At 42.3% G+C, this 60901-nt stretch overlaps 6 protein-coding genes across 8 annotated transcripts; 3 read left to right on the forward strand and 3 right to left on the reverse strand.

The window, feature by feature from the left end:
* Nucleotides 1–819: 819 nt before the first annotated feature.
* On the forward strand, nucleotides 820–8226 carry LOC311034420 (C-X-C motif chemokine 10-like). The gene is made up of 4 exons (XM_084042301.1): nucleotides 820–1063; nucleotides 3896–4028; nucleotides 6867–6962; nucleotides 7094–8226. Exons 1-4 carry the CDS (start codon nucleotides 979–981, stop codon nucleotides 7131–7133), a joined length of 354 nt encoding a protein of 117 aa, XP_083898427.1. The 5' UTR covers nucleotides 820–978; the 3' UTR covers nucleotides 7134–8226.
* Nucleotides 8227–11184: 2958 nt separating this feature from the next.
* Nucleotides 11185–25459, reverse strand: LOC311063200 (thioredoxin-like). The gene is made up of 5 exons (XM_084082481.1): nucleotides 25383–25459; nucleotides 16486–16590; nucleotides 16035–16094; nucleotides 15820–15885; nucleotides 11185–11689 (listed from the first exon to the last, which is right to left on the reverse strand). Exons 1-5 carry the CDS (start codon nucleotides 25404–25406, stop codon nucleotides 11627–11629), a joined length of 318 nt encoding a protein of 105 aa, XP_083938607.1. The 5' UTR covers nucleotides 25407–25459; the 3' UTR covers nucleotides 11185–11626.
* Nucleotides 14467–35913, forward strand: fbxo10 (F-box protein 10). 3 transcript variants are annotated; one of them, XM_084082444.1, is made up of 13 exons: nucleotides 14467–14692; nucleotides 23865–23987; nucleotides 27335–27535; nucleotides 28274–28910; nucleotides 29320–30114; nucleotides 30259–30408; nucleotides 31088–31224; nucleotides 31555–31625; nucleotides 31752–31904; nucleotides 32099–32455; nucleotides 33067–33377; nucleotides 33866–34053; nucleotides 34307–35913. In XM_084082444.1, exons 4-13 carry the CDS (start codon nucleotides 28326–28328, stop codon nucleotides 34488–34490), a joined length of 2931 nt encoding a protein of 976 aa, XP_083938570.1. In that variant the 5' UTR covers nucleotides 14467–14692; nucleotides 23865–23987; nucleotides 27335–27535; nucleotides 28274–28325; the 3' UTR covers nucleotides 34491–35913. The 3 variants fall into 3 exon arrangements, with proteins under 3 accessions (XP_083938570.1, XP_083938572.1, XP_083938571.1); XM_084082446.1 differs by lacking the exon at nucleotides 27335–27535; XM_084082445.1 differs by lacking the exon at nucleotides 14467–14692 and having other exon boundaries at nucleotides 23839–23987.
* Nucleotides 35914–38519: 2606 nt separating this feature from the next.
* Nucleotides 38520–46012, reverse strand: polr1e (RNA polymerase I subunit E). Its single transcript, XM_084082470.1, has 12 exons — nucleotides 45922–46012; nucleotides 44698–44801; nucleotides 44335–44411; nucleotides 44115–44200; nucleotides 43880–43935; nucleotides 42875–43019; nucleotides 41600–41716; nucleotides 41394–41487; nucleotides 40631–40761; nucleotides 40462–40543; nucleotides 40113–40244; nucleotides 38520–39728 (listed from the first exon to the last, which is right to left on the reverse strand). Exons 1-12 carry the CDS (start codon nucleotides 45983–45985, stop codon nucleotides 39563–39565), a joined length of 1254 nt encoding a protein of 417 aa, XP_083938596.1. The 5' UTR covers nucleotides 45986–46012; the 3' UTR covers nucleotides 38520–39562.
* Nucleotides 46013–48478: 2466 nt separating this feature from the next.
* zbtb5 (zinc finger and BTB domain containing 5) lies at nucleotides 48479–55261 on the forward strand. Its single transcript, XM_084076438.1, has 4 exons — nucleotides 48479–48776; nucleotides 49619–49832; nucleotides 50377–51204; nucleotides 51379–55261. The coding sequence occupies exons 2-4, from the start codon at nucleotides 49623–49625 to the stop codon at nucleotides 52579–52581; spliced, it is 2241 nt and encodes a 746-aa protein (XP_083932564.1). The 5' UTR covers nucleotides 48479–48776; nucleotides 49619–49622; the 3' UTR covers nucleotides 52582–55261.
* Nucleotides 55262–55529: 268 nt separating this feature from the next.
* grhprb (glyoxylate reductase/hydroxypyruvate reductase b) lies at nucleotides 55530–59894 on the reverse strand (the record flags this gene model as incomplete). The annotated part of the gene is made up of 9 exons (XM_084078891.1): nucleotides 55530–55651; nucleotides 56291–56421; nucleotides 56998–57133; nucleotides 57716–57820; nucleotides 57951–58039; nucleotides 58239–58355; nucleotides 58758–58830; nucleotides 58962–59095; nucleotides 59722–59894. The coding sequence occupies 9 exons, from the start codon at nucleotides 59892–59894 to the stop codon at nucleotides 55530–55532; spliced, it is 1080 nt and encodes a 359-aa protein (XP_083935017.1).
* Between the last annotated feature and the right edge of the window lie 1007 nt (nucleotides 59895–60901).

Consider the following 60901-nt stretch of genomic DNA (forward strand, 5'->3'; position numbering starts at 1 on the left):
TATACTTTCCTGACTGGAAATTGGTTTCTGGGTATTTACATAATAGAAGCATTTACTTATTCTTACCTGTTAACCTGGGAATCAAGATACTTACGTTCTAATTACCTGGACGAAAGAAAATAGTGTTGATTATCTACAGTAGAAAGGGGGCTGTGAATTTATTTAATTCAAACTACCAGCGTACACCTGAAACACAAGAAATAAATCAAACTTAACTTAATCGTATTTTAAAAATAACAAAAATAACTCAGGGGCAGGGCCCTGCCTTTATCCATAATTAGAGGGGCAGGAGCGCTATGCATGTATGCATATGTTTTCAATAGTTGCCTTTTGTAAGCAATGAAGAATGCTGGTAGCCTAAAAATACACAACTAAATACTCAGTGCTAATTTAACTGTTAGAGTGTAAAATGTACCCTTTGGAATGTGTGCAAGGGGGTGAAAAACTGGAATATGTATATGTACCAACTTGCCCAGATGTGAAAGAATTGAAAACTTCTCATAGCCATGCCAGTTGGTCCCAAAACCAACTAAAACATATCTGCAGAGCTAATCGACTGGCTACAAATGAGTGTAGCCAGTAATTGATTGTTTTGTTTGTTCAACATGCAAATGTCTTAAAATGCCAACAAGAGATTTTCTCATGTCACAAAGATATAATTAAAATCATGCAAGCACCAATTGTCTTTATGGTAGGGATGTCATTTCATTGGCTGTGTGGTTTTCACAAATGTAGTAGAAACATTCTTTTAGCCTAGATGTCGCAACAGGCACTTTCTAAAGCACCTCCTCCTGCAGTGGATCAGACATAAGACTGTGGGACAGAGGGAGAGATTGGACAAGAAAATGTGAACAGGCAGAGGAATCACTTACTTTAAATACAACGCTAGTGAATGACGATCTGACTTTATATAATTGCAATACAGGCCGCTGGTATGCAATAGATTTTTAACGAGATTTTTAACAGACTTGATCAGTGATGTGTTCACCAAAGAAAGAAGAGATAAAGATGTCTAATATCATTGTTGTCGTGGCACTTCTGTCTTTTCTTACCATCACCGACGGTGAGTCTCATCTTTCATATCACATTTTGTAAAGTTTGGTGCATTTGTATTGTGATTACAATTTATTTATTTATTTTCGGATTACATTTTACTCTTTTACTATGCATATTCTTACGATGGAGATGCTCGTTTTCTCCTGAGTGAGTGCACTCCTACATGCGGTCGTGCTCACTGTGGCTCAACCTAACCTACCGGTAACTCTAACCTCAGTCTATGGCTAGAGCCACGCCCACCCACCCTCCAGGGATTTGTCTGTTAGTCTACTACTTCATTCCTTGTGCGACTGTGAAGAAAAGAGAAGTTGAGACATGCTTGTCTCTCATAAAGAGTGCAACTGGGAGACCAGGTCACCTTTAGTAACCCGGTAGCAGAAATCACTAGAAATGTGTGCTCCTTGGAGCACAGATCTCTGCCAGGCTTTGTTGGCATACTTTGAAAGTCAATCAAAGCCAATCAGAGTGGGATATGGAAAATGTGACTGACACATCATGATCACATTGATTACTCCATAGATAATGTGTAACGATGTGTGTGATGTTTGGTCTAAATATGTAAGAGTAGTAGGAAAAAGTGTGTTTTGAAGAAAACGCAAAATGGATACACATTCTATCCAGTTTGTACCACAGTCAGGCACCATATGATGCTTGATTAACAGACCACGCCACCTCTTAATACCATGGTTTGCACCTTCTTATTGACGCAAGGAAATTAGGAATACATAATGAGGGAAATCTAATAGGAATGCAATTGATAAGTAGCCAAACCATTTTATAAATTAATATTTTTTTTAAACACAAAGGATGTAAATTGCTAAAATAAATAAATAAAATAAATAATTCTTATAAACCTAAACAAGTGGTGAATTGTCCAAATGTAAAGGCCATCTTCACTAAATAAAGTATGCAGATGGATGTCTGAGGTATGAACAGACCCTGATGACTTAAATAGCTTCCCAAAGCCTATATGCATAGATTGGACGTAGCCCGCATGTTCTAGCCGGCTATATTATGGTGGGCCGGCAGGCTGCTGGTAGAAATAATAGGTGGGCAACTTGGGTGGTGGGTAGCCCAAAGGTTGCCAGTTCCCATCCGGGGCCAGATGCCACAAAAATCTGGCAAAATGTCAGCTGGCAAACAGACAGTAGTCAGCACGGCGATCAGATGCAAGCTCCTACCTTTGTGCCCTCAGGCACAAGTAGTATCCTATGTCATTCTATTCCAATTCATAAAGTAGTATTCAATTCTGTTTTATTCTAATTTATAAAGAACCAGAAAAGTGCGCTGCTCTGAGTTTGCTACCCAGGGCCAGCAAACTTTGGAAGTCAATCATAGCCAATCAGAATGGCATATGAAGAATCTGACTGAGAATGTAAATGTGACAGAGAACCCAGAATTGGCTAATGAGTAGAATGTAGCAATGAGAGGCCATCAAAACACGCAAAAAAATATATTAAAAAAGAGTATAGGAATTAATTAAGTACTAAACAGTATGCATGAAGCTAGATAAACAATCATAAACATGTAGATTTCTGGATGAAGTCCTAACCTGAGTCCAACACCCCCTTGAAGGAGGGGCACTAATATGAAATGCTCTATATATCCATGGTTTAATCATTAATCCAGATTATATGGTTGCATACTAGCATTGCATCACTTGCTAACGTCTATGTGAGGTAGGCTCGAGGTAGTCGAGGACTACAAATATCTCGGGGCATGCTGGACTGCTTCAACGGAATGTAATCTGAAGGTCCGGAGGGCACTTGCCTGGAATGCCCTACCTAGGATGAGAAGCGTGTGGAAATCTGACGTGGGAGAGTCAGAGTTGGTGTTGGCTAGTTCGCACTCTCGCATCGCATCGACTCTGTTTGACCAGAATGGAACACAACCTTAATAAGTATAAGTGTGTGAAGGAAGTCACCGAATTTCTTGTCAGTATGGCTGCTGTGCATAGGGCCTGTTCCACGTCCTGTGATTGGCCCATGACGAACACGACCGCGACCTCTGCCAAGTCGCCTCACACTGAAACGTTGACTTGATGGTGGCACTAGATGAAAGGTCATGGGGTCACTCAAATGGTTAGGGCTCACCCCCCAGGGATTTTGAATGCACTGAGTAAGTTTCATGGTAATCCACCCATTAGATTGTGAGATCCCAAAGTGGGCATTTGGCCTTAAGGCCCTTATGGCCTTAAGTGCCATGGGGTCACCAAAATCAGTAGTTTTCATCCTTCAGTGAGTATGAAGGTGCACGACTAATTCAATGGTAATCCAGCCAACAGTTTTTGAGATCATTTCTTATTTGGAATTCAAATGTTGGACAGACCAATACTGCCATCCTTAAAGCTATGGGGTTAAAATGAAATAAATATGAGATTTGTGAGCAAAGTGACAAATATAAATACATTTAAATAAATTATTCATTTATTAGGTATTTGTCTATAAATATATTTAATTTCATTCTCTATTGTTACAACCCTCTGGGTCTAGGGTTAAGGGACGCGTATCCGTAACATCTACATGTATATTTGTTTGTGTCCAAATTATTTATTTTGAATTTGGATGTATATTTATACTGTTTAAATATCTACATTTGATAGTTTTCCTATTTGAGAATTTGGCACACACAGGGCCCTCCATATACTGGGGGATCTAGTGAGAACACTTTGAAAGGTTCAACTGATGACACTTAATTTTGTTTGGAAATGGTCCATGTAATTTTCCATACCTACTTGCCAACATTTGTTTCTGCAAGAGCTAGGTCTATACTAGCTGCTGTACATTCTGCAATTTGGTGATCATAATTAGTGACCCATGACTTCACTTCTTCCCAAAAGGGATGAGCCCAGGGGAGCAGGGGGTGAATCTTCGCTGTCAGTGCATCAGCATGGAGAGAAGGCCCATCGGTCGTCACATAGAAAAGATGGAGATAATTCCTGCGAACTCACATTGTGAGGAAACTCAAATCATGTAAGTCATATGGCCCTACAAACACCTTTGGCACACTGCTTAGTTTGTCCTCCTGGCTTTAAGCCGGTAGGACATCTCAATCACAACAATCAAAATCATTGTTTCATAAATGATACCTTTGTAGTAACAACAACATAAGACCATTTGCAATGATTTGCTGTTGAAATTTACCTTAGATGAAACAATACCATTAAATAATTGATAAGCACTAGCATACCTAACAAAAGTTATCATTGAACTAGACCATACCCGGTGGACGCATCCGTGGGGGGATATGCGCACATGATCTGGCAACCCGGGAGGCAGTTCGTCCCATAGCTGGGCAGCCCCGTAACCATGGCGACAGTGTTTGACACAAAAACGCTAATAAGAAGCTGAGATTTGATGAAATTGAAAAACGGGCTTCACAGTTAAGTTCAGATGGTAATGGTCAATGGCTGTGTGCAAAATCAGAGCAATTGGTCCAGCCACTGAGGAGAACCGGGTAGCTTCACGTACTCACGTACTCACCTACTCACCACTACAGACAGAGGTTACTAGAATTATAGTAGGATACTGTGACTCCAGACGTTGCTGTGTTCAGTAGAAAAGAATAACTCAGTAATGCACATATTAGATACAGTGCAACTGCTGTTACTCCTCAGAGGAGAAAGGTAGAAAACAAACAGCTCCAGATCAGAACATGACCCAACTACTTAAAGAATAAAAGAAATGCACCTTGTGGTGAAAACCCGACCTGCACCAACATCGGTTGTTCTGTTACTCTTGATTGTGACCTTGACCTTTGCCCTTTTCATCATCTCTTCATGTCAGGCCACTGACCTCTGATGAGGTTTCATAAAAATCCACCCATCTGTTCTCAAGTTATTTTGTTAGATAGATAGACCCTCAGACACAGGCAGGAAAGATTACGATACCCTGTAACGAATGCATGGTGGGCAGGGTAGTGAAATTGCGCCCTCATGAGGCTCTACATGAGTTCTGGTCACTCACAATAAACAGTTGCTTTGCTACTTGTCTCTTGTAGCCATAAAATCTTAGATCTGCACCTACTGATATGTTTGGTGACATCTAAATTCAGTATAAGGGCTAAAACTGTAGAAACGATTCAGTATTTCATGAAGTTACTGCCTTGCAGAGCAAATTTTCATATCAACTGCATAATTGTAGTCCCTGGTTTCCAGAAGGCGTTATACCGGTATATTATAACGTTTATACTGGTTTTCTGTTCCGGTTCAGTGTCTCATAAATTTGTTTGATTGGCTTACCAGCCAACTTTAATGGGAAACACAAATGACACCTGTATGTGTGTTTCCTGTTCAAATCTACTGCCAAGCCAATCAAATGAAGCTATAGAAAAATTAACCGGAACAGGGAATGTGTATGCCACCTTCTGGAAACCTGAGACTACAATTATGCACAGGGCCTATATGAAGACCCACCCTACGGCACGGTGATATGATTTGTTTTCAAAGCAGTGGGTTTAGGTTTGTCAGTGGCCATTCTCTGCACTGTTCTAGCCCATAAATTGAATTTAGATGTCCCCAGATGTATCAGTAGGTGGAGATCAATGATCGTCTGGCTGGCTACAAGAGACTACTTTGCTACTGGGGATCACAAAGGGCAATTAACATCACTAGACCATACCCGGTCGACGCATCCGTGGGGGGATATGCGCACATGATCTGGCAACCCGGGAGGCAGTTCGTCCCATAGCTGGGCAGCCCCGTAACCATGGCGACAGTGTTTGACACAAAAACGCTAATAAGAAGCTGAGATTTGATGAAATTGAAAAACGGGCTTCACAGTTAAGTTCAGATGGTAATGGTCAATGGCTGTGTGCAAAATCAGAGCAATTGGTCCAGCCAGTGAGGAGAACCGGGTAGCTTCACCTCCACTACAAACGCACAGAGGTTACTAGAATTATAGTAGGACTAGACCATACCCGGTCGACGCATCCGTGGGGGGATATGCGCACATGATCTGGCAACCCGGGAGGCAGTTCGTCCCATAGCTGGGCAGCCCCGTAACCATGGCGACATTGTTTGACACATAAACGCTAATAAGAAGCTGAGATTTGATGAAATTGAAAAACGGGCTTCACAGTTAAGTTCAGATGGTAATGGTCAATGGCTGTGTGCAAAATCAGAGCAATTGGTCCAGCCAGTGGGGAGAACCGGGTAGCTTCACCTCCACTACAAACGCACAGAGGTTAATAGAATTATAGTAGGATAGTAGGATAGTAGGATACACTTCTCTGTGTGTTCATATTATACAACAGACATCTTTGTAAATCTTTTATAAATTCCACAAATCTCTGTCTGTGTTTCTGTCTGTAGTTTTTGCTGAAATGTGGTGATGACTGACTAGTACTTATGTCATAAATGACTAGAGTCATAGACTGGCCTCCAAGTACTCTGATAACGTGTAGGCTACTGCAATAGTACTTTAGGATACATGATGACACAATGTCTATACATGTTTCAAAGATGTCACCCCAACACACAAACACATCCCATACACCCCCATTACACAATGTCAAAGAAGTCTATAATGCCTAATTTCTGTCCTTCGTACCTCAGTGTCACGCACCAACATTGCACATTGTGAGCATTGTGAGATCTGTTGTCCTTGGCGCGTGACACTGTAGAAAGACAAATTATGAAACAGGCTTCAGTTGTCTAACTGCAGATGATGAACTGATTAAATGGATCCTATCATATTGTCTTGAATTGCTTTTCTGACCCAGGTGCAGTACTAATTGATAGAATTTCAATTTCGGCAAGTGACACCATGTTACTGTGCGATATAAACTAAACTTTTCCCTATGTCCTGCAGTGTCACTCTCAAAAAGACTGGGACGAAGGTATGTCTGAACCCTGAGGCCAAATGGGTGAAGAGAATCCTTCAGAAGATCAAAAGACAGCAGAATGCGTATGTTTTTTCATTTTTTTTCCTAGCATGACCATCACCATCTATCCATCTTCATAGCCTAAATTAAATATTATGATAGAATAAATCAAAAATGTTTGTAAATATAATAAAAATGTTGTGTTTCTCTACAGAAGGAAACATCACACCACCACAGATTCTGCTCATAAGTGAGATGCAGTACTTCATCCAGGGTTTTTCAAAGTGTTTGGGTGACAGAGACTTACTTGTGTTGGCAGCAGCCCTATAACTAAGAGTTCATTTAGACACTTCAGCTCAGGATTAACCATTTATTAACCATTCACCATTTATTGCAATGACATTGCATTCAGTTTGGCGGTGTGACTCTGCTCATTTGATATTACAGATACATGACAACAGATCTGAAATCACAAACCCCCCAGAGCAGAGTAACATTGAACCTTCAATGCATAATTAAACTACCACTTATCATAAAGAGAACAACAGTACAATCCACAGAATCATCCTATTAACAATATGAACTAAATGCCACAGGGAGGAGGCCGGGGAGGTGGAGGGAATTTGTAAACTGACAGCTGTACGACCAGCTGAGACAGCAAAGCACGTAGAATGAACAGTGAACAGAGAGACTGCTTAAATGCACCGCCTGAGATGCACTGTGGTTATGAGGGCGTGTGTGAGTTAACTTGCAGTGAATGAGAATGTAGAGCGGTTGAACCGATATATCATAACTCTATGGGTTGAACGTGGAGAGACAGACTGATTTGTAGGTGTATGTATTAATTAACTTGTTAACGAATTAATGGGGGGGGGAGGGAGAGAGTGAGCTAGCATGAAAACATCCTGCCTTCCGTGGCGACATGAACTATCGCTACACTGAATTCCTTAACACAATGTGAAAGCTTGGTTTAGATAGATAGACCAAACTTAGATAACAATGTAGTGTACCAAAGAAGGCTTGTTTGTTTACTTGTTTGTTTTTTATGAAAGACAGTTAACATTGTTTGTTTGTATAAGAAAATGCATATATTACAGCTTCTAAATCCTTGCACTGTTATTAAGGGGTAAATTCAAGAAAATGTAAAGTTTTGATATTTCTATTTTTTTATTCTTTTTTTAATATTCCTTTGTAGTTTGACATGTTGCCTATTGCTTTAATCATTGTTGTTGTTGTTTTTACATTCATCGTTGATGAAGCCATCTGTATATTACACTGTTTGCAAATTTGATAAGACTGTATCAAATCACTACACAAGGCCATTAAACTTCATATATTAGATCTAAATATCTTTCTGTCCATATCTTTATATGTTTCACATATAGGGCTGTCATGATTGTGACATTTTAGCTGACGATTAATTGTCATACAAATAATTGTGATCGATGATTTTATTGTGTTTTTGGCACTGAGCAATGCAACATATTGTAAACAAAAAAACTGCACAAGGCAGATATGACAAACTTGCATATACAAAGAAGATATGACTTTGACTGGTATCGATGATCAATATAAATAATGCACTATGGTGGAAAGAGGCCATATCCTTAATGTTTTTATACTTTTTTCATAATTATCTTTCCGAAAATACACGCATCACATGAAATCTTGACATGAAAACCTTTTTTGAATGTTGCCCTAAAAAACTAATAGGGAAGCCAAGTTGAAAGAGGTTAAAATAGTGTAATGATGGAAATATGACATTTCTGTTCATTTAATCCAGATCTTTTATAAGATTACTTTATTACTCCTGCCAGAAAGTGATTGCAGCTCCCACCTGGTCACTGGAAGGTCTTTTCTGCATCAGAATGGCTTGGTTTAAGTTGAGTTTTATTTCAAACATTATAGCCCACTCAGACCAATACACCAGTGGTTATACCTGTAAAAGGATATGTATGCCATAAAAAGCTGTTTTCCTCATGCCAGAAAGTGATTACAAATCCTACCTGGTCAGGGGGGGTTAGATTTCAAACATTATAGCCCAATCAGACCAATATATCTGTGGAAACGATTGTAACGTTATGCAAAAATAATTGCAATTAGCTCAGATAATTGATCAGGAGATCATGTAATAATTGTGATAGGCCTACTCACATATGGTGCAATCTGATGTCAAATGTCAATTAATAATAACAATTTGATCCCCACTCCTTTGCGGTATTTGTCACTCTATATTTGCATATACAGCTAAATTAGGTAGTCTATCTGCATTTGACCCATCCTAAGAGGAGCAGAGGGCGCTCTGGGCTGGGGATGTGCCCCGGGGAGCAGTTGAAGGAATATTTTACCCCCAAATGTTTTTTTTCCTATCAATTACTCACCCCATGAAGCCTTGAATTCATGGAGATGTTTTTGTTGCATTCCTGAGCCAACAAGTTTAATAGGAGAAGACCAATCTTAACAAGAGCAAAACCATATTTAAAACATTCTCTTTGTGGGTTCGAATCCACCGTGGTGCATCCGGCTTTGTCGGACGTCTATGCGAACACAATTGGCCCGTGTTAAGGAGAGGGAAGCCGGGCAGGGAGGGTGATATTTGTCACTCATTCATACAGGCTGGGGCGGCACCTGTCAGCAGGGAGTGTTGGGCGGGAGGAGTAGGACGAAGCTATGTCCTCCCCGGGTGGGGGCTCCTCACTGGCAGGTGAGTCAGTAGGATACCACATCAGGGACAACACAGAAATGTGTGTGGGGAGGAATTAATTGGCATAACAACTAAATTGGGGAGAAATAGGGGGTAAAAAATAATTGGCTACTCTAAATAAAAAAATAAAAACATTCTTTTTGAACCTGAATCAGTAGTAGGCTCATTGGTGAGTTCATATTCATCTTTTATATACAGTAGTTTTGCATTGGTCTCCTACAGCAAATATTGTATCATTGGCTCAGGAATGCAACAAAAAGAAATCTCCATGAATTCAAGGCTTCATGGGGTGAGTAATTGATACTTGAAGTATAACTTGAAGTGTCTTGCTCAGGGACACCTCAACACATCAAACCTGGGACCTGCTGCTTCCCAGGCGGGCTCTTTACGCCAGTGGTTCCCAAACTTTTTAGCTCAAGACCTAGACCAAACAAAAAAGAATACCTGATCTACAAGCTCACAAGATGTTATTTTTACTACATCTTAAATGTTTTTATTTTTGATATCAGTGGAAACTGTTCCTCATTGTTCTGACTATAGCACTTGAACCAGACAACAGCACACAAGTTCAAGCACACATAAGAATGCAATTACAGAAAAAGGGTCGGAATGTTCTCATCATGTTTGTTGTTAACCTGATATAGATAATCCCTAATCACCTGATATTATCTATATCAGGTTGTTAACCTGATATAGATAATTCACCCACATGAACACGTTCATGTGGGTGTATAGTAGTGAGATGCAGAATCTGGTGTTTAGACCATCAGCGCCAGATCCACCAGTACTCAGTTATGCATCACACGCAATCAGGACAACCGTGTCACAATATATGCACCTTGGTAAACACACAATATTTCAACAATGAACAATGGAAGCCAAGCGTGGGAAAAATCTGTCAAATCAAATAAAAATAAAAAATAACAATAAAATCCTAATTATATCTTTTTTTTTAAATTACATTTTTCACTATTATCAGTCTTTTTGCAGCCAGGGACTGAATGAAATAAAGATATTTCGAAGGTGTCATCATAAGTCTGGAAGGAAGCATGTTACAGCACTGGAGTACATAACGCAAATAAATGAATAATAAATACTGTATGGCAAATAAATTACACCAAGCCAAACAAAATTACTTTTCACTTTTAATGCCTGTATATGCCACAGAACTGGCTTTTTGTTTTTACATGTCATTTGATTAGTAATGCAACTGTAGAGGAAAGTTGTGTTCCAATGTGTGATTTTTGCAATCAACTGAGCGCCAACATCAGCTGCTTTTAGTTTATGACATACTGTTATTCTGTACCACAAGAATATAGCAGAATAAGAATTGTATTAATTAAGCAGTATCTGGCTCATCATTATTTGGTGTAATTAGTATTGTAAATGATGTAAACACGTTATCATCATCTACTGTATAGTGCAATGTTTGGAAGGAGGCGTAAACAGCAGCTATATGACTTGCTACAATATTACTCAACTCTAGTGTTAAAAGTCGACGATTCTGCATAAAAAAAATAACTGGTGTTTTAAGAACCCAGAATGCCTTACATACCAATACCAGATACGAGTGTAAAAAGATTAAATGATGAAGACTCATAAACAGGTTATGTTATTTTTAATTGAACATTGTTGATTGAGCCAAGTGCAAGGAGGTCAGTGAAGTAAGAAAAGGATGGCGAGCACAGAGATGGCAAGAAGTTTAGAGGAGAACTGCAGCAAGAGAGCATGGTAGCCATACTGGTATGCATTATACTATGTTGGAATCATTAGTGTACTGACTCAGGGTGTAGGGCAAGTGGTCAAGGATGGAAGCAGCATTGGTGCCCATCATACAACAGTGATTAATTCCTTATAAGGAGAAGAGGAGAAGAAGGGAAGGCAAGTAGAAAACAATGGAAGACATACTGTTGCCCAAAGGCATTCATGCACTTGATGACGTGATAACAACCCACACAAATGCTAGAGGGGGAAAGTGTTGGCGATGGGTAAAAAACAAAAAGTGTTGGAAGGCCGCACAGGTGACCATTCAAGGGTGGCTCTTCACTTGAAGCCATTAAACATCTCTTGAAGCTTCGTAGGATTAGCCCCGGAGAATTGCCCCAGCTGAAAAGGAGAGCAGAGAGTAAAGATGATTATTCCTCTAGGTTTTGACCGAAAAAGTGGATTCCAGTCAACTGGAATATAACATTTACATTCAATATTCAAGATTTCTTATTTGTTACATGTCATAGACTGTTACCGATATAAAAAAGAAAGATATAAAGACATATAAAACATATCTATCTATCAGTATATTATGTCAAGTGTCTCTGTATTTGTAAAGCACATTTAAAAACAACAACCATTGACCAAAGTGCTGTACCGACCAGGAGGTAGCTAAATCATAAATGCAGAATCAAATGCAGTGTGTGTGTGTGTGTGTGTGTGTGTGTGTGTGTGTGTGTGTGTGTGTGTGTGTGTGTGTGTGTGTGTGTGTGTGTGTGTGTGTGTGTGTGTGTGTGTGTGTGTGTGTGTGTGTGTCTGTCTCTTGCACCGTCTCCCTTTCTTTTTAATCTCCATTTCTTGGTCTAGTTTCCACCCTCACATTTTATGGCCCACATTCTGTATGTTTTTAAAATCTCCTTAACTGGTCTTCCCCTTTTACCTCATCACTCTTCACCTATTTTTTAAATTATTTTCAACTATCCTAGCTACTACCTGTCAGACTTCATAATGGATGTAGTATTCTACTCTCCTAACTGCCACCTTGCCTGCAAAAATGTGGCACATTGCCACTACAATGTAAGTCCTAAGCAGTCCTTAACATGTCATTGGGTGATTTAATATAGTCGTTTAGTATCATAACCAAGTATGTGTGCATGTGCGTGCATGTTTGTGTGTAAAGTAGGGCTGGGACTTTATCGCGTTAATTTCGATCAATTAATTACAGAAAAAATATTGCGGTAAAAAAATGAACGCATTTTAATCACACCTATTTTTGCACCGCGGAACGTTTCTCACTGGACGAGTTTCAGACGGACCGATCGTACCAGCGCACCAACCAACTCGCGTGGTGCTCAGGCAACAACAAACTGCAGCCACTAGCCAACACAGTGCATGAAAACATGAATGAAGAGACGCGCCGCATAGCCTGATGATATGTTGGCTGGGCAAATCAGAATCTGTAATGGATGCCCGACGCGCGCGTTTGGGGGGGGGGGGGGGGGGGGGCGCTGGGGGGGTGCACGATGCGGGTCACATGCGCGAATTGCCCCAGCTGAAAAGGAGAGCAGAGAGTAAAGATGATTATTCCTCTAGGTTTTGACCGAAAAAGTGGATTCCTGTCAACTGGAATATAACATTTACATTCAATATTCAAGATTTCTTATTTGTTACATGTCATAGACTGTTACCGATATAAAAAAGAAAGATATAAAGAAATATAAAACATATCTATCTATCAGTATATTATGTCAAGTGTCTCTGTATTTGTATCAAGCGCATTTAAAAACAACAACCATTGACCAAAGTGCTGTACCAACCAGGAGGTAGCTAAATCATAAATGCAGAATCAAATGCAGTGTGTGTGTGTGTGTGTGTGTGTGTGTGTGTGTGTGTGTGTGTGTGTGTGTGTGTGTGTGTGTGTGTGTGTGTGTGTGTGTGTGTGTGTGTGTGTGTGTGTGTGTGTGTGTGTGTGTGTGTGTGTGTGTGTGTGTGTCTGTCTCTTGCACTGTCTCCCTCTCTTTTTAATCTCCATTTCTTGGTCTAGTTTCCACCATCACATTTTATGGCCCACATTCTGTATGTTTTTAAAATCTCCTTAACTGGTCTTCCCCTTTTACCTCATCACCTCTTTTTTTAAATTATTTTCAACTATCCTAGCTACTACCTGTCAGACTTCATAATGGATGTAGTATTCTACTTTCCTAACTGCCACCTTGCCTGCAAAAATGTGGCACATTGCCACAACAATGTAAGTCCTAAGCAGTCCTTAACATGTCATTGGGTGATTTAATATAGTCGTTTAGTATCATAACCAAGTATGTGTGCATGTGCGTGCATGTTTGTGTGTAAAGTAGGGCTGGGACTTTATCGCGTTCATTTCGATCAATTAATTACAGAAAAAATATTGGGGTAAAAAAATTAACGCATTTTAATCACACCTATTTTTTTCAGGGTGCACGATGCGGGTCACATGCACGCGATTTGTATTAATAATTAATTAAAGGAGTAGTTCACCCAAAACATTAGTCATTTTTTGGGTGAATTCCTCCTTTAAACTACTATAAAACAACTTCAAAACACACTCTACCAGCCTCCAGTGGTGGAAAATAGCAGATCTACAAGCTCACAATGCGTTGCGCTTGTAGATCTGCTATTTTCAAATGGCCGATATAGGGCTTAAGTGGTCACTGTATGTTTTGTAATAATAATCTAAATCTACAAAGTAACTAAAGTTTTCAAATAATTGTAGTGGATTAAAAGTACAATATTTGCCTCTGAGATATAGTGGAGTAGAAGTAAAAGGATTAGAAATTGGAAATACTCGAGTCAAGTGCAAATACCTGAAATGTGTACTTAAGTACAGTTCTTGAGTACATGTACTTAAAGACGTATGCTAAAATCCATTCGAAAAAATTGCTTTTCACTGTTCTCAGGTCAAATATTGATATGCGATTAAAATGTGATTAATTGCGATTAATTAATTACAAAGCCTCTAATTAATTAGATATTTTTTTTAATTCGAGTCCCAGCCCTAGTGTAAAGAGAAAAGAGTTGGGATTGCATGTACGTGCCCCTCCCCCCAACCACAGTCGAGTCCACATTGATGCTGTGCCCAGTGCTGCCCGCCGGAGTTCAAAATGGACAGACATCAGCTAAGCAGTTGTGTTAAATGAAAACCGAAAAAAGAGAAACAATCACAGCACATAGCGAGGATTCAAAATGTACCAGCGAACGGCACCTTTTTTTGTGTGCGTCACAAACAGGGAGGTTGTCAGGTGCTCCAGGTCAATGGAAAGCGAGAAGGTTCCCTGACATCAGTCATCACTTGTTATTTTATGAGATTAAGGATATAATTACAGACTTTGCATGTACAAGTCAAGAAGAAGTTGTTCTCTCTAAAGGGTAAGGTGTTTTTCCATTATTTCTGGCTGTGGTCGATTTGGTGGTTCAGCTAGTGATGCTTGTAAAATCTGTATATGTTTTACTGTGTTCTGCGACATTCAGTACCTCACACCCACACAAGGCATTAAGTGTGTGGGGGTAGATTATTATTATAGACATAATGACACTGTAATGGTTTTGCATAGTCTGCAAGACATTTAGGATTAATATGAGAGTTGGGATGTGAGTTACATTCATATTTGAGCATCAGTATAAGGGCCAGTATAGCATTTGTAGGACTATTTCTATCTATGGAGTCAAATGCATGGTGAGCCTGTACTTTAGCTATAAATTCACGTTAATCCTGAGGTGTTTATTGCTATAGTAAATTTCAAACTTCTGTACGTGTTAAGTGGGAGGAGGGGGCACCCTGGGGCACCACACTGTGTTAACCCGGGCCTGTGAGTTCCAGTCAGGAATCGGGCTGCTGCGTTTTGGACCAGTTGCCGGTGGATCAGGGACGATTAGAGACTAATCCCAGGGTACAGGGAATGGGGGAGTGGATGACTTTCTCAAGGTCTTGGGCAGAAAAAAACGGTTTGATTTTGGCGATGGTACAAAGCTGGCTTTCGCTACTGCATTTACATGCTTGTCAAAAATGCAGAATCAAAGAGCAGAGCACACCAAGGTTTTTGACAAGGGAACAAGGGTGGTCAGGTTGCCAAGACCGTTTTTTATCTGTGTGATCGAGTCAGGGGGGCCATATTAGGACAACTTCAAACTTGCCTTCATTCACCAGTAGGAAGTTGTGTGTATACCAACAAGTATGACTATGTCCTCAAGGCAGTTCATGAGGCTGACTAGTTTGGACTGGTCCTTTGGATTCAGGGGGAGATAAAGCTGTGAATCATCAGCACAAGGGTGGAATGAGATGTGATATTTTTTATGATTTCTGCCGAGGGTACATTTAAAAAAAAGGATGGGGCCTAAGATGGAACCTGGTGGTACCCCGCAGGAGGTAGTAGCGGGGGAAGAAAAATTGCCTGTATTGACAAGATGTATATGGTATATGGTAGATATGGGCGTTCATGAGTGGATATGTTTGGTTACTGCCCAAGTTATATGAAAGGAACTTAAAGAGTCCCTACCTTCGCCTTGTTCTTGTAGAAGTGAAATGTGGGCATGCTGTTGATTTCACAGGCAGCAGCCACATCCTGGACAACACACATTAAGAGAGTTTGCTTGTGAATATACTGGTCAAAAACGTATTACATGCAACATCAGTGCATTAAGTGCTTGTCGTTATGCTATACACACTCAAAAATAATATCCACATTTTCAAATGTTTATGTGCAGCACTTACATCAGCATCATCCACATCAACTTGCAGGAAAACACAGTCTGGGTTGTCATCCGCCATTTTCTATGGAGACAGAGAAAAGGGGAACAAATACCACATAACTGCCTGCGGAAGACATGAACTAATAGTATATATATATAAGCAATGATCTCAAACCATCTAATAACAAGAGACATGACAAAAATGACAGGGATACAAGAGTATGGAAGACAAGGTGAGAACTCCCTGACAGAGCAGGTTAATCTATCGTGCAGAGCTAAACTTACAGCTAGTGCAGGCGAGTCCAGACCTGTGGGATTTAACTCTAGGATGGAGTACTCGGTGTTGGGAGAAGTATTCAAAAATTTTACTTAAGTGAAAGTATCAATATCAAAATGTAGAAATACTCTGTATGATGCGACGCGTTGTGAGCTTGTAGATCGGCTATTTTCTAATAGCCACTGGGAGTACTTACATGGAAGTGAGGGGAAATCATTTTGCATGGTCCACACCACGTGGCTGTAAAATCCACGACCACCAATTTGTCTCCCGCCTCTTCCAGAGCCTTGTCGAAGGCATCCTAATGGGTCACAGTGAGAAAACAATTACTAGCTTTTTATTTAGTTCCTTAGATGGAAAAAAGGAAAAACAAAAAATCCAAGGACCAAGCATTTTGAAATCAAAGCAGTGCTGTGTTGCAACAGCCTTGCACCCACTGTTGATGTGCATAATTATCTCTAGTCCCCTTGGATTGTTCCCAGCAGCAGTCGATGGATTTCGCAAGGGTTCACAGGTTTATGGTGCAACTCGTAGTAGTACTGTATGCACGTATGCACACACCAACTGTGCATTACCACCGCACACACGTAGTGATTAAAACACAAGAGATGAGAGGCATATAGATACTGGTACAGCTCACATTTCCTCAACATCTCACAATCTAATTAATTTAACAACCATGACATGGTTGTTGAGTAAGTATCATTTGCTTACTCAATTTCATTTGTGCAATTTTGGTTTCTGCTCTTGCCATTACCGGTTTCTAAACTACTTTGTGGATTGAGGAAGGTAGGGCAAGTACATCCAGGTGGAAGACAAGCAGCAGTATCACAAAAGGAAGTAGAGTCTGCACACTGGTAATGCTTAAAAAGCTCTGCTGTATTTGATTGCGTCGTCAATGAAGATCTGATTGATCAAAACGTTGACGACGCAATAAAATACAGCAGATCTTTTTCAGCATTACCAGTGTGCAGACTCTACTTCCTTGTCTAAACTACTTTGTCTCATGAGGTTGAGTGGTTTTTGTATCCTATAAGAAAAGGTTCAAGCATAATTGTTTTATTTGTAAGCCTTTGTTAGACATTGTTATTTGTTTGTTTTTAAGAGGGGGTGGCCCAAATCATGTTTATGTGGTGCTGCCACATCTGCTCAGCGGTGCTGTGCTGTTGAGGAATTTTCTCTGACATGGAGTTCAATTAGGGGGGTGGGGGAAGGGGGATGATACAGAACACAATATGCATTATTGTTATTATTATTGATGAGAAATGACTGAAAAGCAGAAGGCCCGCAACACTCCATATGAAATCAAAGTCTAAAGGTGCACGGCTTGATAATACCATAAAAGTGAAGAAATAGCCAGCAGCACACAATGAATGTCCTTTTCACATGGTTTTATTTGCCTCTCACGGACAGAAACAACGGACGCGTTTCAACCAGAGCCTTCTATTGGAGAGTTACGTCAATGAGGGGGCAGAAACAGCGCCGGTCACGTGGTTGATGTAAACTCGAAATAGTGACAAACGCTCATAGACTCCAGTGCATTCCGTACTTCCGGTTCAGGGCTTTGCCATTATTCGCCAATAGAAGGCTATGTAGAAGACCTGGCCTGATGAAGTGAACGGAGGTAACGCAACTCTCCTTATATGACTCTGGTTTCAACCAAACAGGTCTTCCTCAGTGTTGTCAACAACACTGAGGAAGACCTGTTTGGTTGTTTGGTGAAAAGGACAATCATTGTGTGCTGGCTATTTCCTCATTATTAATGATAACAGCAAGGCTGGACCTAGTGTCTTCTAGCTTGCAAAAGAAATGACCCCCCCACTGTTTTTCTGTAAATATACTTTTACTGCTCCTAGTATTGATGATTTCTTGAATAGTATTGTATGTCTTTATATGTCTTGATGAATTGAATACACAGGACCACAATGTCCTCAGGGCTTTTTGTGTTATTGTATAACTATTCAGCCGAGTCTAAAAGCCCAATCATTTAGAAGACTACACACTGGACTACTCACATAACTAGTTTGTCACTAAGTCAAGCAATTATCTTTTATTTTGCTGTAGTTCTATGTGCACAGTAATTGTATCCCTTTCGTAAACAAATAATGTTCTTTAAAGGAGTAGTTCACCCAAAAAATTACTTACTTGCGGACGTCAAATTATTGGCTTAGGACAAAAAAAACATATTTTTTGGGGGTTAACTACTCCTTTAAAGAGTTGGCCTCGCTGGCTGCCTGCTCCAAACTGGAAAAACACTCCTTGTATGATCAATTTAGAAATTCTGAATTTTATATTTTAGAAAAGAGAAAAATATGTTTTTTTTAATGTATTATTCTTCCATACTTTTGTTGGAACTACTCAAATCTAATTATAAACTTGTCCATACTTGCATAGGAAGCCTGCAATATTTTACTATACCAAAACAAAGATCCATTTGCAAAGTATCTCCAGTAGTGGGCCTACTACACATGGAGTAGATTCAGTGGCAATGTTTAAAATTAAATCATTTGGAAGTGGTCAAGCCAATTTGCCAGTATGCTGTGCAGTGTATTGTGATAGAGCAGTATTATATAGTAATGTATAAAGCCTTACATTTTGCCCTAAGTGTTCCTGCCAATCAGCCAGTCAATGTATCAGCTAATACCAATTCAAGGAAGCTAATCAGAAAGACAGCAACAGCAACTCAGCAAGCTGCCAGCCACTCAAGCAGATGTGTTCAAAAGGATGATTTTTAATCATCCTTTTTCTTCTCCTGTCGGGTGATATCCACGTTAATCCAGGCCCAGTTACCACCAGGCAAACTTCTGCCCGTCTGGCGAGAGAGGCAAACTTGGCCAACGAAGCTAGCGCTGCTAACGTTGCTATCGTTGCCAGCGACAACGTCGCACAACAACAGCAACTCCACGCCGCTAGCTCCCGGTCCCAACAAGCCAACGCACCCTCGGACCACTACGACACCGCAGCCGTACTCGACGCACCACGACGCGCGACGGAGAGACGCTGCGCAACGGAAGAAACCTATCCACGGACACATCTGGCGTTTCCAGGCGGCACACGGACCAGGCTGGACCCCCGTGGACACAGACGAAGGCCCCCCTCAACCCCCCATCCCCCCATCCCCCAAGCCCCACAGCTGGTTGCTTACCAACAAGAACCAGACGATGCCCAACCCCCCACCCCCCCCCCCCCCCCCCCAACCCCCACAGATGGCCGCGTACAGCGAAACAGAGGCTTTGATGGACGCTAACACCTCAACACCCCCCTCCCCCCCGACACTGCTCCTCTCTGTGGACTCTCAGTGGACAGACATCTTTTCATTGAACAAATGAAAAAATCGTTTGGCGTTGGCTTGCACATGATACACCTCAATGTGAATTCCCTTGTAGGAGACAAGCTAACACAAATCAAGCAGAAGTTTTATGATGGTAAGGTTGACATTTTAACTTTCTCTGAAACGAAACTTGATCATACGATAGATGATACTGATATTGAGATTGAAAACTACAAACTTTTCAGAAAAGATAGGAACAGAAACGGGGGCGGCGTATGCATGTATGTACATAAAGACAATGTCTGCATCCTTCGCGAAGACCTGAATGATGCAGACATTGAAGCTGTGTGGGTCGAGATCATTTTTGAAAATGCTAAACCTGTGCTAGTCGGTACCATATACAGACCTCCTAACCAGGCTGATTTCTATGATAGACTTGATGAATGTTTAGCTAAAGTGGACAATGAGGAGACAGTACTTCTTGGTGACTTTAACACTGACATGCTCCGTAAGGAAGCGTCAGTGTTTAAGTCATTCAGGGGGTTTTGTAATCGGCACTCACTCCACCAGCTGATCACTCAGCCCACAAGGCTGTGTGTTTCCACTCAAACTATCATAGATCTCATTCTAACAACGGACAAGGACAAAATCCTCAATAGTGGTGTTTCTACCTGTGGCATATCTGATCATAACATGATCTTCTGCACCAGAAAGAAACGTAAACCTAAGACCGGTTACCACCAAACAGTCACGATCAGAGACCTCAAAAACTACAAGAGTGAGGACTTAGATCACAGACTGGAGGAACAGGATTGGTCCGACGTACTAAACAGCACACAGGTAGACGAATCTCGGCTTGGTTTCAAAACCAAATTCATTCAAAATTTGGACAGTGTGGCTCCCATGAAAACCATCAGGGTCAAAACCCGCTCGGTTCCATGGATGAATTCGGATATCCTTGCTACCATGAAAGTCAGAGACAAAAAGTATTCTGACTATCATAAAAGTAGGATCAAACTTGCCAAAAGCTTCAATAAAGGTCTCGAATCCCACGTAGCGAAACTCAAAAAAGAGAAAAACATGCTAAGAAACAAGGTTAATGGCATGCTGTTGTTAGCAGAAAAAAGCTACCTCGATGGCAAAATTGAGGAAAATCAAAACAAACCACGTGAGCTCTGGAAGCTATTCAACAACCTACTAGGCTGCAGCAAGAAATTGAAAACCAGGTTTACAAACATAAACCTCAAGGTGAATGACACTCTCATTTCATCCAAACGGGAAGTGAGTAAAATCCTCAACATATTCTTCACGACCGTGGCCTCAGAGTTAGTTGAAAAACTACCCCCTCACTCTGGGAGTCATGGTGGAGAGTATGTTGATTCATTTTACGATAAACAGGGTGTACGCAAAGATGATTTTAAACTCTCCCCTGTGTCAACAGATGAGGTGTTTAAAAAATTGAGTGCACTCCAACAACACAGAGCCACAGGTCCCGACAACATCCCCGCTAAATTTCTAAAAGACTCAGCCGCCTCCATTGCCCCAATCATTACCCACATAATAAACCTCTCCATCATACAGGGACGGGTCCCTAACGACTTCAAAAAAGCAAGAGTGACCCCTCTGTACAAAAAAGGAAACCAATTAGACCCTGGCAACTACCGCCCTATTTCTATTCTTAGCTCCATCTCGAAAGTCATGGAAAAAATAGTCTATGAACAGGTTGATAAGTACCTTGCCGAAAAAAATCTAATTTACGAATTCCAATCTGGTTTCAGAACAAACCACTCCACTGACACATGCCTTCTCTATTTGAACGACTCTATCAAACAAGATGTCGACAAGGGCAAATATTGCGGCATGGTCATGCTGGACCTCCAGAAGGCTTTTGACACCGTTAATCACCCAATTATGATCAATAAGCTCAAAGCAATAGGCTTTGATGACACGTCGGTGAACTGGATGAGATCCTACCTGGAAGGGAGGGAGCAAGTGGTGGAAGTAAACGGCACCCAGTCCCCTCCCCTCCCAGTGACTTGTGGTGTTCCTCAAGGAAGCATACTAGGACCACTACTGTTCCTGATATATGTGAATGATATGTCCTCAGCTTGCGACTGCAAACTGTTCCTGTTCGCAGATGACTCGGCTCTGCTGGTCTCGGACAGGGACAGGCTGCAGGTTGAGAAAACTCTCAGCACTGAACTCAACAAGATCTGCATCTGGCTCTCCGACAACAAACTCTCATTACACCTGGGTAAAACTGAATCCATCCTCTTTGGGTCCAACCCTAACCTTAGAAAGGCTGAGAGTTTCACGATCAAAGTGGGTGAAAATGTTATCACAAGAAAGGAGGAAATTACCTACCTGGGTTCCATCTTGGAGGCAAACCTCTCAGGTGACAAAAACGCTGAAAAGACGATCAAAAAGGTCCACAAAATAACACGGAGGATGTGGAGGCTTGTTCGTAAAGTCAGTAAGAATACTCTGAAGATTCTTGTAGGGGCCCTCATACAAGGTCATTATGATTATGCATGCACTTCGTGGTATCACAACACCTCCAAGGCCCTAAAAACAAGGCTCCAAACATCCCAAAACAAACTTGTAAGGCTACTTCTTGGCCTCAATTACAAAGCCCATCTAACCCATGCCCATTTTGCTAGGCTTGGATGGCTTAGGGTTGAGGACAGAGTACAGCAACTTGCTATGGGCCTGGTCTTTAAGATACACCACAACATTGGGATCCCCCTGTATTTGTCAAAATACTTCCAAAATGTTAATCAAGTCCATGATCATAACACCAGAGGCAGCTCCACAAACCATGTTCAACCCAGATTTGGCACAACAAAGGGAATGAACTCTTTCTCATGCTATTCATCTAAAATGTGGAATGCCCTACCAAAAGGAGTAAAGGAGTGTAAAACCCTACTTACTTTCAAAAATGCCCTAAAGATACACCTTCAGGAGGCTGCAATTCAAAAATGGCCCCTGTCCAAGTCCTAACCTACCCCATGTCCTAACCTAACCTACCCCCCCCCCCCCCTCTCTTTCTTTTTTGTACATATTTTTCACCCTTCATACTTCATACCAGTAACCTGTAAACTGATTGTATGACATTCTGTATAGTAGTGTGTATATCTGTCTGTCTCTTATATGTCAACATGATTTGTGTGCATGGGGATCTCATCTTAAACAAGCTACGTGCTTAACTGAGCTATCCAGTTTAGTAGACCTTGTATTGCGAATTTGTACTTCCATGTACTGTTATGTACTGCCATGTACTGTTCTCATGTCTTACTAAATAAAGTACATCAATCAATTCATTAGCCCAGTGGTTCTCAAAATGGGATCTGGGGACCCTCAGCGGTCCTTGGGGGGCTTCCAGGAGGTCCCCACCAAAATGATAATACAGCATCACTATCATTTTAACCACTTTATCCATTTATATGTTGGCTACTCAAAAACAGCAGATGTACAAGGTCACAGCGCATCACTTCCTGCCACAAGCTTGTATATCTGCTATTTTTGAATTTGGAATAATCTTTGCATTTTTTTAACAAAAGTTCTCTCTTCTGTAGGTCCCTGGCACAAAACGTTTTCAGGTGGGGGTCCGCGGCCATATACATATTAGTTTGGGGGTCCTTGACACAAAGAAGTTTGAGAACCACTGCATTAGCCTGCTCCCCTACTCCCTACTGACAGGCCAACAGCGCTCCCTAGTGGGTCAAAAAACAAGTGTGTTACTCCCCGAGTTATACTATAGAGGTATAATATAAGTAACGCAACGTTTTCAGGCCAAGGACCCTCTAGCTGAGAGAGATTAAGCAGGGACCCCCTCTGTATTGTATAAAATTGTGTTTCAGACTAAACTTTTGCTGCTCTTTTTTCCCCTCGACACCTATAACTCTTTGCCAAAAATAGCTGAAGTTCTCCTCAGAAAAAGGGATGCCTAGGGTTCAAGTGGTTAATGTAAGAAAAAAATAATCATATCACACAAAGATTTGGCGGACCCCCTGTAGTAACTCTGAGGGCCCATTGAAGACCCCTGCCCTATAGGGCAGGGGTCTTCAATGTTTTCAGGCCAAGGACCCCCCTAGCTGAGAGATGAAGCAGGGACCCCCTCTTCAGGGTCTGCTCTTTTTTCCCCTCTACGCCAAACCTCTTTGCCAAAAATAGCAGATCTACAAGCTCACACTGCGAGGTGTTGTGAGCTTGTAGATCTGCTATTTTTGGCTATTAAAGTTCTCCTCAGAAAAGGGATGCTAGGGTTCAAGTGGTTAATGTAAAAAATATCATATCACACAAAGATTTGGCGGACCCCCTGTAGTAACTTTGAGGACCCCCTAGGGGTCCCGGACCCCCTGTTGAAGACCTCTGCCCTAGGGGTCCCGGGCCCCCTGTTGAAGACCTCTGATACCTTGGAACTACAGGTTGGTGTTGTTTTTTGTTTTGTTTTCCATTTAGGCTGGTGTTGCTTTTTGTTTTGTTTTTCATTTAGGGTTAGTTTTTTCGCTGTTGTCGTGTATTTGATGCTCATCGTGTAATCAAGAAAATGATGATGGATGATTACGTAGGCCTCGTTAGTCGTTTATGTATAACCTCACAGAAATTGGCTAATTTGGGTTATGGAAATCGCTTTTACGTGCGTTCACGGCGGTCGTTGTCGATTTTTGGCAGCCAAGTCGTTTTACAGCACAACCACCACGGCTACTGCTCTATGCTACTGCTCTTATTTTTAACTCTACGCTACTGCTGCGTACTTATAACTCTATAGCTGCGTACCTATACCTCTATGAGATGTACAGGCTCATAACACAGGGCGGACGCCATAGAGTTAAAAATAAGAGGGCGGACGCACTCGTTGTGAGCTTGTAGATCTGCCATCGTTCGGCGCGCGACACTGTCACACGACGACCTATGATGATGATAGCAGCTAGCAGGCTTTTGCGTTCACGTGATGGACGGAAGCTCGCTGGGGATGTTTCATAACAGCTGAAGCTGCTGAAATAACTGAATGGATGAGCTAATATCCAGTGGTGGAAGAAGTACTCAGATATTTTACAATATTAAAAAAAATACTCTTGTTACTAGTGATGGTGGCCTGTGTTCAAAATGTAACTTGAGTAAAAGTCCAAAAGTATTGGCATCAAAATATACTTAAAGTACCAAAAGTAAAAGTACAAAAATGTTTGAAAATAGCACATCTACAAGCTCACAACGCATCGCATTATGTAGATCGGCTATTTTCAAATAGCATATGTATGAAATAGGGCTAAAGTGGGTATGTTTTTAGCCATTATATCTGCAAAGTAACTACTAAGGTTTTCAAATAATTGTAGTGGAGTAAAAGTACAATATTTGCTTAATATGTGGTGGAGTAAAAATACTGAAAATTGGATATACTCCAGTAAAGTAAAAAGTAACTCAAAATTGTACTCAAGTACAGTACTTGAGTAAATGTACTTAGTTACTTTACACCACTGTAGTCCACTGTTCACGAGGCGTGACAGACTGAGTATCATTACTATAACTGAAAACAGCTGCCGAGAAAACGGATGAATACGGCTAAAATGAATGAAGGCAATGCCTTTGATTAAGATGATTTAGAATCTGACCAAAATGTAAATTCCATCTATCTACTTGATTATTTAATCTGCAGTCCTTTAGCCCACATTAGCTTCATCAGTCTAAAGTTTCATCATCATTGCCCAATTTCAGCTCGTTTTTGTCTAGTTATTTACTGAAAATTATTACAAATCTAAGTGGATCGTATCAGTGACCTGTTTAACTACAAGCCACCGATTTTGTATTGTAAAGTTCCTTACTTTATCTTCGATAATGAGGACCATATTGTCTGCTGTGAGAAGACGTGTAGTCTGTTTGCTGGTTTCGGCTTGAAATGGGTCAGTGTTGCCAGGTTTTGAGATAGAAATAAGCAACCATGGTCTATGAAAACAAGCCCAAAAGAAGCGAGCCCTTCGCCCTTTAAACACATATTGGCCATTTGAAAATAGCAGATCTTCTAAAAAAAAAAAATCTTGAAAACTATGACATTTTAACAACACAAATCTTGTATGGGGGTCCCTGGCATAAAATGTTTGGGTGGGTCCCCCGGGTCCGCACTCCGCAGACAAATACATATTCATTTGGGGGTTCTTGACATGAAAATGTTTGAGACACACTGGTTTAAACAACACTGGGAAGCCCAAATAAGCAACTACACTTCAGAAACAAGCCAGAAAAACCGCAACCCGCAACTACTAATATTTACTAGCGACTTTACAGAAAAACAAGCCCATAGTCGCTTATAATAAGCCGACATGGCAACACTGCTCGCCTCGCACACAAACGTTAAGCAATGAAAGCCCAGGGATCTCCACATGGTCCCGCCCAGCCCAGTAGCCTATTATGCCTTTTAGACATTTCATGGATTAGTCCAGACAGTGGTGGAAAGTAACTAAGCATATTTACTTAAGGGAGACTGGAGTCAAAAGTAACGGGGCAAACGTAACACACTCAATGATTCTAGTCAGAAACAAGCTACTGAAGCTAGAGGGGTGAAACTTGTTCTGCACATGCTCTGTAGGGTCCTCTCTCTGCCTATGGAAGGGTAGAATGATCATTGCATCTCAGCAGAAGTTTTCAACGAAAACAGATTTTGAGGTGTAAACGTAGATTATCATAGATTTATTTTATCGATTCTGACACTTGCATATAGAATAGATAGATGCAATTGTCAGAATGGATTAAAACAAATCTCTGATAGTCTGATATACATATATTTCATGTATACTGCATCAGTGGTGTAAAGCAGGGGTTTTCAACCGGTGGTCCGCGGACGTATTGCAGGTGGTCCCTGGCCAAAAAAAAAAAAAACTTTTTTTTTAAACTTTTTTTTTTTTTTTTTACTTTTAATAACTTACAGGAGTTCTTACTGTATTGTGTGTGTAATTTGAAATGTGAGCTTACCATAATCACAGTAATCCTTAATCATATTCCATCATATTCAAACAAAATCGCTGTATTTTATTAGATATTATATTGATATTATAGCTATTTTCTCCAGCTCCCTGTGGTACATGAACCCCCCACCACTATTGTGTGGGGTGGGTCTATGATGGACCCGCCACGCACAATAGTGGTGGTCCCCAGGTTGCTTTTAGTCAGGATGGTGGTCCCTGGGTCGAAATCAGTTGAAAACCCCTGGTGTAAAGTAACTAGTACATTTTCTCAAGTACTGTATAAGTACAATGTTGAGGTACTTTTACTTTACTGGAGTATTTCCACTTCTACTCCACTACATCTGACAGGGAAATATTGTACTTTTACTCCTCTAATTATTTGAAAACTTAAGTTACTAGTTACTTTGCAGATTTTGATTACGGTATTATAACAAAACATACATTAACCTCTTCAGCCCTATCTATTTGAAAATAGCTGATCTACAAGCTCACAGTGGGTTGTGATTAGCAATTTATTTTAGACATGATACATTGTGAAACAGGACATCCTACATAATGAGTACTTTACTTTTGGTACTGTATATTTGATGCCAATACCTTTGTACTTATACTTAAGTCAATTTTGAATACCAGACCTTTACTAAACAGAGTGTTTCTACATTGCAGTATTGATACTTTTACTTAAGTAAACAATTTGAATACTTTTTCCACCACTGTATTACATACATTTCATGTCCATGAAATGTATGTAATCTCACAGCCATTCTAGGGCTGATGCATCTGAATGGAATCCCTCTCCTCTCATGCCTCAATAGGGGCGTCCCTGGTTTCTATGGCACGCTTTGCCGTAAAGCGAGAGAAAATGTCTGAAATGAATCCACCGATGCCTCCTCTGGTGAGAGACATTTGTTATTGACTTTAAAGAATTGGAGAGAAGTCGATACCGCCGCTATGTGGGAGCTCAACACACCGAGCAGCGATGCATAGGTTTCAAAGCAACTTGTGATAAGGAATAGGTACGTATCCGAATAACTCAAGTCATTGCATCTCGTATGTCCGACGTCGCAGATAGCGTGTGATGTTTACATGGTGTTGTGCGCAAACAGAGCCCATAATAGAGCGAGCATAACGTTTAGGCCAGTGGTTTTCAACCTTTTTCGCGTCAAGGACCCCCAAATTGACAAATATTAGCCCAGGGACCCCCATTTGAAAAGATATGCCGCAGGGACTCAACCATTTAGATTTCTTGGGGGTCCCAATCTACACTGTATCACCATCATCAGTGTTCATTTAACTCTGAGAGTGTACAAATGGATAACGGGTCCATTTGGTTCCATTTGTACACTCTCAGAGTTACAGACATATAAGGGTCAATTTGGTTGCTAACTATTAATTTGGCTGGAGACCCCCTGGAACCCCCTCAAGGACCACTGGTGGTCCCCGGACCACTGGTTGAAATGAAAACCCCTGGTTTAGGCGATTGATAGCTACAAAGTCACTATCTTGCCCAGTGTATGTGCTATTTATGCTATGCAAAGCAAATTGCAATTAGGCTACCTTATGTATGACAATTTATGTGATTCTTTTGTTAGATATAGCCAGCCTATCACTCATATATTTTTTTACCAGAACCTCTAAGTTCCGGGGGGGAAATAATAATAATATGAGTATGATATGCTGGCATTATGATGCCTGAATAACAGTGTTGATAGTTTCCTTTAACATATTCCTGTCCAACTGTCTGTTTCCCTCAGGTGCCTCCATGACCCCATTATCTTCAGGAGGTGAAGTAGTGCCTCTGCTGCCATGGAGGTAGGCAGCCTCCCAGTTGAGTTGTGGAGGGTTATCCTGGCCTATCTGCCTCTTCCAGACTTGGGACGCTGCTGCCTGGTGTGTCGTGCTTGGAGGGAGCTCATCCTCTCACTGGACAACACCCGATGGAGACAGCTCTGCCTGGGTTGCCAAGAGTGCCGACACCCCAACTGGCCCAGTCGACCACACCAGGAACCCCCATCCTGGAGGGAGGCCTTGAAGCAGCACGCTCTGGCCAGCCGGACCTGGACTCAGAACGGGCCTGAGCTCCAGGCATCCGTCTGCCTCCATCTTTTCCGTCGGAGAAAGGACCGCAGGATTTGGCATGTCGGTTCTGGTTGTGATTTCGAGACCCTACGAGGGGCCCTGGGAGTGGCAGGACCATACGACCGTGTGGTTCTTCACCCGGGAGTGTATGAGGAGCAGGCGGAGGTGACGCTAAAGGTGCCTGTAGAGCTAGTTGGGCTAGGCCGGCTGGGGGAGGTGTCCTTGCTCGTATGTGTGGAGCAGCAGTGCCCAACTGCCAGGCTGTGTAATCTGGTCTTCATGCCAGCCTGGTTTTCCACCGTAGTATATAAGGTGAGCGGAAGAAAGAGTTGATAATAGAGCCCGACCAGATATTTGGGTGGAGGATAGAAAGAAAAAAGTACAAAATCTTGAAATCAATTTGAAAAACTTAGATTTTATTAAATTTGTTCTATTTGAGAACATTTTAACTTATAAGCAAACAAATAAATAGAACAAAACAATATCCTTTATTTTATTCCTGCCACTTAAGCCCCATTAAAACATCAAAAATGGCCAATCTACAAGCTCACAACGCAATCTTTTGGCTAATATCAGTATTGGCAATATCGGCCGCCTAATTGCCAATACTGATATTAGCCAAACCAATATATCCTTATGGCTCTAAATGACTTTATCCAGTATGTTGACAAATATATTTAATATTCTGATTTCATCTGACTCTCTCCTTCCTTCACTACAGACATCCTGGGGTCATGTCCAGCTAGATAACTGTAATTTTGAGGGAGCTCAGCTGCAGATCCTTGGCCGAGGAACATGCCAGGCTCGTTTTTGCTCCTTCTCACAGGGCAGCTCGGCCCACTTTCTTGGTGTTGCCCTCAGCTTACTAGACAGCTGTGACTTCTCAGGAAGCGACACAGTCTCAGTAACTGTTGAAGGTCCTCCGGTGACAGAGAGGAACTGGGCTTGTAAGCATTTGGCTGCCCTGGCCCGAACATTCACATCTTGGGGCTTGCCCGGGAATAGTTGCCCACCAGCAGACCCTCAGACTCCTGCTGTTAATGTTTCTGTAGACAGAGGAAATGGGCAGAGGAAGGCTGGGATGGATGTACTGTGTCAGGGCACAGTGATTGAGGACGGCTGGATTGAGAGTGAGCCCAGTGAGGCAGAGGAGGAAAGTCAAGAGGTGGAAACAACCAGGGACATCACTCAACCATTTACACTGGACTTCAAACTCCGCCATGACCACCACGGTCTCGCCCACCTCCTAAAGCCCCGGCCTGATGGGTCTCTGCCTCCGGCCTTCTCCCCTGACCCACCCTCTGAAATCCCTGAACTCCTTTCGTTGCAGCAGGAGCTACATAGGGACCCAGAGGCCCAGACACTTGCAGGATCCATCCAGGGTTGCATTCTCAGGCGCTGCCTCTTCCGGGATGGGAAGGGTGGAGTGCATGTGTGCAATTATGGACAGGCTCGACTGGAAGGGAATGTGTTCCGTGGGCTGAACTATGCTGTCCGCTGTATACAGAATGCCACGGTAAATAGGATAAGATACATTTTTTGTCATAACATGATTTTCTACAAAAAAAACTGAGAAAAGGCTAAGACCAACAGTAATTAAGGTGCAATTGCCAAGTTGATGTGTTTGTTATTTGATCTCCACTCTTCCCTCCCTCTTCAGATAGTGATGTTGCGTAATGAAGTGAGTGAGTGCCGTGCATCGGGTGTGTTCCTGCGTCTCTCTGCACATGGCCTCATCGCAGAAAACAATATCCACTCTAATGGTGAAGCAGGGCTGGACATCCGTAAGGGGGCAAATCCCATCATCCTGGTAACTAGTGCACTACTGTCTGACCCTGCACATATTATTATTAGCCAGACAGATGACATTCATCGGTCTGGCTAATAATAATATGTGTTAATCATTTATTGTCCCAACTGCGGGACAATTAAACACAAATTTCAAAAAACACATTTTACTCTGCATCCTTGCACAAGTTCCCCTTATTCCTGTGTGTTATTACATCTGGTCAGACAATGACATCAGAATGTGTTGATCCAGCGGATACCTCAGGTACCAGCCACTGATGATCATGAAAGTTAATGACAACTAGACCATACCCGGTCGGCGCAGCGCATCCGTGGGGGGATATGCGCACATGATCTGGCAACCCGGGAGGCAGTTTGTCCCATAGCTGGGCAGCCCCGTAACCATGGCGACAGTGTTTGACACAAAAACGCTAATAAGAAGCTAAGATTTGATGAAATTGAAAAACGGGCTTCACAGTTGCGTTCAGATGGTAATGGTCAATGGCTGTGTGCAAAATCAGAGCAATTGGTCCAGCCAGTGAGGAGAACCGGGTATCTTCACTCACGTACCACTACAGAGGTTACTAGAATTATTACTAGAATTATAGTATGATATTGAACTCTCAGAGCAGATTTTCAAATGTAACTTCTTCGTGTGCACGTTCTCCTCATTGCTTCCTCCCCTCTCTTTCTGTCAACAGTGTAACAGAATACACAGCGGTTTGCGTTCTGGTGTTGTTGTCCTTGGCAATGGTAAGGGGTCCATCCGCAGCAATCAGATCTATAACAACAAGGAAGCGGGTGTCTACATTCTCTTCAATGGGAATCCTGTGGTTAGGTACGTAGGAGTGATGGCAGAATGACACCCCGAGAGATGTGTGGAGCTGCTATTCCCATCAGTGGGAGAGATGCTTGCTGTATGCACATGTTTTTACGGTGTGGTTCTAGTATGGGGCGAGCCGCCTAGAAGAGTTTGTCTGTGTGTCTCTCCAGGGTTAATGTTGCGAATATTTAAAAAAAAAAATAATAATAATAATTTTATGCTGGAGTTCAATGGAGGTTGGATTGGACTGAAACTTTGCTCAAATATGGAGATGACTGAAGAGTTTGTTTTCTAAAATGTTCTGCCTCTCGGCTCATTAACTATGACTCTTACTTTCTCTCGTAGTGGTAATCATATCTTCCAGGGCCAAGCAGCAGGGATTGCTGTAAATGAGAACGGCAGAGGGATGATAGTAGGTGAGTAAATCAGTATGCGGTCATTTGTTTCACACTATTCGCATCATTCTTTTTTTCTTTTCTTTTTTAACCACTCTGACACACTGAATTTTAAAGCACTGCAACTATGCCATTTCTCTTAACCAGAGAATGTGATCAGAGAGAACCAGTGGGGCGGTGCTGACATCCGCAGAGGAGGCGACCCAGTCCTGAGGAACAACTACATCTGTCATGGCTACTCAGATGGCGTGGTGGTGGGAGAAAGGGGCCGTGGACTTATTGAGGGAAACCGCATATACTGTGAGTAATCACCTTGGGTTTGTGAGGTCGATAGAATTCCTGTTAGCCATTCATATAGACAGAGGGATGGAAGAACCCATTTAGAAGGTTACGTGATGCTACCCATTGTGTCTGTTATTAACTAGGATGGGCCTCCTCTCTCTGTCTCCTATATGACACAAACACTGATGTGTAGTTTTTCTTTTGTCTTTAAGGTAACAAAGGTTGTGGTGTGTGGGTGATGTCCTCCAGCCTCCCACAGCTGCTTGGCAACCACATCACCCACAACCGCATGTATGGCCTGGCTGTGTTCTGCCGGAAGGACCCTGACAGCGGAGAGGCAAGGGAAGGGATCCATGCAGGACAAGACAGAGCAGGAACAGGTGGAAGGGAAGGGAGAGGGGGAGAGGTGGGAAGAGGAGGAGGAGGAGGAGGAGGACAGGAACTATTCAATGAAGAAGGGGAGATGCTGGCATTGGAGAGCGATCTGGAAAGTGAGGACGAGCGCTACTCTGCCCGACGTTCCATCAGCGTGGCCCTTGTGGAGAGCAACTGCATGAGCCACAACGGAGGTAAGAATGAGAGCCATAATGATGTATCTAATATCCAGTGGTGTAAAGTAACTAAGTACCTTAACTCAAGTTCTGTACTTAAGTACAATTTTGAGGTACTTTTACTTTACCAGAGTATTTCCAATTGTCTTTACTTTTACTTCTACTCCACTACATCTCAGAGGCAAATATTGTACTTTTACCCAACAGCAATTATTTGAAAACTTTAGTTACTAGTCATTATGCAGATGTGAATATATTACATTATAAAACGTACATTAACCACTTTAGCCCTATTTTATACGTAGTCTATTTGAAAATAGCCGATCTACAAGCTCACAACGTGTCACATCGCGACGCATTGTGAGCTTGTAGATCTGCTATTTTCAAACATTTTAGTACTTTTACTTTTGGTACTTTAAGTACATTTTGATACCAATACTTGTGTACTTTTACTGCATTCCGGACTTTTACTTGTAACGGAGTACTTCTGCATTCCAGTATTGATACTTTTACTTAAGTAAAACATTTGATTACCTTTCCCACCACAACAAATATCATAGGTATTGTTACATGAATACTTTGGCTCAAGGCACTCTCTCCCATTCTCTCCTCCCGCCCTCCCCCTCTAGCCGTAGGTCTATATATAAAGAGCAGTGAGCCACTGAATGTCATCGCTAATCTTGTGAACAATAATCGTGGAGTTGGCATCGCGGTGCTCCAGAGCACACAGCTCACGCGGATGGCGGCCAACTGCATCCACGGCAATAGCCGGGGCGGCGTCACTGTGGAGAAAGGCTGCAGGGTGGAGCTCCGCGGTAACGGCGTCTATGAAAACAGAGGCCACGGCATCAGTTTCTGCGGCGACGGGCAGATTGGAGAGAACGACGTGGTCAGTAATCGTGGATGTGGCATTCAGGTTTCTGACACCGCAGATGTCAAGGTGGGCCATGCTTTGGCATGAACACGCAAATACACACCGTCACAAGCATACTTTTAATTTCTCAAAATATAGCTATTAACCCATTAAAACCTGAAGCCGATTCTATATCTGTGCTGCTCAAACTTTTTCATGTCAAGGACCCCCAAAATTATATGTACTTGGCTGCCGACCCCATCTCAAAATATTTTGTTCCAGGGACCCCCAGAAGCAAATATTTAAGTTAAAAATGTTCGCTTTAAAATAATATACATATTCAAAGATTTGCACACATTTTCAAAAATAGTAGATCTACAAGCTCGTAGCGCAGCACTCGGTGCCGCGCTATGAGCTTGTATATCTGCTATTTTTTAATAGCCAAAGTGTAAAATAATGCTTTTTAGCTCAAATAAAAGAATGACACAGGTGCGTTCTCGGTTTGAATGGGTTAAATAACAGTCACTCAGTACCGTTCTCTAATGTTTTGTGGTTGTATCCGCATTGTTTCATAGATACTGCGCAACCGTGTTCAGCCAACACAGGGGTGTGGCATCGCTGTGCTAGGTCCGATGAAGGGCATCGTCCATGACAACATCCTGTTCCAAGGTCATCCTGGAAACGTCAAGCCACTGTTGCACATCGACTCTGACAACGAGAGCTGCGTGTTACGCAACAACAGCATACGCAGGCCTAGTAACAGGTAGCTAGACAACCATCACTCTCTGTACAGTACTCGTGTTGGTATCTGTTCTGCCTTTGTTTCATACATTTTATTGTGCCCCTTATGCACTCATCTTTACCTTTTGGTTCCTGTCCTGCAACCCTTTCTCCTCTACAATTTACTCTTATTCAACGGTTCTTATGTATGTATGTATGTATGGCTTTAATTATGTTATGTGTGAAAGAAAATATATCCTTTTGAACATTAAAGTCTCATCTCCTTAACTTTATAGCTGCCCATCTGCCCCCCCCTGGGTCCTGGAAAACCCACCCCCTCGTCCTCTTGCTGACCTGACGTCTTGCCCATCCTCCTCTCAATATCCCTCCCGCCTTGCCATTTCCATGACAACCAGGATCGGTGCCACTGTGGACAGTGGATGCCATAACAATGGCAGTATGTTCTGCACCATCCTGTGAGCCCTGGCTCCCAACCGCCTAGGAGGTTAGAGAAAGATGTCATGATGACCCCCATAGCCACATATTAATGACATAAAGTCATTAATATGTGGCACACGTCCAGTTAAAACGCCTGCTGACGCCTAGACTTCCACATCGCAGTTTCTGTTAAATTGGGCTATACCCCCATTGTTCACAGGGTATGATGATTGTGACATCGGCTCCTTCTAAACCCCTTGAGGACCACCAACCACTATTATCCAATCAATGGCAAAGATCAGCTGGCCTGGTCATGCTTGGACTGATGTATATAAGTTTTCTCATGTGACTTTTCTTAAGTTCTTGATTAAGACATTCCAAAACGTTGCCCTTTTGTTGGGCTGCTCATTCAATGTTGTGAGAGGAGAGAGAGGTCCATCCATCACTGAAGGAGCCAGCCAACTCTTCATTGCTTTGGGGTGGCATTAAAGCCTAATTTATACTTCATCGTGCAACAGTGTCACTTGCCGAATGTTTTTTAGTTGATAATCAGTTGGTTTTGACAAGTGACACTGTCGTATGGTGAAATATAAATTACGCTTAACCATTTTAATCCCGCTAGACCTTGCACCTATGCATGCCAAAGGTAGAGGACAAAGAACCTATGAACTTATTGTTTAAAGTGAAGAGCACACATTTTAAACGTGTCAATCTTGATATTTTATGAGCTTTAACTGTATTAAGCGTTAAGATATAGTTTTTTTTTTTAAATACATAATTTGGCTTTCTGCCAAGCACTTCAGAAATGCAAAAACGTGCTCATTATTTTAAATCCAGGTGTCTTGAGTGCACACTTCTATTAACAGAACAAAGTAAACCTGTGCCTTGTTTCAGTTGTAATAAATGGACCGTAGGTAGCTCGGGTAGTTCTTATTTCAATGTGAATATGCAAAAAATAAGTCCTTTGCACAGATTGCTGGACTGTTGTCAGGTGAGCCTCTCTGTGTACGCACCAGTTTGAATTTGTACTGTAGTTTGCTTTCTAAAAAGTGGCCTTTCCGTTGGATATCAATGAAGTTCCATGTTACTACTGTAAATAACACAATTTACCTGTTAGCAGTTACTTTTTAAAATGATGTTAGATATGTATGATAAATCAGGTGTGCACAGATTGACTCAACTGGTAATAGCCAGTTATGAATATATTTAATGCGATGTCAATTGCCTCGTTTTCAAATCATATTGAAATGTGCAATATGTGATGTCATTGTGCCTATGTTTAACCACCCATGCTAGATGTTTTAAACAGTCTTCAAATTGTTATATACAGCATAGTATGTTAAATACATAACTTTGTAATTTGAATATGGAGCGTGTCTGTTTACATTTGACACATCAGCTCAACACACAGACTTGGGTCTCCTTACAATTTCTGCATAAGAACAAAAATAAAATGTTAAAGGTTTAGATGCCATGAAAGTAGCAATTTAATCATGCCAATCATCAGTTTCTTTTAAGGAAATTACATTATACCTTCCCATATTAAATTAATGTACAGTGTAATGTGTCTGATATGGTATAGAAATGCAACCTTTTATGCAGGATTGTGGCAATTGAAAGAATTCATTTTTTAACCTTCATTACATTTACCCTGGGGAGGTTGCTGAGCATGAATTCCCTTTTGAGCAATGCCCTGCCTCAAATTAACACACATTAAAACCTGGGAACTGCCCAGTACAACCAGTTGTACAGTTATACTGTACAGTAATGTACAGTAATGTACAGTTCTACTGAGCAGTTCATGGTTCAGTACCATGCTCAAGGGCACTTCAGTGGTGTTGGGGGAGAGGTGGCCATTCATTTCCCCACCCATGTTTGTTCTGCCGGTCCACAGGATAAAACCGGGAACCTTTCGGTCTCAAATGCGCTCCTCTAATCTTTAGGCCACTGCTGCCTCATAGTCCAAGCGTTTCGGGCCATATTTTGATGGCATCGTGCACTTTACGATACAAGCATGAAATTTGGCACACAGTTAGAGCATGCCATAAGGAACATTTTTGGCTATAGGGCCATCGCAGATTTGTCCTGTGGTAACCATGGCAGCCATTTTCCAAAATGGCCTCCATCTGCTGTTATTTTACCAATAACTCAGGTGCTAGACCACCTAGGATCTTGATTCTGGTGACTAATCCTACATTTTCAAGGATGAGGAATACAGTGGTACTATTTAGAATTGTCTTGTGGTAACCATGGCAGCCATCTTTCAAAATGGCCACCACCTGCTGTCATTTTACCAATGACTCAGGTGCTAGACCACCTAGGATCTTGATTCTGGTGACTAATCCTACATTTTCAAGGATGAGGAATACAGTGGTACTATTCACAACATGCTAGTAACTACCTAACTAACTACAGTACATGAGGAGGCTGATACTCGTGTCATATTACACCTAGAAGATGCTGTGAAGAAAGGGTATAGCAAGGTGACAATACGCACAGTAGACACGGATGTGCTAGTCCTGGCAGTAACGTCAGCCCAACGCCTCCACTTGACTGAGCTGTGGGTTGCTTTTGGAACTGGGAAAAGTTTCCGTAACTTAGCAGCTCATGAGATGGCAAGGGCATTAGGCCCAGATTGATGCTTAGCCTTACCCATGTTCGATGCCTTTACTGGATGTGACACAGTGTCATCTTTTGGAGGCAGAGGCAAGAAGACGGCATGGGAGACCTGGAAAACCTATGGTGACGTCACACGTGCCTTCAGTTCCTTAGCTGCCATCCCAGACAAAATAGATGACTGGATGGAGCCTCTGGAGCGTTTTGTGGTATTGCTCTATGACCGCACTAGCGGCCAGGCATCAGTGATTCAGGCACGGAAGCAGCTATTCACCCAGAAGGGCAGAACAATTGATGGACTCCCCCCAACACGAGCTGCACTGATTCAACATACAAAGAGGGCAGCATCCCAAGCTGGCCATTGTTGGGGACAGGCGATGGTTGCAGCCCCTGAACTCCCATCCCCAGGTGAATGGGGGTGGAAGAGGAAGGAGACAGGTGAATACAAATAATTTAATCCACTTCTTTACACTTGTAAACCTGTGATCTGACAATAAAGCTGATTCTAATTTTGACAGGAGGATGGGAAGTGCACTGGACCACACAGAAGCGAGCCTGGCCTTTCGGGAACTCCTCCGCTGTGGTTGCAAAAAGGGATGCAGTGGACAATGCAGATGTGTTAAGGCAGCACTTCAGTGTACTGCCCTTTGCTACTGTGGTGGACTGTGCAACTAACATTGTGTAGATTATCTGGCTTTATTGAATAGACCCCTTAACAGACGACGTCACACTGATAAGAACCAGTCTGCGCGGAACCAGTATGCGCGCAATGAAACCCATTCTATCAGGTCTCGCTAGGACGCGCCTCACTAGCCAACACACAAGAGGGGGTTGGGGTGTGCTGAAATCAGCGCACCCCAAAACAACAGGTTGAGAATTGATTGCGTGAAACAATCACCTGTGCGTCCAGTCTCAATGTTGGTAAACAAATAATTGGTCTATATGCCATTAGGCTATGACTCATGAGTACTCTGCCTTTGTTGTGTCTTGTAGTCCATTGAAAATAATTATGCAATACTACTACTAATAAAAGAAACAGTGAAGTACTGCATTCTTGACTCTCACGTGTCAGTTTGAAAACATCTACTGTACTACATCATTACATATTTTGATGGGTTTATTATTATTTAATTAACTGAATGCCAGATATATGCAGTTAGGTAGTAGAATGTTGTAAATAGTACCGCTGTATTCCTCATCCTTGAAAATGTAGGATTAGTCACCAGAATCAAGATCCTAGGTGGTCTAGCACCTGAGTTATTGGTAAAATAACAGCAGATGGAGGCCATTTTGGAAAATGGCTGCCATGGTTACCACAGGACAAATCTGCGATGGCCCTATAGCCAAAAATGTTCCTTATGGCATGCTCTAACTGTGTGTCAAATTTCATGCTTGTATCGTAAAGTGCACGATTCTGGCCCGAAACGCCTGGACTATCAAGTTTGTACAGTTTGGGAAAGTTTGTATTCATTAAAGCCACCAGGTAGAGAGAGAGGGCATCAAGAAGATGGAAAGGAACAATTCCTTTGTGCTGAAACTTTATTCTGAAGTCTGGGAAGGTCAGCAGTTAAAGAGGTGTGCGTGTACATACAAAATACAATTAAATAGATTGTTTCAGTTTCCACAATTCAGTCGCATCTATCATTCAAGTGTTTTCATCACTCCAATCCATCTGTAACTTATTTTCTTGCGTCCTCCTTCTTAACGCTGTTAGCCTAACATTGAGGAAGGCCGACGTGAAACATCGATTATTTTTAGTAGACTTCTGCTGCAGATCATCAGCATTATTAAAGACTCCTAAACTTCTTCAGAGTGTTACTGATGCAGACATATGCTCAGTCACTTGCAAATATCTCAACATAACTAGTGTTATATGGGAAATTATTTAATTGGTGCTATTTGAAGAGCACACTGTGGTTAGTGACTAATATCAGTTCAAATGTTTCCAGAAATATACTAACAATTCTTATGTTGTGAAGCAAGGACCCTATTGTAAATGTATCTGTCATGTCTACGTTTCAATTCCATTGTCAAATGTGTGGCCCTTCACTCACTCTACCGAAGTCAGTGTGGCCCTCTGGGAAATAAAATGCTGCCTAGTGCCTACCCCTGCAATACAAGAACAAAATAATGAGGATTCCAGAATAAATTACATTTTTAGTTAAGAAGATTGTTTCATTTCATTTATTTCAATTATGGTTTACATGTTCACATTCATATATTTTTTTCTTTTTCTTTTTTACATATTCCATAAATGAAAAGGAGCAGTTAGAAGATAAATCTTATTTATACCTGCCCCTTTCTACGATTGTAACTAAACCATTAAGGAAACCAAAGCTTCAACAGTGAAAAAAATTAATGTATTCTGGAATCCTGATTCATTTGTTTTTGTTGTGCAACGATGTGCATCGAATCAAAACAATGCACATACTGCATACATCCGTTTGCACTATCGCATCTATTTATCACTCCCAATATCTTTTCATCACTCTCCATCTCTAACGCATTGTCTTGCGTTTCCTCCTGTCAATAAGCGGTTCATATTTGACCAGAGGAAGAACAAGGGACGCATGTTTGTGGTCATCTTTCAGCTCCGTTTCATCAGCCTTTCCCCGGGCAGGTTTACTCAGGGTCAGTCCCATTAACTTGGCCAGATCCAGTATCCTAAAAGAGAAAACATCAGTCAGTTACAGTGGCAACTTCTTGTTTTATTACCTTATGACAGTGTGTGTCACAGGGTTTCATATGAATGAAAATCAAACTAAACAGTATCCATCATAGTGGGGGAGGTGTTTATTATTTTCAGCACCGCTAATGGCGCTCTAAGAAAAGTGATGTCAGTCTGTTCCAAACAAGATACTGTATATCGAAAGCCACTGGATGGATTGTCCTAGTATTTGCTGGACCTTCATGTACCCCAGACAATGAATCATACTCCATAGCCATTCCTATGCACCATTAGGCCAACATTTCCACTTGCACAGATATCTCAAAATCAAATGGTCAGATTGCTGATATTGGACTCAAGTATTATATATTTTTACTCACTTAGCCTCAGTGACCCCCAGGTCACGGTGGAGCAATGTGATGTTCACGGTCATGTGACCCATATGCAGCAGCAGAGACAAACAGTAGGCTGCCACTTTCAGTCGCATAGTTGCTGATACCATGTTCTGGACCCTAAGTAACACACATTCCAAATACATGTTTAAGAGATAATCAGGCAGTGATCCGTTTTACTATGCAAGGAAGTATCATTTCAACAGGCCCAGATGCCAAGCCAGACTAAATGGTACAGTAGTTGGTGAAGAACCAATGAAACATTTGCAACAGTAAGTTCTAATTCTACATGTGTTGCACACAAGCACAAAACTGAAAAGATGTACAGCTGCCATACCTGCCATTTCTGAATGTTTCCACTGTGAACGTTTTCAACAGTTTGTTCTGGATGATACGAGGGCAGCCATCCTCCTGTCCGACTGAAAAGATATAAAACATTCCAGCTCTGAGTGACAAAATGTAGTATGAATAAAAAATCCAAACATGTATCTTTCTGAGCTACTCACACTTGCGATTGATGTTGTTTTCTCGTGCCAATCTGAGCATCAGATTGAGATAATAGGCACAACGTGCACCTTTCTCCCTGGCTTCACCCTCCCAAGGCAAACTCTCCAACTGCTTCACCACACACAAACTCCTGGGACAAGAACAAACATTTGCAAAACGTTTTAAATATTTTTGAAGGTTTTTGCCATTCATAATGTGTACAACAAAGTAGTATATAGGGCTTAAGTGGTTACAGGGGTATGAAACCCTAGGCTGATTGTGTAGCTTGTTTTCCAGTTCAGATAAAAAACTACAGCAGGGTGGACACGAAAGACTGACCTTATAGTACATGGCGATGTAAGCATAGCAACACAGGTGGAGGTCATCAAATGAATAAGGGGTGTGTTAGGTCAGGTGCGTCAATGTGCATTTACAAGACTGTTGACTACCGTCTATGCTTACTCACTGGCACACCCATGGCTCTGTCTGGGCATACCTAAATCTATAACCTATTCATTTCATTAGTTGTAGTTGTGTTGCTTACTAGCCTGCCACGTTTTTGGTCTGCAGTAGTTGTTAAGCTTAACTTTACTACAAAATCAGCCTAAGGCATGGGCACATTCAAATAAACTACACACCAGCAAATTGACACTACCCACAATCCTGAAGACAATATGGGCAATTGAGGCGTTCAATGCCTACTTGGCAGTTGGCTACCGCGCTTCCGACATGTATGTGTGACCGTGCCTTAAGGGTGTCAACAAACGTTCATGTGTTTCCTACCCTCCCTGTCTCAACTTCTGCAGCTCCTCTGGGCTAAGTGAAGACATCTTGGAACCTGCCTCTTCCAAAGTCCCATATTCAACTGGAGTAAGAACTGGGGACTAGGATAAGGACAGAGACACAAAAAGGATGGCTTGATTTGTCCCACACAAGCTTGCACGCATACACACACACACACACACACACACACACAGAGAAAAAGATACGGTCATCAAACAGGTAGACATTCTCTGGTTTATCTGCATCTCGGTGGCATGGAGGAAGGTAAAGAGCAAGAGTGACATCTTCCTGGTTCTCCGTCTGTGCGACCTCCTTCTGCAGGCCTGAATGTCAAGGAGAGAAGGAAGAACGCAGGGGGATTAAGGAGAAACATGGGAGGATTCATAGAGAAAAGGAGTAAATGTAACAGTGGTGCAGCAGCAGAGTAAACATTACCATTCAGTGTCCCAGGAAGAGAGATGATTATAAACAGTGTAGGAGTAAGATACTTTCACATACTGAGTAATATTAGTTACTACGACGAAAAAACACATTCATACTTTGTATATTAGGCTCTCATTCTACCAACAGCTACAGTGCCAAAGGAACTGTATTGAACTAGAGGTGCGGGTCGCTACGCGACCCTTCCGTCTAGTCGCTGGCGCGAGGCTCTCGTGTAGTGGGCTGTAGATGTTTTGGACACGCAAACCAAAAGCGAGAGCAACAGTGTTTCCAGACGCAAACCGAAAACGAAAACAAACTGAGAGACGGACACATTTCACTCGTTCATCTATCTATGTATTCACACAGGCTCTTGCAGGACCAGAATGTGCGGCACAGATTGATGAAGCAGCACGCTCAGCCCAGCGAGACGGCGTGCGCTGCGTTCAACCCTCCCAAAGAGTCAGACAGACAGTATTTGGATGGGGGGCGGGGTTGGCGGGGTTGCCATGTCCAGGAGTTGTAAGCGTGAAGTGGCGTGTAATTGGTTGGGGAAAGTGCGTCGACGCATGCGCAGTGCGCAGGGCGGTGTTTTTGCATCAAGCTGGTTGCTTGTTGCTCGCGCGCAATCTGGCAACAGTGATGGAACTTACACTCCGGCAAACATTCGACTGTGGATTCCAATTGTAAGGTAGATATGATCCTGTGGTGTGGGCACTGGCTTCCCTGATTGGCTTAACCGTCCTGTTGGCTTCACCGATTGGCTGAGCTTTGCGTCACATTTGTGCGGCTTCACCAATATAAGTGGCAGGTGAGAGAAAGTGTGAAATAAGCCTGAGACGCCAACAGACAATACGTACAACTACATCACGTAAAGGAGTATTGCAAACACGGGTGGGTATGTATTCCCGACTTGTGAGGCGCCCGAGTAGGCTACTAGTTCAAATTAATTTAACGGAATGAGTCTGTAATACTTTATATTTAGAAAGTGACTTACTTACTCAACAATGTTTATAAGCAACCATTTCAGAAGAGCTAATGTGAATAGTGTGGCCAATTACCTTGCAAGCCCTTCTGGTCAATGACACTGCTGGCAGCCTTGGCTACTGCCTGCTGCAGGGTCTCACTGCCCACCTGATTCAGCCTGCGGGAGTTCAGTGTTCGTTTCTGCTTGTTGGTGCCAAAGGCCTCAATCAGAGAGTCCAGCTGAGGAAGAAGAGCACACAGCAGATTCATACATGGCTGAAGATTCATTGATAAATGTCATATAGAGCATAACTTGCCATCATATTCAATACAGTACCATTGGTACTGTAGTTGTTGGTAGAATGAGATGCTAAGTTTAATCACTTGAGCCTATTCATTTGTACGATGGATAGCAAAAAGTGATGATTTACAAGCTCAAAATGTGTTGCAATGTGATGCGTTCTGAGCTTGTAGATCTGCTATGAGATGAGAACATGAGATGTCAAAATGTAGCGTGCTGAAGCAACAACGCAAATAATTGGGGTGGAGCTGCTCTGGTGGAGCAGTGGTAAAGTGCCTTCCCTCCACCCCTGGGGTTCGAATCCACTGCAGTGTATCCGACTTTGACGAGTGTCTGTACGAACACAATTGGCCCGTCTTCGGGTGAGGGGAAGCCGGGCGAGGAGGGTGATATTTGTCACTGCATGTACTCCAACAGGCTGGGGCAGCACCTGTGACCAGGAAGTGTTGGGCGGGAGGAGAAGGACGGAGGCACTACGTCCTCCTGGTGGGGGCTCCTCACTGGCAGGTTTTTAATAGGATACAACAGCAGTGACAACACACAAATGTGTGTGGGGAGAAATTAATTGGCATAACGACTAAATTGGGGAGGAAAGGGGGTAAAAAGCTAAAACAAAACAAATATTTTTTTTATATCAGTAGATTTTCTTAAAATGTGTATGCCACCAGTAACACTCTTTAAGAACAAGATGAATGATACATTCTCCACTTATGTGCCCTTATTACACTATTCCCAACTCATGTAGCGCCCGAGTCGGCCAATATTAAAATCCATCATTGGAAAATAAAAATCAATGCACCTTCTCTCTGTAGGTCTGACTGTTTGTCTGGGAAGTGTCCGTCTCTGTTGTCTCCCCTGGAGAGAAACACAACAATTAATTGAACAATAACACAAAAAAAAGAAATTGTAATGTAACAGCCATTATCTGATTGAACAAATAGTTAGCTGTACAAATAATACATGGGCATTTTGAATGCAGCCTTGTGTGCAGTCATGGACTGTGGTGTGGGCAATTTCTGTTGGTGGTATTTTACCTGGTATTACAGGTTGCATATTGAAGAGCTGAGCTGTGTGCACCTCCATATGCATGGTGTCTTTGTTTAGCACCCCTACATAATACCTATGTAGATGAAAAATAAAATAAAAACCGTAACAACCACACAGCAGACTTGAGATGATTTTTTAAAAAAAAGTTATGTTAAACAAGCAGGTGTGTTTCAAAAGAAAATACAGTATTATACAAAATGAACTTACTTGCAAAGATTGTTGCATTTCAAGGAACCTGCTCCAAAGTTATTTCCAACATATGATAGTCTGTCTGATTCTGCAACCTAGAGTGAGATATGTAGAAACAGAGATACATGAATGGTAGTAATACATAAATATGTAAAAGCTCTCATGTTAATAAAATAACATTAAATAAAGACATAATGCCGCTGAGCTTCAAGACAGCATAGATTTTGTGCATTTCTTTCTTCTTCTTTGTTTTACGTTCTATTTATTGAATTATTTATATATTTTTTACATACTCACAGGTCATATAGGCATGTACTGAAGCAAATAAAACATCTCAAAACAGTCAAGAAAATGAGTGGGTAACATTTGTGCATTTCTCACCAGCATGCGTCTGCTCTTTTTCCTGGGGTTTTTATCATCTGTGTTCTTATAATAGGTGAAATCCAGGTGGTCTGCATTTTTCAGGTTTCCGTTAGAAAACTGAACTTTAAATTTAAAATTACAAGTTGTCAGTAATGAGCAATATACTGAACATAGACCTCGTAGAATGGCTGATATTCCATACATCCGTATATGAGACACACGTTGGGGTGTGTTGGGGTTTGTTGCTGGCCGGAGTATTCTTAATCACACCTGTCAATGTGTGTGTCCCAAAAGGATATCTACATGTAGCCTACTTTGTGCTGTTGTGAATGCTGCTGTGTCCACGTGACTATCGTGGAAAAGTGGATATATTTGACTATACACGTTTGGAGTGTTGGAGTGTTCTGTGGCTGTGGAATACATGTATGATATCAGCACTGTATGGACGTGAGTATCAGCCATTCCAACAGGTACAAAACAGTATGATAAAACAAAATAGTTATTCTCAATAGTTTTCAGTCCAGTAATAAATCTATTAGGTGGGGTGGGTAAGTGGTGTTTTTGGTGAAAACAAAAAAAAATGTCGAAGGTTAAGGGCTGCACTATATTCTTTCTGATAGTTATCATTTATATGAAGTGTTTGTTACCCCCAGTAACAGGGGTCTCCCTGTCTCTCCAGCTCTTTAATAATAATAATTTTAAGGTGCATTGGAAGTTTTAAGCCAATCAGGAGATTGTAGTACCCATTTATCAGCTTACATTTATAGTGTATTAGCGTTACAGTTCCACTTTTGTCTGCTCATTTCTTTGCCATAACCTCCGATTTCACTTGTTTATCCTGTGTCCTATCATGTGAGTTCTATCTCCTGATCTGATTGGATAACATTGGTATCCTGACCTGAAAATGTGTTGTTTACCAAAGAGCTGGAGAGACATGGAGACTCCTGATACTGAACAATATATAGTACAATCAGAATATAGGGCTATTTACTTATTTTATTTTATATTTAAAAACAAAATATCACTTTATACCCTACCTTTAATTTGCTGTGGAACAATTCCAAACATTTAAGCACAAGACAGCAAACTACAGGGTAGCTACTCAACTAACCTCGCCTACCCTACCCACGTGTGCATTACTTACTGCAACTCTACTGAAGAAACATGCCAATGAACGAATTGACTTCATTTATCATGATATCAAATACACGTACTTGTGATTGACAGATGTGTAATATTTACCTACAACCGCTTTGTCTGTTTCTTTATCCACATCACAACACACCACTGTACAAGTAGTAGCCATGACTGCTGCTGTGCTGACAAGAGTGGCTCCCGGTCTGGTGCGAGTGTTGCACCAACATCTGTGACCCGTGTTGCCAGATTATGTGAGAGAGATAAGCAACCAGGTCTATGAAAACAAGCCGAAAATGTATCTGAAAATAGCAGATCGATGCGACGCGACGCGTTGTGAGCTTGTTGTAGATCTTCTATTTTCAACCCCCCAAAAAGAAGGTAATTTTGGAACATCTTTGAAACATTTTAACAACACAAATCTTGTATGTATGGGGGGGTCCCTGGTACAACATATTTTCAGATGGGGTGGTCTGTGGACAATTACATTAATTTGGGGGTCCTTAACATGAAAATGTTTGAGAACTACTGGTTTAAACAACATTAGTAAGTCCAAATAAGCAACCACACGTTAGAAACACCCCAAAAACCGCAACTACCAATATTTACAACTTACAAGCAACTTTGCAGAAAAACAAGCCCAAAGTCGATTATAATAAGCGGACATGGCAACACTGTCTGTAACCTAGTGGTGGCAAGCCTGGTGACGCGAGGTTATCTGTGACCCTAATGTTACTGAAGCCTCAGTTGTCACATAATTCAATGGGTCACAGCTGTTGGTGTAACGCGTATTTGGTCGCACTCGGCTCGGCCTGACAGCAGCGACACCCCGAGGTGAGGAGTGGTAATTGCAATTCTTCACCTCCGTGGGGGGGTCATGGACTAAAGCCACAGTGCCACCTTGTGAGTCTGCTTGTAAAAACAGTCTAGGTGAGGAAAACCTGTGTGCAGGGTTGCCGTGGCTAATGGAGTATGGATTAATAATGACAATATTATTCAAAATATTGCCTGAACATACGCTATTGATGAATCAATATTTCATGAATCAATAGGCTCTATGCACAGCACTGACAGCAGCCATATTGGGAATTAATTGGGCCCCTTCCTTACTTCCTTTACAGGTGTTACCAATAATACTAATTAAGGCTCTGTTCCATTTAGTGTGGCATAGTGGTTGTTTTATTTTCAAGGACCCCCATAACTCTGAGAGTGTACAAATGGAACCAAATGAACCCTTACTCTGAGAGTGTGCAAATGGGTCCATTTGGTTCCATTTGCACACTCTTACACACCCACCATAAAGGTGGGTGTGAACAAACACTCTGACACTCTGACAAACACTCTGAGAGTGTACAAATGGAACCAAATGGACCTATTTGCACACTCTCAGAGTTACACACCCTGACCATAAGGGGCCATTTGGGAACCAAAATGGAGTGTTTCTAGTGAGCCAACAAGCACAATATCAGCACCTGGCCTGACCAGAATGGTACAGAGCCTTCATTAGTATCATTGGTAACACCTGTGAAGGAAGTAAGAGGCCCAATTTCTTTCCAATATGTCTGCTGTGCATAGAGCCTATGCCTATACAGTCGCTATGCAGAGAGTGAAAGCTCCAGATTTCCTCCACGCTGTCTCTCCGCCGCGCGCCTCTCAACCCGCCCCCTGTGTACAGGGCCACCAGGACATCAGTACAAGACCAGTGTTGCCAGAGTTTGGGAGAGAAATAAGCAACCGGTATAGGAAAACAGGCCCAAAAGAAGCCACATGAGCACTCTAAAATTGATTGAATACTATAATAGCAGTTTGCAACAAAAAAAAAGCACAGGGAAGTACAGTTCAGTACAAGGTCTGCTAAGAGGATTTTAACATAACATTGGCTATTTGGAAATAACCGATCTACAAACTCACAATGCATCGTGATGCGATCTGTTGTGAGCTTGTAGATCTGCTATTTTCGATAATACACCTTTTGAATATTTTTGGAAACATTTTAACAACACAAATCTGGAATGGGGCTGTCACTGGCACAATTACATATTTTTACAGATGAGGTCGGTGGACAAATAGCTACATATTCATTTTGGGGGGGTCCTTGACATGGAAATGTTTAAGAACCACTGGTTTAAACAACATTAGGAAACAAGCCCAAATAAGCAACTATGGGGTCTTCAACGTTTTCAGGCCAAGGACCCCCTAGCTGAGAGAGAGATGAAGCAGAGACCCCATCTTTATTGTATAAAATTGTGTTTTAGTTACGTTTTTGCTGCTTTTTTTTCCCTCTCCGCCAAATCTTTGTGTGATATGATATTTTTTACGTTAACCACTTGACTTGAACCCTAGCATCCCTTTTCTGAGGAGAACTTTAGCCAAAAATCTACAAAAAATCTACAAGCTCACAACGCCTCGCAGCGCCAGGCGTTGTGAGCTTGTAGATCTGCTATTTTTGGCAAAAGTTCACCTCAGAAAAGGGATGCTAGTCAAGTGGGTAATGTAAAAACAAAAAATCATATCACACAAAGATTTGGCGGACCCCCTGTAGTAACTCTGAGGACCCCCTAGGGGTCCCGGACCCCCGTTGAAGACCCCTGAACTACACGTTAGAAACAAGCCCAAAGTCGCTTATAGTAAGCAGACCTGGCAACGCTGTAAATGACCCAGTAGTGGTTCCATGATCGCGGCGGACGGACTCCCATCGGAGTCGGACACGATATGATCTGATCACCATCGTCGGGGTTTGATTGGGTTATCGCCGAGATGGACGTCGCTGGCGTTAATCCGCGTGGCCGCGTTTGACTGTTATGAAGTCATAACTTATAGATAACGTTCACTTCACATGATAGCTTGGCTGGCTACCAATTAGTTAGCTTTGTTAGCCTGTGGCCAACAGGGGGGACAGGGACAGGACAGTCACAGCACAGGGCCCTGCACTGCTCCAACAAGACCTGCTTTGGACATTCGAGGTAATAGCATGTTGAGGTCATTTTACATTTAGTTAAAACAGCATATTTATGTCCCGTGTTTGCCAAGTAATACCTGCTGCATGTCAATTGACATGTGTATTAGCTAACGTTGTTGGATCGCACAGGTCACTTCACTGGGTCGTCATCTGTAACATTGCAATGTGCATCATTTGGGATGTCTGTGTTTTGTTGCCTTGTTTTGAACCAAGACGTTCTAACGTTGGCTAGATATGTTAATGTTATGCCTCCATGTCTACTTAGGCTACTACTTAGTAGTTATGCCTCCATGTCTACTATCATAATAATACCATCATCGTTGTCATCATGATTCATGAGCCATACTGTAAGGACTGGACCAACTGGTTGTATGCTCAGCTTGCAACCAGTTGGTCTGCACTGACCAGTAGGCAGACCAGTGCTATTTGGGGATAATGGTTGCATTGGTATGGACTGGCCTTTGTTCATCTAAACCAGTGGTTCTCAAACTTTTAAATTTCAAGGTCTCCCCTTAACTTTGACAGTGTACAAATGGAACCAGAGTGCACTGGCTTCGGACCGGTGTTGCACCAAAATCGGTGACTGTCAGAGTTACAGACTTGTAAGGGTCAATTTAGACCCTCCTTACGGAATCCCAAGAGTCCCTGGAATCCCCTTTGAGAACCACTGATCTAAACGACTCTAGATTCTAAACTCTAAAGTGTTGATGCGACAAAGAAACGCCAATCACTTGGAATAGAATTATCCCGCCTCCTAATTTTTCTCTAATATGAATTCCTCCCACGACTTTGTGTTTTGTTTGCTGAACCCCTCCATTTGCTCCTTCTCTCTGCCCCTCTCTTTAGGACCATGGACTTCCCAGGCCACTTTGAGCAGATCTTTCAGCAGTTGAACTACCAGCGGGTCCATGGTCAGCTGTGTGACTGTGTCATTGTGGTGGGCAGCCGCCACTTCAAGGCTCACCGTTCGGTGCTGGCAGCCTGCAGCACCCACTTCAGAGCCCTGTTCACTGTTGCTGAGGGAGACTCTAGCATGAACATGATTCAACTGGACAGCGAGGTGAGGATTAAAGCCAAACCCATATTGGTTTGGCCGGTATATCAGCCATTATTTGACTTCCTTTGATGACATTGGTATAATGCAGCCGATGTGTCCTGACTTTCAAGTAACCTGCCGTCCCTGTTTGAGGCATTGTGGGATTTTTTTTATTTGCTTTACCTAAAACTGTGGTAAGGTAAGATGGCAGCAAGTGATTGCAGGATTCAAGGTGACACATTTTTGGTGAACACAAACAGCCTGTGTGCATTAAGTTGTTTGATAACGGTATGTGTATGCCTAGTGCCAGCGTGTGGTTGGTTACTTAAACCTTTATTTACTTTATTGTTAATAAATTGTTAATTTAGCGAAAATAACCAATCTACAGGCTCACAACCCATCGCTATGCAACACGTTGTGAGTTTGTAGATCTGCTGTTTTCGCATAACTTTCTTCAATTTCTGCCAGATGTTCACCTATTATGTCATGCCCAGAACAGGGATGCATGTGTGCTTGAAATGATGCACGGCAGTTCGCATTGTTCACATTTCCATTTGTGGTCTCCCAGGTGGTGACGGCAGAGGCTTTTGCTGCCCTGGTGGACATGATGTATACCTCGACCTTAATGCTGGGGGAGAGCAATGTAATGGACGTGCTCCTCGCAGCATCCCATCTGCATTTTAACAATGTAGTGAAGGCCTGCAAGCACTACCTTACCAACCGCACCCTGCCCGTGTCACAGTCCGCCGACAGACCGGCCCTCCACCACACCCAACAGGACCAACAGAGACACAGGCAGCAGCAACAGGCGGCGGAGTTGGCAGCCAATGCGAACCTAGCAGCGAATGCAAACCTAGCAGCTAACAGCGCCTCATCCAGGCTGCAGCGCTCCTTCCTGCTGCAGCAGCTCGGGCTGAGCCTGGTGAACTCCGCTCTGGGCGGGCTGGAGGAGGACGGCGTGGGCAACGGGGCGGTCGAACAGAGAGCTTCGTTCCCCATCCGACGCTTCCACAAGCGTAAGCCCTCCCTTGCCATGGGCCTGTCAGAGGATAGATCCCGGCAGAGGCCTCGGCCCTCTGCCCCTCCAGGGGCGTTGGTGGGAGATGGAGGGGGTAATAGAGAAAGGGAGGAAGTGACACTGCTTTCCTCAGACTCGCACAAAATGGGGGATGTGTCCAAACTGGACGCCGCCATCGCTGGACTAGTGGGGGTGTCCCAAGACGACGCTCAGATGCCCAGCCAATCAGACAGTGGACACTGTGAAGGGGGGGAGTCGGGGATGATGCAGGGGGGAGAAGTGGGCAAGGAGGAGTACATGGAGGAAGGGCATCACCAAGACAACGGAGGGGGTGGAAAGATGAAGTCGGGGACAGAGGAGGTGGTACAGGATCAGAAGGTGAGGTTGCAGCCTGTTTCAGGGAATGGAGTGAAACACCAAATGTGCTAAATGATCGAAAATATAAAATGATCAGCATACGATCAAATCATACTCTTGTTCGCATTCTATGCATGGTGCTGTTACCTGTCTTTGTCAACTTTGTCAAGTAAAGTGTGCATTGTTTTCATCTAGGTGGTGGTGAAACGGGAGCCGCTGAGCTCCCCAGAGCCTGCTGATGAGACCAGCGATGTGACATCCCAGGCGGAGGGCAGCGACCGTGCGGAGGCTTGCGTCCAGGAAGAGGAGGAGAAGGTGGAGTTGAGCCCAGAGAGTAGCGACCGCAGCTTTACTTCTGACCCCCAATCCAACTCTGATGCCCTGCTCCAGCCTGGCTCCCAGCTCTTGCTCAAAGCAAGCCAGGGGGGCAGCTCTCGGGCTGGAGGGGGTGTAGGCGGCGGTGTGGGTGGAGTAGGATTCGGATGCAGCAATGGACTAAGTGGCAAGTCTGGGTTTAACATTTCTAGCTTCCTCAGTGCTAAGGGTTTCGGAGGTGGTGGGGCCGGGGATGATGACCTCCCTAACACGACGACCGGTGACTCTGTAGCACACCACTTTCTGCTTGAACAGGAACCTGCTGGGACATCTGCCTCTGGCTCTCTGCTGCGCCACAGTTCGCTTAGTAGCGAGAGTCATGGTGGCTTCGGAGACAGCCTGCATCCTGAATCACTCTTCCTACGGCCGTTACATGACAGTTTAGGAAGCCCTGGAGGCAGAAGTGGAGCAGGAGGTGGGGGAGGGATGGACCCCTTTGGTCTGGACTTTGAACACTCCATTCTGGGGCTGCATTCCCTGGCGCGAGCCTCCCGAGGGGGCGCAGGACCTTCTGCTCCCTCTCTGGGGTACCCTGGCTATCGACGCATTGCTCCAAAAATGTCTGCGGGCGTCGGAGGAGGCAGAGGCGCCGTTCTCCAGGATGCTGCTTCGTCCTCATCAAATCTTAGTGGCCCATTGCTTCTCAACGAGAATGGAGGTTATGAGATGAATGGCGGCAGGCCCACCTCCCTCCCGCCTCAACTGACAAGAGCCTCAGCAGATGTGCTGTCCAAGTGCAAGAAGGCTCTGTTGGAGCACAACGTCCTGGTGGTTGAGGGAGCCCGTAAATATGCCTGTAAAATCTGCTGCAAAACGTTCCTCACCCTTACAGACTGCAAGAAGCACATTCGCGTCCACACAGGAGAGAAGCCGTACGCTTGCCTGAAGTGTGGCAAGCGCTTCAGCCAGTCCTCCCATCTGTACAAGCATTCCAAGACCACTTGCTTGCGCTGGCAGAATAGCAACATGCCAAACACCCTGCTATACGAGAGGGACCATGTCAGTGGACAATCAACTCACTGAACCTATATGGAACGGAGTTAGTCAGGCTAATTGTCACAGTCACAAGGGTGCCTAGACTGCTTATTGCCTAGTTGATGTTATAAGCCTCTCGTTATACAGCCTCTTGAAGTATCATTGCCAATAATTTAAGCTTATTTCAAGACCCGCTTCCCCCAAAAAAAAATTCTTGTTCGGTTAATGTCTTTTTGAAGCTTACCTGTGAACATCATGGTAGTTTATTGTGCTCTACAAAGTCTACATATCTCCAAAACATTGATATAGTATTTTAAAACTAAATGCACTTGCTGGATCCAGGTTTAATGCAGGGCACACAACTTGGAAGGTCTGTGATGTCACAGGCAGAACGCCAATCGGAGCCTCAGTAAAGACATGCATTGTTCCATGAGGAATTACTTGTATGCAGAGACGTTTAGTGATACAAAATAAGTGTTCCCTCTAGTGTCTGGCTTGTTCTGTTTTTGTTACCATGCATTTGGTTTCTATTCAGATTTTCCCTTTGGATTCCTTTGGATTCCGAATTACCCAAATTCTGGAGGATTAAACGTAAATGTATACGTATACATACTCATAGATCATGGAATAGTAAATGAGGCCAAAGCTAGAGGTACTGTAAGCTCCTTTTGGGGGGGAGAGAAATACTTGACATATGCATTTGTTGAACAGATGATTTTCCTACGTGTTTAAACCATACCTGGGATACACAAGGAAAGTTGTTGGTCTATAATTGGCTTCTTTTATTAAGGGAACGAAAAAGGGGTAGTTGCATCACTTCCTCTGTGTTGGCTAATAACTGAAGACACTGTGGAAAATTTGGAGTAGGAGGTTGATTACTACTTACTCAAGTTAATTTGAAATCTATTTGAGATGCATGACATCTGAAGTTGCCTTTGAGTCTGAGCACCTTTTTGGAAGTAAAATGTACGGTCACTTTGAGCTAAGATAAGTGAGGAACTAGCATGGCTGATGACAGTTGGCTACCTTCACCTTTGAAGCGGTGTCTTGGAGATCTTGCTTGAAAAAGTTCTAAGAATACAATTGTGCCATATAAAGGCATTTGTTAGGAAAAGGTCTATCAGCTGATTGTTGTGTATTCAGTGTTTCTGTGTTAAAAAAAAAGTTTTTACTGGGTGTGTGAGAGAGGGAAGGAGAGAGAGGACAATGAAAAGGCCTACAGTATATTCTGAGGCCATCTATTGGTTCAAATGAACAGATTTTGAGGTACAGCAGTTGTGGCAGACTGCTTAAGAAATGTAAATACTGCACATTTTGATGGCTTTAGCGTTTTTCTCAGAGTAGAAAAAAGAACCCCACAAGACGCATACCTAAATGTTGTATAACAGTTTAAGGTACTTGTTGCTTTATAAATGTCAGTCATACTAATGGTGTTTCATTCATGACAAAAGCACTTGATTACAGTATATTGTGTTCCAATGGTCCAATTTTACCAACCCTTTTTAATTTTCAGTTTTATAATACATGTGTGCATGTAAGCGTTTTGTAGATTCCATTTCTCATTTCTCAAACAATACATTCCCACTGGTTTTGTAAATTGTGGAATCTCATTGACTTGATAAGTGACACATTATCAGTTTTATGTGTTGTTTTTTGTGTATGTGTTTTATCTGTTGTGCCATTTCTTTCTTTCTTGTGGCTAGTACTTTCCTCTGAAGACCAGGGTTAATGTATTTAATGTGTACAGCAAAGGATTTGGGACCACATTATTTCGTTTTTCAGATCTTGTGACTCCACCACTATAGTTATAAGTCACAGCTTATGCATCAAGCTATGTTTGGAAACCCTGGCTCAGCCTGATAAGAGTACCTTCATACTGTAGGTAGTTTGTCTGTGTTTTTTTTTCCTTCTATATAAACTAAGAAAGAAATCCCACTACTGTTCTTTTATATCGTGTTTTCCTTGTGCAGAATTTATTTCTTGATGTAGTGTGCCACTTGCACTGTCACTGACTCAAAATTGCATATTGCTTCCATTCCTAGTTGGCACATTGTTGTAGTCTTTACACTGTTTGTCTGTTAGTCTGTCTTTATAATATGAAACAACAGTTTCCTTTGAGACAATTATTTTGCTGTTGCCACATTATGTTGGTTGCTGTAAAACAAGCTGGCCAACTGCTTCCTTTGTTCCACTTGTAATTGTTCAGTATACAGTACCAGTAATATTTAAGTCACACAGGAATATCAATTTCTAGCTTGACTGGTCTTTTAAGAGATGGTTAAAGCTTACGTCTTTGTTCTGTGTCTGTGAACTCTTGCTCACTTCCCTCCAACACGAGGGAAGTAGTAGGAAATACTGTTGCACGAAATATGTTGTTGAATCAACATGAAATTCTGCTAAGGATCATATCAGAACCACCCATGTTTCACACAGTGGCCTGTAAAGAGTTTCCTGGGTGCTATCTTATATAACTGTTAATGTGAGCAGTTTTTATGTGAATCTGTGAAAAGTGCACTGTCTGACATGTTAAGTTAACATACCACGCTTTACATATAAGCCTATTAACTAACATAAGGCCTAAATATAAATTGATGAGAAATGTCACTGCCTTACGCCCATTAGCTTAAAAAAGCTGGGCTTTTTACTGATATGCCAAAATTGAAGAATTTTAGGTTCTCGAGAGTAACCTAACATACAGTGTAGTTCTAAGAAGATTCAGTGTTTTTCTTTTCTGATGAAGGTTGTACAGTATTTCTGTTGTACAGACTGAATAAAACAATGATTAAAGTTTGGTTTGTCATTTTTTTCCTAAAATGTCTCATGCATGCACAGTTGTAAGAAATGAAAATGAAAGTCCACTGTACGTATTAATACAGAGGTTTCTGAAAGGCTAAGTCAATGGGAAACAGCAAAATTGGTATTCATTTATTTAGAGGAAACGTATAAAGAAAATGAAGGGATATTGGTCATGTACTTGGAAGGACATTGATTTCCCCCTACAGTTGGAGTCCTTTGATCATTGGCTCTCTTCTCAGGCCAAGCAGCAAGTTATTTGCTGCCAGAACGGACATGGCATTGCGGGTGGTATAGGATGCACTAGCAATATGGGGCAGGATCACTGCAGAAAGAAACAGAAGAGAGAGGGTAGGAGGGTGGTGAACTAAATGCATTCCACAAAGAAAGCCAAAGACGGTTACATGACAATAACCTAATAACCTAACCACTGCTGCTGCACTGGCACTGTCACTTATGTATACGCTGTCACGGTTGTTATTCTGCTGCTGCTTTTTAACTGTCTAATTTGACAGATATGTTCCTTAAACAATGCACCTTATGTACATAATTATCTGTTATTACATCTGCTGCCATTTAACTGCCTCATCCCATTGCTATATTTAACCATGCACCTTATGTACTTTATATATTTCACACTGGCCACATTGATATCTAACCTCTTTTTCTGTTCGTTCTTTATGTCTTTCCACCTCTTTAAACTGCAATGATAATTATACGACAGTATAGAGAATTTCACCCACTTTTTTACACCTGTAAACCTGTGATGTTACAATAAAGTTGAATTGTGTTGAGTTAATATTAACCACTTAAGCCTTATTTTCAAAACATTTTGAACATGTACCAGAACTAATAGCAGGTTGTAGATTGGCTAATAGTGGGTTAAAACGGTTAAGTTATTAATGATCTGATTCTGACCTGATTTCCCTGCAACTTTTGGGGAATTCATGGTTGGCATACTCACCACAGTTTTTGAGGGTGAAGAGGGGGTGGTTGGTTGGCAAGGGCTCAGGGACAGTGACATCTAATCCAGCTCCCGCGATCTGTCCAGTGGACAGAGCATCATAGAGGTCCTCCTGGTTCACAACACCTCCTCTGGTAGACAACAAGGCAATTGGAAGCATATCGGTAATTATTATTACAGTATGTACATTTAAAATGCAAGATTGCTTTAGCTTTGCTTTATGGTTTACCAGTGGTGGAAAAAGTACTCAAGTGTTTTACATAAGTAAAAGTATCAATACTGCAATGTAGAAGTATTCCGTTACAAGTAAAAGTCTGGATAAAAAATAATACGTAAAAGTACAAAAGTAAATGTACTTAAAGCACCGAAAGTAAAAGTACTGAAATGTTTGATATAGCAGATCTACAAGCTCATAACGATGCGACGCGTTGTGGGCTTGTAGATCGTCTATTTTCAAATGGCCTTAGTATAAAATAGGGCTAAAGTGGTTAATGTATGTTTTATAATGTAATAATTCATATCTGCAAAGTAACTAGTAACTAAAGTTTTCAAATAATTGTAGTGGAGTAAGTACAAGTACAAGTACAATATTTGCCTCTGAGATGTAGAGGAGTAGAAGTAAAAGTATAGACAATTGGAAATACTTTACACCACTGATGGTTACATGTATTCTATAATTATACGTGTGTGCGTGCATGTTTATGTACCTGCTGGTGTTGATGAAGATGGACGTGTTCTTCATCTTTGAGAAGAGGTTTTTGTTGCAGATCTCTTTGGTCTCTGGTGTGAGAGCACAGCACACAGCCAGGAAGTCTGACTGCTTGGCCAGCTCATCCATAGAGACTAGAACAAATAAGAGACTCACTGTAGAGCATCATATTATCTCATTTACAAATGAATATTCAGTTGTTGTTGTTGTTGTTGTTGTTGTTGTTGTTGTTGTTGTTGTTGTTGCAAAGAATTGTCCCTACAACCAAGAATGTACATGGTACTTACATAGCCCCATATAGTCATAAAAAGCCCCAAAATAGCCAATCTACAAGCTCTACAAGCTCACAACCCATCGCACAGCGATGTGTTTTATTTTATTATGAAAAAATGTGAACGCTTTTGAGAATTTGCCCAAAATAGGGACACCAGGGTAATTAATATGGTTCATAGACGTGGTACTGTGCAGTATGCCCATAGGGATAATAACCCAGTACCTTTGCATGCAAATTAATCATCATCTATCTCTGTATTAAATTGTCAACTTCAAAGGAACAGAGGTTGCCTTGCATTAAAGTGTCTCTATCTGCAATGGGGATATAGCTTTTGTTTTTGCTTAGTTGAGTAAATCTCTGTTAAATCACCCCACTATCCCTCTTGTTATTACCAAACAGACACATTACAGTATGTACCAAACATGACCAGTGACTTCCTTACCATATTCTGCATTAATCATACTAGCCAGTTCAGGTCTGGGGGCCACATCTGTGTAGATGAACTTCTTTACCTTAAAGGGGGCCAGACGCTCAGCAATGGCCACACCTTAAAGCACAAGCACAAGATATGAGAATGATCAATCTGTCAATACTGATTGGCAAGTGGCAGTGATACGCTATTTTAGGTATTTCACATGTATGTGTACTATAAGTTTACATGATAAAATAATGCTCACCAATCCTCCCCAGACCCATGATACCCACAGTGCTGTTGGCCAGTTCATATCCACACAGCCACAGAGTTCTCCACGTGCCCCATCCACCTCTAAACATTTCAAGACACATTATAAACAAGGACAACCTAAAGGTGTGCTTAGTTGAGCCATGTGGCTCGTCGTTGCTGACATTTGACCACCAAATTGCACCATATACAGTATCACATACTGAGTTACAGATACAGCATATTGAAGTTTCATCGACATGTGTGTACATGTGCAAATACTGCATGTCTGGGTGTATATTACGTCTTGGCCTCATGCGTGGCCTCAATGAGTCTCCTAGAGGTGGCGAGCAACACGGCCACAGTCAGCTCAGCCACAGAATCTGTCAGAACGTCTGGGGTGTAACCCACACGGATCCCCCTGAGGAGAAACACACACACACACACACACACACACACACACACACACACACACACACACACACACACACACACACACACACACACACACACACACATACATGCACGCACACACACACGCACGCACGCACACATTCATGCACGAACCCACGCACACGCACTGTGAGTTTCACAAGTAATATTTCCACATCTAAAGGTGTTCGCAGGATAAAACGTTAACTCACAGTCGCCCCGCATCATACATATTTTCAGGCATGCATGCGCACACACACACACACACACACACACACACACACACACACACACACACACACACACACACACACACACACACACACACACACACACACACACACACACACACACACACACACACACACACACACACAATGGAGTAACTAACCGTTTTTTCAGTTCTTCCAAAGAGAGATGATCAAATCCCACTGACATAGTACTAAGGACCTTCAGGTTTGGCCCTGAAGGAATGCACAGATAACAACACACACACACACACATACAAAGAATGAAAAGGGGGAACATTTCAAAGGGCAGCACCCTTTGAATCCAGATTGGTCAATTTGAATAGGTAGGAGGACAGGCCTCTGACCTGCAGCGTCCAATAGTTCTGCATCGATCTTCTCTGTCAGTGTACAGAGCAGAGCATCAACCCCTTTGACCTTTTCAAGTAGCTCTTTCCTGGGCACAGGGACATCGTCTGAGTCCCACAGCTCAAACTGCACTCTGAAGAAAACATACATCCTCATTAAAATAAATTCCTATCAGAGGAGAGATAACTCAATAAGGAGAATGGTCAAGATACAGAAGATATACCACACATCATATGTCCTGCACCCGTGACTCCCAAGAGCACATAGAGATGTTTTTTTTCAATAGATATAGGGATATACCCTTTTTGGGCAAATCCATTCTTTTCTGACTGCTCAAAGGGCAAAGTGCATCACTGGCAATCCTGTTTATTCAGGATAAGTAAATGATGAACTTCATTAACTAAACATTCACATAACATTAGCTTTCAGACATCTTTGCAAACTACCAACAGAATTATGAGATTGTGATCTACGTAAGACCTATTTTATACTTCAGCTATTCTAGAATAGTAGATCTACAAGCTCATAACGTGTCACAGTGTGACATTTTGTGCGAAAAAGTGTGAACATTTTAAAAAGAAATTAGCAAGTTTTTGATTAAAAATATACAGTAGTCAAATATAGAAAATAATCAATATACAAGCAAACAATATAGCAATGCAACGCAATGTAAGCTTGATCGGCTATTTTCTCTGAATGTCCAACATGCCCAGAATAGGGATGCTACTGTAGGGTTACTGTGGTTAAAAAGTTACTCACTGTCCAGACTCGCGGAGGAGCTTCAGGCCATCAGGTGGGATCTGTCGGGTGACATACACCCGAGGCAGGGTGGACATCTCCTTCTGCATGGTGCGCCTTACATTCCCACTAACCTTTAATGGACCAACAGCTATTCGCTGAAGCCTGTTCAGGGCAACACGACTGCACCACATTTCCAGAAGAGTAAATGTGTGGGCAGGTGCCAGAGAGAGGAACAACAGGTTTAAAAATGGGTACTTTGGAACCTGGAGTCTTGTGTGTGTCTGGCTACAGTTCAGGAGGAGGTACCTCTAGTGTTTGATTTTTGACCAATATGAATGGAGGGAGGGAGTTTGGGGGCTTTGAAGCTGAAGGATGCTGGCATGCCCCCCCCCCCACACACACACAGGCAGACAGGCAGCCATACAAACACACCAGCGCACACACACACACACACACACACACACACACACACACACACACACACACACACACACACACACACACACACACACACACACACACACACACACACACACACACACACACACACACACACACACACAGAGACAGACAGACACACGAGCACGTGTGCACACACACACACACACACACACACACACACACACACACACACACACACACACGCGCGCGCGCGCACACACACACACACGTGCACAGCATCATCCCTTTGCCCAGAAGGGCGTCTCTATGATGTAATTCATAAATGTTTCACTTGTTAGCTGTTGACCTTTGTCCGTAAACAGTGGGGGTCTCAAATGCAAGGGTTTTCTTTTTCATTGTGCGACAGGATCCAGCATTCCATCTGCAGTGCATACTGGGTGGTTTAATACCTGGTGCTCAAATCTCACTTTTTCAAAAACATCTATCAAATATTGACACCCAAGCTATGTGTTCTAGTGAACGGTTGTCTGTTACTGTTTTAATGTATCTATTTAATGTGTCTTTTGTACCTGTCACCACACCTGCTCAGGGACCACAGTTGAAAAAGTGTATCCAAGATTTATCCAAGATGGATAAACTGGCCCTGGAAATCGTAAGCTGAATCTTTGCCACATTATGTTGACCACTTTTAGGCTTCTAAGTTTAGGTGTTGGGTTAGGCATTAGGATTGGGCATTAGGGTTACTTAGGGTTGATTGGGTTCATAGAAATGTGCATTCCAGTGGTGGAAAGTAACT

This window comes from Gymnoscopelus microlampas, assembly GCF_963454915.1.
Source record: "Gymnoscopelus microlampas genome assembly, chromosome: 2".
Classification (NCBI taxonomy): Eukaryota; Metazoa; Chordata; class Actinopteri; order Myctophiformes; family Myctophidae; genus Gymnoscopelus; species Gymnoscopelus microlampas.

Coding starts and splice junctions, on each gene's coding strand:
- LOC311034420 (XM_084042301.1), top strand. CDS start 979: ATGTGTTCACCAAAGAAAGAAGAGATAAAGATGTCTAATATCATTGTT. Junction 1,064..3,895: donor TTTTCTTACCATCACCGACG/GTGAGTCTCATC, acceptor TCTTCCCAAAAG/GGATGAGCCCAGGGGAGCAG. Junction 4,029..6,866: donor TGTGAGGAAACTCAAATCAT/GTAAGTCATATG, acceptor TATGTCCTGCAG/TGTCACTCTCAAAAAGACTG.
- LOC311063200 (XM_084082481.1), bottom strand. CDS start 25,406: ATGGTCCTCATTATCGAAGATAAA. Junction 16,591..25,382: donor TCCTCATTATCGAAGATAAA/GTAAGGAACTTT, acceptor GTGACCCATTAG/GATGCCTTCGACAAGGCTCT. Junction 15,886..16,034: donor TTGATGTGGATGATGCTGAT/GTAAGTGCTGCA, acceptor TGTGTTGTCCAG/GATGTGGCTGCTGCCTGTGA.
- fbxo10 (XM_084082444.1), top strand. CDS start 28,326: ATGGAGGTAGGCAGCCTCCCAGTTGAGTTGTGGAGGGTTATCCTGGCC. Junction 30,115..30,258: donor GCTGTATACAGAATGCCACG/GTAAATAGGATA, acceptor CTCCCTCTTCAG/ATAGTGATGTTGCGTAATGA. Junction 32,456..33,066: donor CTGCATGAGCCACAACGGAG/GTAAGAATGAGA, acceptor CTCCCCCTCTAG/CCGTAGGTCTATATATAAAG.
- polr1e (XM_084082470.1), bottom strand. CDS start 45,985: ATGGCTACTACTTGTACAGTGGTGTGTTGTGATGTGGATAAAGAAACA. Junction 43,020..43,879: donor GTCAGACCTACAGAGAGAAG/GTGCATTGATTT, acceptor CTTCTTCCTCAG/CTGGACTCTCTGATTGAGGC. Junction 40,245..40,461: donor GAAACATTCAGAAATGGCAG/GTATGGCAGCTG, acceptor TGTGTTACTTAG/GGTCCAGAACATGGTATCAG.
- zbtb5 (XM_084076438.1), top strand. CDS start 49,623: ATGGACTTCCCAGGCCACTTTGAGCAGATCTTTCAGCAGTTGAACTAC. Junction 49,833..50,376: donor TGATTCAACTGGACAGCGAG/GTGAGGATTAAA, acceptor GTGGTCTCCCAG/GTGGTGACGGCAGAGGCTTT. Junction 51,205..51,378: donor AGGTGGTACAGGATCAGAAG/GTGAGGTTGCAG, acceptor GTTTTCATCTAG/GTGGTGGTGAAACGGGAGCC.